Source organism: Hakea prostrata, unplaced genomic scaffold, assembly GCF_041222555.1.
Source record: "Hakea prostrata isolate BN-2017 unplaced genomic scaffold, UWA_Hpros_2 contig_38, whole genome shotgun sequence".
NCBI classification, from domain to species: domain Eukaryota; kingdom Viridiplantae; phylum Streptophyta; class Magnoliopsida; order Proteales; family Proteaceae; genus Hakea; species Hakea prostrata.
In genome coordinates, this window is record NW_028291157.1 from 79450 (window position 1) to 151538 (window position 72089).

Genomic DNA, 72089 nt, shown 5'->3' on the forward strand with positions numbered 1-72089 from the left:
GCATCTTTACTTGAATCCTTCAACTTTTTTAACTTTCCATCAAGTTCCTCAAAGCGTCAATCATAGTCTATTCCTTTAGTTGCAACTTCATTGTTGTTCCTTGCTTCTCGATGGTCGATCGGAGGAAACTACTCTGTTGATCGTCATAGTCATCTCCTAGGGGAGGGTCCTTGGACATTGCCCCTCATGATGGTTGGGATTTTTCACCGATTTTTCCCTTTCCCTTTTCTTGATTTCTCTAAGAAGTTTGTGGAGATTGATTGACTTGAGGTGCTCGTCCATCTCGTTGTTTTTTTGCTCTACCACACTGTGCCCCATCCAAATTTATAGGGTTAGCCTGTTGTCCAGTTCCTAGAGGGATTACTTGTTGATGGATGCTTGCTCTAATTAATTTGTTAATCTCTAGCAGTTGTCTTTGCAATTCGCTAAATTGATCAATGATGGCAAACTGGTTGGATGAACCTACTAGGGCATCATTATGAGGAGTTTTTTCTGTTCCTCGAGGTGCATCTTGTTTATTGACTACTGTCCGTCTTCATTCCACTCATCCCCCACTAGCATTCCTTATCTAGTGTGCATGCTAGCTTTTTGATCAATTTCCTTTAGGCGCCAATTGTGGCTTCAAAATCCTACCTGATACGGAGAAAATATGATCGAACTTGGTTCATTCTTGGTTCAACCCTCGACTCCGGTCGGGACGAAGGGAATCGACTCGCTTCCGAGCGAGCCGGGTCCATAAGGTAGCCTGCTGAGGAAGAAACTAAATCAGCCACAAGCACACCCTAATCCAATACTTCGGAGTAGGTTAATCAACCTAATGACGGCTAGCAGAATTCTGCAGCTATCAGTCATCACTATCATATGGATAACCATCATATAACAGTCGGGTTATCCTAGGAGTCATCTACTAGTCCAAACTAGTAGAAATCTATCGCTCAATGGATCTATCTGTTAAGATCCAACGACTATCCAAAGAAGGCTCAGATACATCCAACGAAGAAGATTCGAAGGTACACTCTATATAAGACATCAACCTACCCACAAGGTATGGACGGACAAAAACACTCAGATGCTTACTATCTGAATCGTATTCTTGTTATTCATTCCTTAGCTCTGTGCTCTAGTAGAGCTCTTTGTGATTTAGTTCATCAACTGACTTAGCCTTCGGAGTTGGAGTCCCGACCCCAGCGGTCGAGCCACATTTGACCCTTTATTTTGCAGGTCATTCTCAAGAGATCTAAGGGCTGAGCAGATTTTGAATGCATCATTTGGCGCCGTCTGTGGGAAACGTTTCAGAAAGCTATGGTGACTAGATCAGCGGCAGCAGCAGCAACTGCTGCATAGCGAGATGCTGGCATCCAAATTCCTGGAGTAAACAATCCGGATATTCCTCAGGGAAGTCGACTGCTCGAAGTAGACGGTGGTCAAGGAGGTAATAATCCTCCAGATTCACTCCAGCATCAAATGGATCAACTGAAACTCCAGATGCTGGAGGTAGGTCAGGCACTCTGTCTATTGACCAGACAAGTGGTGGTACCACAAGAGCATGATCATCGTGATGCAGGGAGGCGAGCATCACAGCAGGATCGGAGACTAATTGATGAACAAAACATCGGTCAAAACTTCCAAGGAAGGCGACCGAGTACCTAGGAGAACTGAAAATCTCCCTAGGCGTGACAATCAATTCGACGGACCGCAAGGGAGTACTACTGATTCGCATACAAGGTTGGTTACAGGAGTGAGAACTCACTCACTAACTGCTAGACGCGTTGTTCGTGATGATGATTGTGTTGTACGTGATAATGATCGTGTTGTTCGTGATAATGATCGTGTTGTTCGGGGCTGTGATTGTGTTGTTGAAGATCAGTCAGCATATATTGGTCAAGAATTGGCTAATATCAATCAAAAGCTTGGGCAATTGGTGAGAGGAAGGATAACTGATGATATCTATTCGGTTATTCATAAAACTCCATTTGCCGAGCCTATTGCAGGATATCAGTTTCCTCACAATTTCCGTTTGCCAACTTTTTCCACATTCGATGGCTTCAGAGATCCCACGGACCACATCAGTTATTATCAGCAGACTATGGCGGCAGTTGCAGGTAATTCTGATGAAATTCTTGAGACTGGAGCGGCACATAAATGGTTCTCGAACCTCCCCTCAGGAAGGATCGTGAATTTCAACAAGTTGGCACGCAAATTCATAGGGTAATTCTAGAGTGGAATCCAGATCAAGAAGACCGAGGAAACCTTGTTTACTATTAGACAAGGGAAGAGTGAATCGATTCGGGAATACCTGAAAAGATTCAACAGGGTTACAATGGAGATAGAAAACCTAGATGAGCAATAGCTAAAACTGCTTTGTTCACTGGCCTCACTAATCGAAGACTCTTGGAGTTATTACTTCAAGACATGCCTACAACTTATGCTGCATTGGTACAGAGATGCCAAAAGTAGGCAGAAGTCACGGAAATCTTAGACGCCCGCTAGGGGGATGATAAAGCCTCCACGAAAGAGCAGAAGGCTCCTGAAAACAAACAAAAGCCAAGGAAGAATATTCAAGATCGAGTTGGAAAGCCTCCTCAGGCATGGCGGCAGAGATCTCCTGACAAAAGTGAGTATACTCCATTAAATATTCCTCGGGCTGATATTTTAAATATCATCAAGAAACGGAATATCTTGAAGTGGCCTCCGAAGCTTCCTACTAAACCTAGGGAACAAGATCGAGAAAGGTATTGCCGTTTCCACAAGGATTACGGTCATTATTCCAATGATTGTAGACATTTAAAGGCGGCTTTTGAAAGATTGATATCCCAGGGACATTTGTCCAATTTCTTCAGTAGAAGGCGAGAGGAACCACGCGATGCAGCAATAAAAAGGGACCATTCGGTTAGCCCAGATCAACCGAAGGAGGCTCCTAAATATAAGAAGGGTAAGGAGGTGATTGATGCTACTCGGTCACCGATCCTTACAATCTTTGGAGGTCCCGAGCCTGAATCACTCCGGAAGCTGAAAGCGAAATCCAAATTTGTTGGGACCGGAGAGACACAAAAGCGTAAAAGGCCAAATGGTGAGGTTTCGATCACCTTTGGCGAAGAAGATGAAAGAGGAGTTTGTTTACCTCATGATGATGCCATAGTCTTCCAGGTAGAGATTGCACGCCGAGAAGTACACAGGGTGTTAGTTGACACCGGGTCTGTTGTAGACTTATTATCTTATGCAGCCTATCAGAAACTTAAGGTGGATGAAGACTTGATGGAGCCATCATCCACACATCTATATGGCTTTGCAAGATCATTTGCAATAGCGGAAGGATCAGTCCAGTTGGATCTGTCAATTGGAAGCTTCCTCAAGGAAGCCACCGTTTGGGTAAATTTCTTGGTGGTTTGGGACCTCCCTGCTTACAATGTAATCCTTGGGAGACCATCTTTGTGGAAATTAGGTGCTATCATTTCAACGAAGCACCTCAAAATAAAATTCCCAACTGAGATGGGAGTCGGTCAAGTTTCATCGACCCAGAGAATTTCTCAGCAATGTTATGTTGCATATTTGAAAGACAAGGAAGGCCCAAGAAAGGTAACGGCGTTACCAATTGAAGTACGAGATGATCGGGATGAAGCAGAAATGCAAAGGCCCAAGCCAGTAGAAAAGCTGGAGCAAATCCAGTTGTATCCCGGTGATGAAAAAAGAGTTACTTATATCGGGTCTGAGCAGTTGGAAGAATTCAAAGGGGAGTTGAAGTCTTTTCTTCAACAAAATAGTGTCGTGTTTGCGTGGTCTGCAGATGACATGCCAAGAATTGATCGGCATATTGCAGAGCACAAACTTTGGATAGATCCAAAGGTGAAACCAGTTATCCAAAAGAGGAGAAATTTCTCCATGGAAAAATATGAAGCCGTTCGGGGCGAAGTTGAAAAATTGAAGAGTTCTGGTTTCATTGAACCAATTGAATGCCCAATCTGGTTGGCCAACGTGGTGATGGTCAAAAAGGCAAACGGGAAGTGGAGGATGTGTACAGATTACACAGACCTCAACAAGGCTTGCCCTAAAGATTTTTACCCGTTGCCTAGGATTGATCTATTGATAGATGCAACTACAGGACATGAAACATTGAGTTTCATGGATGCCTACTCAGGGTATAATCAGATCCTCATGAATGAGGAGGACGAAAAGTTTACGGCTTTCATGATTGATCGTGAAAGTTTTTATTATAAAGTCATGCCATTCGGCCTGAATAATGCAAGAGCTACTTATCAGAGGGCCGTCAACAAAATTTTCAAGGACTTGATCGGGAAAAATGTCGAAGCTTATGTTGACGATATGCTAGTAAAGAGCATTGCAAAGGCAAAACATATTGAAGATTTAACGGAGGTATTTTCAGTACTGCGAAAATACCAAATGAAGCTGAATCCGGAGAAATGTGCCTTCGGAGTTTCTTCAGACAAATTCTTGGGCTTCATGGTATCACAAAGAGGTATTGATGCTAATCCTGCCAAAATACAGGCTTTAATTGATATGGAGGCCCCCAAAACTGTCAAGGATGTACAATGCTTAACAGGGAGAGTAGCCACTTTAAACCGTTTCATCACAGTCAGGAGAAAAGTGTCTACCTATTTTCAAGGCACTCAAAGATTTGAGGGGCAGTAAGGAGGCAAAATGGACTGAGGAGTGTCAAAAAGCTTTCGAAGAACTGAAGGAGACGTTGGGAAGACCACCGCTATTGTCCAGACCGGAGAAGGGGGAAATCTTGCAGCTATATTTAGCAGCATCCCCTTCGGCAGTCAGCGCAATACTCGTTCGGGAAAAGGACAAGAAGCAATGGCCAATTTATTATATCAGCCACGTACTACTGGACGCGGAAACATGGTATTCTCAAATCGAGAAGCAGGCTCTAGCTCTTATGATAGCGGCTAGGAAACTACGGCCATATTTTCAGGCTCATTCAATCGAGGTATTTACTACTTTTCCCCTTAGTAAAGTTCTTTGTAAACCTGATTTGTCTGGAAGAATGGTGGCATGGTCGGTTGAACTCAGCGAGTTCCAAGTAAGCTTTAAGCCTCGAACGGCAATCAAAGCTCAAGCACTAGCCAACTTTGTAGTAGAGACTACTGCACCCATGGAAGAAGTTACCGAACCCACTATCCCGACAGTGTGGGAGGTATATGTGGATGGTTCGACTAACAAGGATGGAGCAGGGGCTGGAATTCTCCTGAAGAGTTCGGCAGGATTTATTATTCGGTATGCATTGAGATTTGCATTCGAAGCGAGTAATAACGAGGCGGAGTATAAAGCCCTTATAGCTGGACTTAGATTGTCAAAAGCATTAGCAATAGCAGACGTAACTATTTATAGTGACTCTCAACTTATTGTCAACCAAGTACAAGGGGAATATGGTGTTAAGGAATCCCGGTTACAGAAATATCAAGAGATTGTGCAGTATTGCAGAAAGAGTTCAAGAATCTAAAAGTATGTCAGATTCCAAGAAAAGAAAAGAAAATGGCAGATGAGCTATCCCGATTAGCCAATGCTAAAGAAAAGAACTTAGACCCTTCGGTCTACATAGAAGAGATAACATTTCCAAGTTATCACGAGAAGGAAATTTCCTATATTGAAGCGGAGCGTTGCTAGATGGATCCAATAGTTGAATATCTGAGAGATGATAAACTACCAGAGGATCCGAAAGAGGAGAGATTAATCAAAGTACGATCAGCGCGATTCATTATGCAGAATGGAAGGCTATACATAATATCTTATTCTGGACCCCTCCTGAGATGTTTGGCTCCCGAGGGATTGGAATCAGCCCTGGCTGAGGTGCATGAAGGAATTTGTGGTGCTCACATGGGTGGTCGAGCCCTGGCACACAAAATTATGAGGCTTGGGTTATATTGGCCTAAGCTCCAACAAGCTGCTATGGAATATGTTCGTCGAATTAGCAACTGTCAAATCCATGCTACGATATCTAAACGCTCAGCTGAAACCATGACTTCGATTTTAGATCCCATCCTTTTTGCGATGTGGGGAATCGATATCATGGGTAAATTCACCAAGGCGTCAGGCGGAAGAGAGTATCTTATAGTAGCAATTGACTACTTCACCAAATGGGTCGAGGCTAGCGCCCTAGCAACCATCACTGAAAGAAAGGTGGGGAAATTCGTGCTCGAGTCAATTATATATCGGTTCGGAATGCCAAAAAATAATCGTTACCGATCATGGCACCCAATTCAACTTTCCACAATTTGAGCAATTTTTGTGGAACTTATTTGATTGAGCATCGTATGTCATCAGTGGCATACCCTCAAAGCAATGGTCAAGTAGAGGTTACAAACCAAACACTACTTGAGGGAATAAAGAGAAGACTCAAAGCCAAGAAAGCCTTGTGGGTCGAAGAATTGCAGAATGTACTGTGGGCCTACCAAACTACGGTTCAGACACCTACAGGAGAAACACCTTTTAAACTGGCCTACCGATTTGAAGCATTGGCACCTATGAAAGTAATGGTTGGAACACTACAAGACAGAGAATAAAAAGAAAAGCGAATGAACAAGGACTGCTTGATAGCCTTGATTTATTGGATGAGGTTCGTGCAAAAGCAATAGCACGAACGCAACATTATCAACGGAGGATAGTGTCACATTATAATTCCCGAGTAAAGAATCGTTGGTACTCAGCAGGAGAAATGGTATTGAGAAATACCTTAGCTTCAGATCCACGCCATCAAAGGAAATTGGACCCTTCATGGGAGGGACCATATATGGTTATTAAACCAGTCGGTTCGGGGGCTTACAAGCTAAAGAACATGACAACCCAAAAAGAGTTGGATTGTTCGTGGAATGCCATGCATCTGAAGAAATATTATCCTTGAAGATTATCATTTTCGTTCATGATGTAACAAATTTCAACTCAATCAATACAATTATCAGTTTTCAACATACTGTCTTTTGATTGGGGGGCATCATACAACATTCAAGAACAGATCCAGCAGACAAAATCAAAATGCATCGGTTTAAAACCCGAGGGAGTTCCTTCTCAGACTTATTGAATTTCTCCGGAAACCCTTAAGTAAAGGCATCGGTTTAAAACCCGAGTGAGTTCCTTCTCAGACTTATTGAATTTCTACGGAAATCTCTAAGTTAAGGCATTGTATTAAACAACTAAGACCTACTGCAACAATGACTCAAGTGACTGACAAAGTTCAAAGATGAAGTTAATTCTTTATTTCTTTAAACGACCAGAAGGGGCCAACCTTTACATCAAGCATACATATGAGAGTTGGGATACAATCTTCATCCGATCAAAAAAGAAAGTCATCATCGGTGATCATTAAGAAGTTAGACAAGATCAAAGGAGCTTTGTCAGAACAAACACAGAGTCAAGAAGCAACACGGATTCAAGAAGAAGAAGAAGAAGAACGAAGGATCGGGAAAACATATGTATCATTTGCTTTTCTCCCTTAAGGATTGCAAAGCATTCTGCAAGTACAAAATCCTCTGCAATTCCATACTCTTTATCTAGCTTGAGCGAAAGAAGTCTGATCTTTGATCAAACCTGCATTCAAGGCAAGCTCTTCATAACTAAATCCTTCGAGAGGAGAATATGGAGGAGAATCGTCAAGATAATCCATGATATCCGGATCTGGGGATGGAAGGTCTGTAGCATCCTTGGTCCAGGCAGGAAGAGGAAGTCCCAGCTTTGCAAACACTTCAGGATGACAATTGGCGCGGTGGGGAGTCGTGTTGAAATAAGGATTTCTCCTTAATATCGATTCCCATACTTCGTTTTCGCCATCCCGGTATGCCTGCAAGTTATAAGCGTTCAGCATATCAACAAAAGGCTTACTGTGCAAATACTTGAAGATGCCAGCCCTGTGAACATCAGTTGGGAGGGACTCGGGAAAAGATAACAGCTTGCCTTTGGGGTAACGCTTCAGACCCTTTCGCCCCTGACTTCCCTGCTTCCCGTTCCAGCTGACGGATCTTCTCCCTAATATCATCCAAATCCGAATGAAGACGTTCGATCTCGGAATTCTTCTCTCGTGCAATCTCCCAAGCTCGGTTTCCAAGACGAGCAATCTTAGCGTCTTTGCTTTGGAGTCTTCCCGAAGCCTAGAAACTTCATCACTCAGTCTACTGAGTCTAGAGGCTGCTTCCACTTGGTTGTGGAAGTTACCTGTGAGACTCCTGCAACAACTTCAAAGTTAGTCATGAGCAAAAGAAAAGTCTTCAGAACAAAAAGGTAATGAAGAAAAACTTACATCACCAGTGATTTCGTAAAATCACTATCTGGAATTGTGGAGAGGACTCTACTCTCGGCAGGTATCTGAACAGCAGTGCACCATTCCAGTGCCCTGTCAAAATTGCCTATCCCCAAGTCAGACCTCTTTAATAGACAAGAAGGATGAGCTACATCATCCGCCAACCTAGGGCGCTTCCTAGTGGCAAAATCCTTCGGCTCCAGAGAAGGAGAGGAGGAGGATGCTAAACAAGCTCTAGAGTTGGAAATAGAAGCGGCACCGGTAGGGACAGCATCTTCCTTAGATGCCAACATAGTTGCCTCAGATGCCCGAAGGGTCTTCATCAGGGAAGACCGAACGGTCTCTACAGCAGGGGCATCAACAGTACAAGCAACGACGGAGGGAGCCACGTCCTCCTTGGAAGACCGAATGGTCTCTTCAGGCAGAGGGATCGTGGGAGAAACATCAGCAGAAACTGCGGGAATCTGATCTGAAGATTCAACAATAGTAGTCTCCTCACGTTTAGAAGATTCGCCAACGGCAATCACCTCGAAAGAAGCAACCTTCGTCGGTACAGGGGCAGTTTTCTTGCAGGAATTTGCCCTAATAAAGTCCAAGTTAATTCTGGGAGGCACTGCAAATACAAAAAAGCAGTGTCAGTACGAGAATCCAACAACATACAGAAAAGGGAAAACCCTAGATCTCTGTTAAGCATGAACTACTCTGAACTTCCGTCATAAGTAAACCCCAAGTATGAATACTGTGGAGCTTACTCAGGGAGAAGAAGAGATTAGTGACATCAACAGAAAAGAAGACTTACTCGTTCAGATTCTGATCGAAGATAGTGTTGGAGGACAAGAGTACGGATACAGAAAAGGAAGACGGAATGTCGTTTTGCAAATCTATCAGACAAAAATAACTTGCAGATAGCAAGAGGTATCCTTAAAGGGATTTAAATAGCCTCAAAGAGAGATGCAATGGTTGAAAGCCCAAGACAATCAAGGGATAGGATGGAAGAGATGCTTCGAATTCCTAAAAACGCAGAATCAACGGTCAGGGGATAACGACGCTTCAAATTCGAAATTCGAAGGTTAAACAAAGTTTCCACGTGGAACAGTGTGTAGCTGATACAAGGATACTGCCAAGTACCAACTGTCGCACCAGCGTTAAATAATAGAGTATTTCAACTCCTTGGGAGGAGTAATTGGTATAAAAATACAGGTAACGTTTGGACTTCGTCCTAAATGAAGGGGCAGTTGGGAGTAAAAGTTTAGATGGCATAAAGTTCAGGGCTGAACACATCTCTCCCGAGCGCATCTTCATGATATTCCGAACGCTATCTCCCATTAAGGTACAAGTTAATATGCGTGATAACTTACATTATTCACATATTGTTCTTAAGACAATGTTTTTGGATATGAGATGAGGAAGTATTAAGGCAATCATGGGAAGAGTTCGAGAAAGCAAAGACTGATTTCCATTTCTATTAAAATTGTGGAAGGCCAACCCTTACAAAAGAAGAAGGAAAATAAAGAGATGGTTTTCTATGTTTCTTCCTCATCATCAACCGAAGGCTCTTTCTCAGGATCTTTCTCCGAAGCAGGCTGTTGAGGTTCTTCGGGCAGAGCCGGCGGCGAGTCAACAAGATACTCCTCAATATTCGGGTCTGCTGGAATAGGATCCTCCTCTTCCAAAGTCCAATCAGGGAAACACAACTTAAGCTTCCCGAAGATTTCCTTGTGACACACCTCTCGAGAGGGAGTTGTATCAAAAGAAGGGTTAGATTCAAGGATCTTTTCCCAGACGTCATTTTGCCCTGCTCAATAAGCTTGAAGGTTGAAGGAGCCCAACAAATTGGTAAATTGGACGTTGTTCAGATACTTCCGAATGCAGTCCCTCCGAAGATCTGGTTTAATATGTTCGGGTTTGTTGGGGATTGCCATCTTCAACAGACGTTCATTATCCAAGGACTTAAACTCGAGGCTCTTGCCAAAAGCAATAGCCTCATTTTTATGCTTCTTGGCCTCACGTTCGGCAGAAACCGCACGAGTAATTGATGAGTCAAGTTCCTTCTTCAAGGAACTCATCTCCTCATCGTGCTTCTCCTTCAACTCATAGGCTACTTTCTTCAGCCGGTCTACTTCAAAATTGGCCTTTGCCAAATTCTCTTCGCTGGTTTGCAGCAAGGAGCCATTGCGACCAACTTGGTTCAATGCCTCCATGTGTTGATAAAAGCTCAACACGACATTCCTAGAAAGACGAGGAGATTATCAGAAAATCTCATGAGAGATTACAAAGCAATTGGCGGAAGATCAAGAAAAATAGTACCTTGTGGAATGACGAACGAGAACGTCATCCTCTAGGGCTTCAAAGGCCTAACGATCGGCAGGCAAAAGACCGAGAGAGCTCCATTCGGCAGCCTTCTCGGGGTCCTGTGTTGCCCTATCGGTCCGCGTCAGAGTCCATTGAGGCGTAAAGATCTCCTCAGAATCTTTATTCTTCTTGGATTTCTTCGGAGCAGAAGCATCGGTGGAGTCGTGCTTCCTTTTAGTTCGAGCGGGAGAGGGGATATCTACCTATTCCATTGGTTTTTTCCTCTCCCCGAAGCCTCAACCACTGGCTTCAGGTTCCTAATAACCTTATAAGAAGGGTCTGGAAGGGGAGCAGAAGCTACTTGTTCTGCAGTCAAGGCCCGAGGAGACTGTTGTTCAGTAGTCACAACAGCCCTAGCAGCCTTTACCCGAAGACTTTCGGGATTCATTCTTAGAGGCACTGCAAAGAAGGACAAGAGTTAGAATTGCAAAAATTCACAGTATCAACAAGAAAGTGAAACTTGGTGGTTAGGAAGCTCACGTTAAGCCAGCCCCCAGTACTGAAGTATGGAGTTGACTTGATCTTCCCGACAGCCGTTTTATCTTCTTTGGATAAGGGAAGGACCCGGTTACCCTCAGAGTATGAAGTATACTGTTTCCAGACGGTCGGGAAGTTAAGATCTAATCAAGGCGCTCGGCAGAAAAAATACCGCTTGCGCCATCCTTTATGATTGGAAGGGCAAGTTCCTTTGGCAAGAATGTACCCGTCCAGCCAAGCTCCACTTTATTGTGTTTAGAAAGCACAACCTGTAAAATCCAGCTTTTACCTAACCTTGACCCGACCCGGTCATTGTTATGTTTGTAGGTCCAAAGACCCGAAGTGGTGGTAGGAGGGACTTATGGGCCCTACTGGTTGATGACATAATGTCGGGATTCCAGTTTATGGACATTGATAATGTTGCTCCTTCCTTGAGCACATTACCAGTGCTAAGTTAGAATCTGCGCACTGATGAAGAGCGAGACAGTTGAAATAGCAAACGGACTCCTGTGCATAATCCGAAGGTACTCCCTGAAACTAGACCTCTTGAGTGAACTGTAGGAGAAAACCCCATGCAATTTGACCTTGTATAGCCCTCCAAGTCCGCACCTAAAGTTGCTGAACTATTCTGTAAAATTTCTGCAGAGATTGTTTTGGTCGATACTATTGGTCGATACCATCGACCAAAGGTATCGACCAACAAGTCTATTTGAGCCCAGATTTAAAGATTCTTGGAATATTCTTTTCTATTTATTTATTCCTCGAGACTGGAGCCCTATTCTCACGTTTTTAACATCTAGGAACGTGAGAGAGCCTCCCAAGAACTCCTCCTTGGTAGTGGTGAAGCATCTTCTTCATCAATCATTGCCAACCACTCATTCCTACTTTCTTGTTCCACTTTAAAGGTATGACTCTCTCTCCTAATCACTTTCTCACTCATCTTTTCTCTATTTTACTGTTGGGACCATGGCCAAGGTGCTGCAACCTTGCATACACCTTGCCATGAACCTTCTAAACCCCATACAATGATGTTTTCACCGATATGACTATGATTGATTCACCTCATGATCATTGACTACACATTTCCATGATTTATTGCTTACCAACTTGCTTTATTTACCAAAACTGAGATGAAGCTCATGATTAACCTAATCTATACCTTGCATATGTGCTCCATGTTACTTCTAAACGATTCCCTACCTAATCCCCCATGTTTAACCCTAATTTGCATTGAGATATAGCCAATGCCATGATCTACAACTCTTAACCTTAATATGTCAATTTGGGGATTTCCAAATGGACCATTGGATTATGAAAGTTTCTTGATAATTAGTGTCCCCATGTTGTGCTTAGACTATCCTCCAAGTTTCATGTCAATCCGAGACCGGAAGACCAAATGCGGGCAAGAATCCGAAAAGCCAGACTTGCCGTCCTGGAATTGATTTGGTCGATACTATTGGTCGATACTATCAACCAAATGTATCGACCAATAGAGTTCTTGTCAAGCAACTTTTGCCCGATTCTGATTCGTTTGATCTCCGATTGTTCCGATTCCTTCTCTAACCTTTCATATATGCTTGTTTAGGACTTTAAGACTATTTGGGCCATTGCTTGTGATCTTGGACCATTCTCTTCTCCGATTCAAGGTAAGGATAGTTATCGATGTAATTACCTAGGATATGGAAATCTTGACTTGGTATTCCTAACCTAGTAAATATTGTGAAACCCAGCCCTAACCGACCCGGAAACCTTGTTATTTGTAGGTCCGATGACCCGAAGTAAAGTAAGAAGCGCTTTGGGCCACCCGAGAGGACTTGGTGTCGGCTTGAATCCATGAAGGTTGATGATGAGGTTCATTTATGGAAACAGAATCCGATGAAGATCTAATTAGTTGATGGACTTGGAGTGCCTTTATCTTGGTCCGAAGGCATTTCTACCTACAGGTAAGTCACTGACTGTGTACAAAACCCCTTAGGTTTGGATTTGATCCGGGCCTTCAATCCCTGTTTTGGCCTTTGCCCGCATTGGCGACCGTTGGCGACGGGCCACTCGACCAATCCACCGACCAATGAGTACAGCAACTCCGAATGGTCCGTTCGGATGTTTGATATATATTCCGTTAGGGATCTTTCCTAATATGTTGTATATACTTGTTTAGGACCTTCTTCTCAAGTTTGCCAAGATCTTACTTGATTTCTTTGGATTCTTTGCGAGTTATAAAAGGTAAGGATGGTTATTTCCTTAATTACATAGATAGCATGAATCTAGTTTCTATATTTGAATATCATTAATATGTTTCCTAAATTAGATTCTTACAATGATATACACGTTGCATAACTTGATTACGTAGCATTACTTATTCATGTTGAATTGATTCATGTATGATTTACTTACCAATGTTATACAAGTGATTGTAATACCGATTTCTTTCCATATATGAAGTTACCATATATGTGATGATATGAATTGATGCATGTGTATGCTACGTATGGTTTGGAAAGGAGAGGTGTCCTTCGACACTCGCCTTGGACACTACGGGAATATTATGGGATGTTTCCGGAGATGCCCTCGGACACCTTCCTAAACTGTGGATGACATACAGGATTTGTCTAGTAGTGTTTGGCTAGGATGTCCTGTATGTCGACCCAATCGGAGGGGTATTGAGACCGAACGACCCGTGGAGCAATGGGGATTCATGGGCGCTCAAGACCGGTAACCAACCCGTGAGAGGACAGGAATCACATTGTGGGGGCCATTTGTTGGTAGGGTTGCATATGGTTAGACTTGGGCTCACGGGCGCTAAGACCGGTAACCAACCCGTGAGAGGACGGAGAGCTCCCGTACCAATGTGGATAACCAATAGGGTTGATGAGTCCGAGTCCGAGTTGGCGGTGCCAAGGATCGCCGACCAGTGTGAAGGATACGGAAAGGATCGTCGGGACGAGGAATGGAAGTATCCGGATCGACTTGATGTAACTAAGTAGAAGACTTGCATTTGGCTAGGTATACCCCGACATGCGCCAGACTATACCAAATGGTTGTGAGAGAGTGTGTGACTAATCCCGCCAAGGTTTGTCCGAGGGATGAAGGACCCATTACCAATCGGCGCTCAAGACCGGTGAAATGATCCGTGAGAGAATCCAAGATATCTTAAATGGTTGAGGATGTGAGTGGACTTTCCTAAAGAAGTACGGTGCATGACTTAAAGCATGCCGCCAATAGAGACCAGCATCCATAGAGTTAGATTCATTCATTCATTGTTTGTCTCATATCATATTGCATTTATGTTTGTTCGGAATTCCGCCATTTATGTTATTATGGATTAACGCCCCGAGTTTCTTTGAAACTCATCCTATTGTACAATGTTGTTAGACTATCCTGCAGTACGGAATACTAGACGGCCCTATGAGGAAGCGCAAGGCGAAGAGACATATCTCCGGGGAAGGTGATTGCGGTACCACAAACCGAAGATCCCACGGGTGGTATGCTCCGTACGATGCTTAGTCCGACCATTGAGTGGAAGCGCCTTGTGCTATCTATGAGATCTACACCACAAGGATGTCGCTACAAAGTGGAGAATAATTTAGTTACCCAAGACGCCTGGGATTAGATTATCTAGTTTATCTTTAGAGCTACTTTCCGCCGGATGTAAAGTGGGATTTTTGCTTCACTTACGACGACACCGATAACAATCCGTTCGTTTAGATCATCTTCATATTGGACTATGATTTATCTCCGCACCTTGTTATGGTTGTCATGATTATGTTATTGTTTATGTGGGAGGTGATCACCGATACCCGATCTTGGCGTGGATCACACTCTCGGGTATGCCAGATAGGGTACCGGCTGGGAGGGCGTGACAAATATAGTTTCTATTTCATATTCTTATCGTGTTAGACTTGCTACAGTAGCTTTGTGTTTACATTATATTACTTCAATGTTTTATCATGTTTATCAATTTCAATATATGATGACTTATGTCAATGTCATGAATTGAATGTTTATTATGACGTTGTATCTTGTGAACTGATATGATGAACTTGGGCATGTGATTGCTTAAGTATAACTTGGGATTGAGGGGTACCCTACTGGTGCTTCTGTCCTTGGACATCGGAGGGAATAGTATGGGATGTTCTCCGAAGGTGTCCATTGACGCTTTCCCGGGTTATTGAATGACATGCATAGGATTTGTCTAGATGTATGGCTAGGATGTCCCTATCATATCAGACCCGATTCGGAAGGGCATTGAGACCGAACAACCCGTGGTAGTAGTGTGGATTTGTGGGCGCTCAAGACCGGTATCCACTCCGTGAGAGGACATAAATTGCATTACGGTTACCCGAAAGTGGCCATTTATTGGTAGGGTTACAAATGGCTAGACTTGGGCTCACGGGCACTCAAGACCGGTGAAATGATCTGTGAGAGGGACGTGAGAGCTTCCCGTTTACCATTTGTGGATGACCAATAGGGTTGATGAGTCCGGTGAGTAATATCCGTGACTCTAGTGTGAAGGATACCGGAAAGGATCCCGAGAGGGGAGGAATGGAAGTATCCGGAACTGGCATGATATGATTAAGTAGATGACTTGCATTGGGCTAGGCTATATCCCCGACATGCGCCAATACTTAGACCAAACGGTGATGTGAGAGAGCGGTGACCGAAACCCCAACCATGGATTTGTCCGAGAGGGATGCGGGACCCAATTCCCCCACGGTGATGAGTGATCGAGACTACCTAAAGAAGTATGGTGCTATGACTTAAAGCATGTCTACCATAGATGACCAGCATACTTAGAATAAAGTCATATTGCATTATATGCCTCATATCATCTGCATCATTTTATGATTATCTTGTGGTTTATGTGTGGTGGGATAACTTCCTTGCTTGAGTTCTTTTGAACTCATTCCTTTTCTGTTGCAATATTTTGTTAGGCTATTCTACGGGTGATTACTCTGATGGCACCCTCCCTGAGGCGGACCCAGATACCTCATACTACCATCCGGAGGCTAGCTACGTTGAAGACTTCGGTGACCATACCGAAGAAGATTACCAGGCGTACCAGGGTTAGCCCCGGAGTTGTATGGGAGCAGTCATGTTGGGTCTCCATGGTCCTCAACTTTGAAGAAGATATATTTATTATGGAGGAGACTTATGAGTAGTTACCCCTTCTTTTGTGACAATATACTTAGAAGATTTGTAATAACTTTAACTTACCTTTATAACTTGAGACTTGTACTTAACTAAATTTTGACCTCACTTCCGTTTGGTGAAGGAGTGGATTCCGCCCACTGCCTTCTTAATTTATCTGAATTGATATTTATTTCCGCACTCTGATTATGTCTAACACCTTATTCCTGAATTCCATGATCATTCATTGTTAGTTTATGATTATTATCTGTTCATGATTGTATTATCGTCGATGTGGATTATGTGGTCCCTGAACTATGGATCTTCGGGGCTATGGATCACATCCCGGGTATGCCAGATAGGGTACCGGCTGGGTGGATGTGACACAACCCAACCGGGAGGATGGGAAATAGAAAGAACATGAAAATGTACAAAAAGAGGAAGAGAAGGCGTGATGCCAAGTTCAAAGCACAAACCCAAGAAGCTGACGATGAGACGCCAGCTATTGGGAAGAAACATTCTGGGACAAAGTCCCAATGATTCAGAATGGCTGCAAACAAAGGATTGAAAAGGGGAAAGCGAACACCGCCTTCTAATGTGTCAATGTACAGAGAAAATTCGCCAGGAAGGGTCAAATCGACTCTCTCATCAGAATTGGGAGCCCTAATATGGTACGAAGAAGGAAAATCAAAACCCTAGATGGCTAAAGGAAGATTTTCCACATTATAGAAGGAAGCAACGAAATCAAGTCCACCAGTGGATTTGGTAGTTTGTTTTGACTGCCCAGAGGACTCGGCAGTCATCTTAGGAGTCATGGATGGTCCAGGCTCAAGAAGGACAGAAGAAGTCTCAGTATTTTCTTCTATTCTTTTTTGGCTAACTTCTGCGAAGTCACGCCAGAGAGCAGTTAGGGTTTTCTTGTCACTATCCGACTGCTCAGAGGGAACAAAAACAAAGACCTCATCACCACTATCGCCCCTACCGGCGTTGGGCACTGGGGAAACCTCAGAAGAAACCCTACTGTCCTCCATTACTGAGAAATATGACTGTGGTTTCTAGAGAAAAGTAAACCTAAAGACGAAAATAAACTTTGCAAAGGAGTCAGTAAACTTACTGAATCAATGAGGCAGAAAGCTCGAGGACGAGAAGATCGTGAAGGCGCAAAGAAGACGACGAGGTTTCAAAATTCCAGACAAGGAGAATGAAACCTACGAAGACAACGAACCGCTTTTAAGCACCCGCACGAGTGTTCGAGGACGTGTACGATCGAGATGAATCCAGCATCAACGATCGAGATTTGAGGACAGTTCGAAAGTTTGAACTCACGAATCCAAAGCAAGTGTTCATAAACCGTCATTTTGGATTGCGTGAGCAATGATAGTTTCGGCTACAAAAGGACGCGTGGCGTCACCCTCACAATGCTCGAGGAAAAAGCGACACAACCACGTTAAATGTGAAATGACATTTAAATGGGTTGAGGATTACGCGAGGCTATTGTTCGACGAAGAACCCAGTTAAAAACCAAGCCCTCAGGATTGACCGAACGCTTGGTCTGGGGGGCTTGTGATACGGAGAAAATATGATCGAACTTGGTTCATTCATGGTTCGACCCTCGACTCCAGTCGGGACGAAGGGAATCGACTCGCTTCCGAGCGAGCCGGGTCCATGAGGTAGCTTGCTGAGGAAGAAAACTAAATCAGCCACAAGCACGCCATAATCCGATACTTTCGGAGTAGGTTAATCAACCTAATGACGGCTAGAAGAATTCGACGGCTATCAGTCATCACTATCATATGGATAACCATCAGATAACAGTCGGGTTATCCTAGGAGTCATCTACTAGTCCAAACTAGTAGAAGTCTATCACTCAACGGATCTATCTGTTAAGATCCAACGACTATCCGAAGAAGGCTCAAATACATCCAACGAAGAAGATTCGAAGGTACACTCTATATAAGACATCAACCTACCCACAAGGTAGGGACGGACGAAAACACTCAGATGCTTACTATCTGAATCATATTCTTGTTATTCATTCCTTAGCTTTGTGCTCTAGCAGAGCTCTTTGTGATTAAGTTCATCAACTGACTTAGCCTTCGGAGGTGGACTCCCGACCCCATCGGTCGGGCCACATCTAACGCTTTATTTTGCAGGTCATTCTCAAGAGATCTAAGGGCTGAGCAAATTTTGGACGCATCACTACTCAATAATAAAATCGAATGAACCAGCAAAAACGTGCTCAACTAGGTTGGTCGAGTTACTGCTTCGACGATCAAGTTAGTGAACCACACAACTCTAGATGAAGAAATTAGGATGTAGATCACAATGCCAGTGGGTATAACTTGAGAATGCCTACCTTATAATGATGAAACCGCCAGTTTTTATAGCTTAGGAAGTTACCTTGGCCATGTAGTGATGGAGTGAAACTCGGACTCTACAATTGTTCCGATTTAGGTTGTTGAGTTCGAGTAGGACTCCATTAAACATAGACTCCTTGACCTGTCAAAGTTTTTAACAACTTGATCATGAGACCTAGATATCCTGTGTTCATCTATGAACCTCCTGAAGACTTTGGGAGTTCATCGAACCCTATTGAGATCCATTACCTAAGTTAAGCCTTGGTTTGTTTATTGGACCAACCAAAGTTTGGTCCAACCATATTGAACTTGGTCGGTCTTTATTCACCTGACTCACTAGAACTTTACCTGTATCAAAGACCATTTTTATTCAAAATCAACTCAACTCATGCTTATAGATGTTGCAATAGTGTAATCGATAGCAACAACATAAAGGTAACTTGACCTTAAATCTACCTAAGAAAGAATAACATAAAAGAGAGAGCTTTTCAGCACCCAACTTCATTTGGGAATTGAAAGAATCAAGAATGATGACCAAATTATAAGTGATTGGAGGCCTACGCTGGTCTTAATTTCAGGGCTTTGTGTCGAGGATTGCCAACTAGTGCTTTAGGGCTATGGATGGCTTGAAGGAGATTGACCGACGGAGGGTGAGTGAAGATGGGTTTGGTTTTGTTCGTTGTATCAAATTGACTGAACAGCTTTATATCCATTTTCATCATCCAGCAATTGAGATTTATACCAGGACACATGGCGTCCAATAGTAGCCTGCTGCTAGATGGCAGCTACTATGGGCGTCGCAAAGGATTTAAATCCCTGGTTTACATGATTGACACACATATATGTTATCCAACATTAGTTTTGATATATGTGGCTACCATGGCTTACAAAGGCACCCAATTTACTAAAAGCATATTACCCATGGTTCTTCATTGATCGGTCGTGATGTTCCCAGGTCTCAATTTACATTAGCATTAGGTGATTAACTCATATTAATTATCAATTGAATCAAAAGAAATACGCAACCTATAAACCCTAACCTAGTCAAGCCAATCGATCGTGTGATTTAACAAGAAAATTGGAAGCAAGAAGAAGAAGAGACATAGATGTTTGATGACGGAGTTCGGCTCTTGAGCCTACGTCTCCAGGACTCGGGATAGAGTCCAATCTACTATAGCTTGAGAGATTACAGATAAACAGGGAAAATAAGGGTACAGAGATGACCGTATATGGCAGTAGTTGATGCTCAAATCAACATCGAGTCTTCCTCTTCATATGAGGAATGAAAGCCCTCTCGTATCGCCTCAAAGAACCAAACACAGAGTGAGATCAGAAAATCAAGAACAACTCCAAGCCATCACCGAATCACTCAAGAACACCACCGAGTGATTCCCTTCCTTTGCCAAGCACTTTGCCTCAAAGTACCACAAGAATCAACCATCAAACGAAGGTAGAAGATGAAGAGCAGAAAGAAGAATCGCCATCTCCGAATCTCCAGAATCGCCAGAGCTCAAACCCCAAATCACAACACGAAACCCTCGACAATGTTTGCATACATGAATGAAATAAACCAGCCCAACTATGCCTTATACAAACACATGAACCGGACGGTTCAATAACAAACCAGGTAAATACATGAAATACCAAAATTACCCCAACAATCTCCCCCTTAATCTGTAACTCTACACAACAACCATAGTAGACTGGGTGGGCTTCAACCGTCATCGTCCAAGTGTACCTGCACAAACAAAAGAAAAAGACCACAGTAAAAAGCAAACAAAAAATATGCAAAGTACCTAGACATGCACTAAACATGCAACACTAAAGGACTCACAACAGGCACACCATGCAACAAATGCAACAGGTAGAGAAACCCTAATCATAACTCATAACTCATAACTCACTCATATAACTATGAAGAGCACACATGCACACACCAGGCAAATATCTCATAACTGAGACAAACAGAGAAAGAGTTATAAAAATTTGGGCAGCATCTCCCCTAAAACTGCAACATATGCAAACCTAATAAACAAACACAAACATACCTGGACATCACCACACCATAGATAAATGAAAACAAGTATACAATCTCCACAAAAGATAATAACCCACCTCATAGACTTACTCATGCCAACACAAGCATAATAAATATATGAATTAAAACAAGTGAGACTTTAAACAAGAGACTTGTATAAACTTCAAGAAATCCATGGTGATATCCAAAACCAACCTAGATTAACAGAAGATGAACAACATGGATCCTAACATAATTGACAATGTCAATACAGCCCATGAATCTACAAATGCTTACAATATAAGCCAAGTCAAGTCTAAAACATATCACATGATACATAAGAGAACTTAACCAACTAGAGAAAAGAGATTTAAACAATTCAAATATATAAAACATAACAAGTAAGCATAAATCTCTCCCCCTTAACCAGTAGATCCCAAAACTTAGGAAATTCCTAACAAATCCATGTATTTTCATTTCAAATTCTGATTTTAAAACCTTCCCAAAGGAATACAAACATGCAATCAATATGTTAAACCACATAGATGTAGATATAAGACATAGAAAATGAAATGAGAAACTAGAGGCAACTGTCAACCTAAAATGCAAATACAATGCAAAAAACTCAACCATCAAGTCTTATATATCAATGCCAAGGGTATTCAAATGAAATCACAACAGAATTCATTAACAAGTCATATTTCCAAACTTAGTTGTTAAAATGCCTAAAGAAGTTGCAAATCTTTCTTTCTTCCACACTAAAGTAAAGAAAGACAACAAGTATCCAATTACCCATTAAAATAATGAAGAGAGTAACTCAGGATAGCAAACATTCTAATAGCCTTACATTTAACCAACAAGATGAAAATATTCTAAACAAACCCAATAGGCAATAACACTCCTCAATCCATCACTGACTTACTACCACTACTCAGACCAGGACCTCTTCACCCACTCACCACACATGACGGGCACAAGTCACAACTAGACACATCCAGGTCACCTAGAGTAGAAACCAAACCAGAGATAAAAGAAGTAAACTCAATAAGACATGACAACTCTGACCAACAAGACCAGACTCAATGACCACATAAAAATATAACTGCAAACAAGACATAACCTAACCAATAAAACTGGTGCAAGTCATCTTACCAGACAACTCTATAAATCTGACAATAACTACTCCCAAATCAAAAACATACAAGCTGACAGACCATATCCCCTGAATATCATGTGAACCCCAACCTGTGAGGACACACCCTCTTGACAACACCTATGTCAAGACCAGCACCAATGCTGAACTGGAGAACAAACCTCTCCCCCTGGAGACCAACCTCTCCAAACACTTGACAACACTATGTCAAAAAACTAGCACTCATGCTACATATGGAGACTATACCTCTCCAAAAAAAAAACAAGGGATATACCTAATGCTATAACAAGTGAAATAGGAATCCTCATGTGTAACAACCTGTAATAAACAGTCTCAACACCACCTATTACCACTCTAGCATTACAAAACTCAGTCAGACATGTATATCAATGCAAATAAAAGCATCCATCAGAGTACAAAACATATTGTCCCATATTTATTAAAAGAAACAGCTTCCTTACACAAGCATATCACCTTAAAGATAAATAGACCACCTCCTTTTAACAAAAGAACAAAAAATAGGATAAACCAAAGTGTGCACCCAATGGAAACCCAAACAACCAAGTCTTAAAACAAGGTTTATGCTAACACAGAAAGCACCTAGGTCATCAAAGGACCTCAAACATGTTTATTTCACCAGAATTAGGCACATTATTATTAGTTGTCTCATTTTCTTGCAGTTTTCTCTTATATGCAAAACAATCTTTCTTAAAGTGTCCTACTTTCTTACAAAAGAAGCATCTTTTGAGGTTTGCATCAGACTTGTTGTTCCCATTATTATTCTTATTGTTATTCTCATGACTTTCAAATACTTTTCCCTTCCCTTTGGGTCTCCTTTGTTTGTAAGAGCCTTTACCCTTAACAAATAGATTCTCCCCACTGCCCTTAGTCATACCAGAATCCAATAGTTTAGACTCCCTATTCTTTAAGGCATCAATTAGTTGTTCTAGGGAAATGTTTTGACAAGCATACTTGATTGAGTTCTTAACAACAAGATAATCATTATGAAGTGAATTCAATAGGATAATAGACAAGTCCTGATTTTCCAATTTAGTCTTCTCCCCTGTATTAGCTAAGTTGTAAAACCCAGCCCTAACCTTGACCCGGAAACCTTGTTATTTGTAGGTCCGATGACCCGGAGTAAAGTAAGAAGTCAGCTTTGGGCCATCCTAGTGGAGGACTTGGTTTCTGGCTTTGAATCCATGAAAGTTGATGATGAAGTTCTATTTATGGAAATTGAATCCTGATGAAGATCTGATTAGTTGATGGACTTGGAGTGCTCTCTATCTTGGTTTGAAGGCATTTCTACCTATTAGGTAAGTCATTTGACTTGTGTGCAAAACCCCTTTAGGATTGGATTTGATCTGGGCCTTCAATTCCCTGTTTTGGTCTTCTTTGTCGGCATTGGTCGATTGGGCCGCGTCGACCAATCCACTCGACCAATGAGTGCTGTCTTTGGCAATTAGGTTGTTCTTGCTCTATTTAAGTCCAATCTCGAGTCCACTTCGTATTTGCTGCCTCCAAACTCTTTGGAACGAACCAAAGACCTCTGCAAGTCATCTCCCTTGCATCCTTGGTGTTTTCTTGACGGATCTTCGTCGAAATTCTTCTTTTTGCATCAAAAGGTATGTCTACTCTCTCTTCTTCTCCTCCATCTTTGTTTTTTCTTTCCTTTTTGAGTTGAGACAGTAGAAGAGATGCTGCATTCTCTGTTGCAAACATCTCTGAACATGTTCTCATGATCATCCTAAGGATTTGAGGCTAGAACAATGATCTTAACCATGATCATTGCAAGCTTTTGAAGGAATCATGATCAAACCATGATCTAATCTTGTTAAACATCTGATTTGAATTCTGATCTCTTTGGATCTTCTATGTTGATCATGTTAGTAGTTAGTTACTGTGTTTTCTTTCCATGATCCATGATCTATCAATCTCTAATTGTTCTCTTCTACCATACTATGTGTTCTTCATGAAGCATGGTAGTTACATATATGGTAGGTTTTATTTCCTTATTTAGATTTATGCTTCTAAGCCTTATTCCTTGAAGATCTAAGTATGTTTTCATGAAACCTTTACCTGAAGCAATGATCCATCCTCCTATTGTTCTTGTCTTTGATTTCTATTTCGAATTCATCAAGATCCATGGTTGATCTAATTATGGTAACTTTTTGTTTCCTAATTTGGATCTTGATGTCTTGTTTGGATTGGTGTTTTGAAGTCCCCTATATGTTAGAATACTACTGATGTAGTTTACCCCTTGATTAGTACCCTTTTGAACCACCAAATTCGGATTTCATATCTTAAAACTCTAATTTTATAGGCTACTGTCTGCATTGGTCGACTGATTGGTCGACTGGGCCAGTCGACCAATCCACTCGACCAATGAGTACAGCAACTCCAGATTTGGTCTGTTTTTGATGTTTTGGTATCTTTTTTGTTAGGGATCTTTCCTAATATGTTGTATACACTTGTTTAGGACCTTCTTCTCAAGTTTGCCAAGATCTTACTTGATTTCTTAGGATTCCTTTGCGGGTTATAAAAGGTAAGGATGGTTATTTCCTTAATTACATAGATAGCATGAATCTAGTTTCTATATTTGAATATCATTGACATGTTTCCTAAATTAGATTCTTACAATGATATACTACTTGTTGCATAACTTTGATTACAGTAGCATTACTTATTCATATTAAATTGACTCATGTATGATTTACTTACCAATTATATACAAGTGATTGTAATTATTGATTTCTTTCCATATATGAAGTTACCATATATGTGATGATATGAATTGATGCATGTGTATGCTTAAGTATGGTTTGGAAAGGAGAGGTGTCCTTTTGACACTTCTGTCCTTGGACTACTACGGGAATATTATGGGATGTTTCCGGAGATGCCCTCTGGACACCTTCCTAAAACTGTTGGATGACATATCTAGGATTGTCTAGTAGTGTTTGGCTAGGATGTCTGTTATGTCGGACCCTAATCGGAGGGGTATTGAGACCGAACGACCCGTGGTAGCAATGGGGATTCATGGGCGCTCAAGACCGGTAACCAACCCGTGAGAGGACAGGAATCACATTGTGGGGGCCATTTATTGGTAGGGTTGCATATGGTTAGACTTGGGCTCACGGGCGCTTAAGACCGGTAACCAACCCGTGAGAGGACGTGAGAGCTTCCCGTTTACCATATGTGGATAACCAATAGGGTTGATGAGTCCGTAGTCAGGGACTATGAGGACTCTAGTGTGAAGGATACCGGAAAGGATCGTCAGGGACGAGGAATGGAAGTATCTGGATCTGACTTGATGTAACTAAGTAGAAGACTTGCATTTGGCTAGGTTTTACCCTGACATGCGCCAGTACTTATACCAAATGGTTGTGAGAGAGTGTGTTGACTTAACCCCCTGCCATGGTTTGTCTGAGGGATGAAGGACCCATTACCAATCGGCTGCTCAAGACCGGTGAAATGATCCGTGAGAGAATCCAAGATATCTTAAATGGTTGAGGATGTGAGTGGACTTTCCTAAAGAAGTACGGTGTTATGACTTAAAGCATGTTTGCCAATAGAGACCAGCATACATAGAGTTAGTTTCATTCATTCATTGCTTGTCTCATATCATATTGCATTTATGATTGTTCGGAATCCTGCCATTTATGTTATTATGGATTTTAAGCGCCTTCTTGAGTTTCTTTGAAACTCATTCCTTTATTGTACAATGTTGTTAGACTATCCTGCGCAGTCCCGAGTACTATGACGGTCCCTATGAAGAAGCGCAAGGCGAAGAGGCATATCTCCGGGGAAGGTGATTGCGGTTACCACAATTACTACGAAGATTCCGCGAGTGGTTATGCTCCGTACGATGCTTAGTCCGACCATTGAGTGGAAGCGTCCTTGTGCCATTTATGAGATTTACACTTATAAGGATGTTGTCTATAAAGTGGAGAACAATTTAGTTACCCATTGTACTTGCTATTGGGATTAGATTTTGTCTAGTTTATTCTTTTAGTGCTACTTTTCCGCTGGTTGTAGAGTGGGATATTTGCCTCACTTTACTTATCATTTTGACACTACGATTATATCTATTATTCTGATTCATTTATGATTCATTCTTCTTTATTGGATCTATGATTTATCTTCCGCACTTTTATTATGATTGTTCATGATTATGTTATTGTTTATGTGGGAGGTTGATCACTCGATACCCGATCTTCGGGCTGTGGATCACACTCTCGGGTATGCCGGATAGGGTACCGTTTGGGAGGGCGTGAATGATTGGTATCGAGCCCAAGGTTCGAGGAGATCCTAACCACAAAAGACAACAACTGAACATTCTGAGTCATTGATCTGAAATGACTCTTCTACTCTTAGAAGTGAATAATAGAACACTTGAATTAGAAACTTGACCTTTGAGGCATAACGGAACATTTCCAAATAACATACCATAATTATACTTGAACAAATGTCACTAATGCAAGGAAAAGAAAGGTGCATAATATACAATAACTAAAGGGAAACAAAATGAACTTCATTAATTTCAAAAGTTTTTACAACGATTACATCCGAAATGCATAAATGGAAATCCTAAGGTACGGTCTATCTAGGTGATCTTCTCGATCTCTGTATGCTCCGAACTCCTCCGCTAGCTGAGTCACCCGATGCTCTATCCTATCCTGTCGTGACTCCATCCTCTCGTACATCTGCTCTGTCGACCTCCATTCTCTCTAGCATGGAAGTCATCGATCTCATCTTTGCTCCAAGATCCGAAGTCTCCGGAACTGCATGTGAAGGGCCACCCGCCTCGAAGTGTGATGAAGGAAACTCGTGATGCACGGGCTCAGCCTCGTGCATATCTGCATCATCTCCGGCCTGATCATCACTATCGGGACCGATATCCTCTCCTCCATCCTCGACCCCTGATCCTCATCCTCGATTCATCATCATCCTCACCCTCCGGACCGGGAGATCTCTCCGGCTCGCTTGTAGTCTCATCGACGAATGGTCCGAGTCCCAATAGAGTATCCCTGTGAACCGGTGTCCACTTGGTGTATCCTCGAAACTCACCCCGAAATGCCGAAGATCAAAGTCGGTAGCCTCCCATAGCAAAGGTTCCGCATGCTAGGCCGCAGAACTAAGTCCAGCATGACCTGCTGAATGATGTAGGAGAGATCGATCTCGAAGCCCATGTAGATGCGGTAGATGACTAAGGCCTCCATCACCGTGACCCGATGGTGATGTCCGGCTTTCGGCATAATGTTTCGGCCGACTATGCGACCGATAATCCGTGCGAGAATCCGTCATCCGTCCGCTGGTCCACGGTGTGAAGCATCGACGGCTATCCCATAGCGTAGAGCATATCTCGCTGAAGCTCGTACGGCATCGAGATGGCTGTCCAAATCTGCTCCTGCGGGTATCCCACACACTGCTTTGTGGATAGTAAGGAACCTGCAAGATCTCAGCCGGTGTCCGGGTAGAGAAGCGAATGCGAGTCCGGAAGACCACTGCTCCCGAGGACAAGTCTAAGTGGATGTCCTTGGCCTCGAGCCTCCTCTGTGTAGGTAAGGTTCTTTGAAGAACAACCTCACTAGTTCGGGTATACCGGTAGATCCTCGGTGAAGAGATGAGTCCTTTGCAATGTGTCGAATCTCTGCCGAATCCTAAAGGCTACGAGCTGGCGTAAGTGAAGTAGACGTCCCATCTCGATATTGCGATGGCTGAAGTAGGCCTCGTACGGGAACTCGGCTGAGGTGTGTCAAACATGTACTGGTCTCCTAACCTCCTGTCTAGGCTGCTGAAGGAACCCGACCTCTGCCCCTAAGTGCCCCTACAATGCGACCACGACCCCTACCTCGTCCTCGCCCTCCCCTCTGCATAGTGGGTATCTGTGAAAGAGACAAGAGACATTTCCAGTTAGTGCTATCTTAAGATTTGAGCCAAAAGGGTATTTTCGTAATTTTTGGAAAATTTCAAATTTGGGGGAAATTTGATTTGAATATACTAGCATGTGCACAATACTTGGAATTTCATGTCTATGAAGTTTGTTTGATGAAAATCGATCGGAAACTTGGATTAAAGCGAAAAATTCAGCAAGAAGGAAATTTGGGGATTTTGCAATTTAGGTCAAAATTGGATTTTTGGAAGGTTGAAATTGGTTAAATCAAATTGTATGGACCTATCTACAATGTCATCTTGAGCATGTAGCATTTGATCTCGTGCGAAAATTCCAAGCGGTTTGAGAGAAAACGGAATTTTTCTAAAGATATCGATTTCGGTATAAAACTTTGCGAGATGAACACCATTATGTTAAAACTTGTTGTCTATGCATGGCATTGTGTTTAAAACCTAGGGAATATGTTTCTAAGCATTCCTAAGCATGATTTCTAGCATGGGATACAACTAAAGCATGGTTTTATTGAAATGCAAGCATGAGAAGATGAAAATGGAAGAAAGAATAAGAGATTTACCTTGTTTGTGAAGATCGTGTGTTGTGGTGTTGTGGTTGAAGCACTAAATCACCTCAAGAACACTTGTGAGAACTCTTGGAGACTTTCCCTAGAGCTCTCTCACCTTTGGAAGAAGTTAGAATGAGGTTGGAATGTGAAAGTGAGGCTTATAATGCGAATTTTCGCATTACATGCTACATTGGTCGACTCATTGGTCGATTGGGTCGATCGACCAATCACTCGACCAATGGTCACGAGACCTCATTTGCTGTTGAATTTTTGGAAAATGTGATTTTTGCCTTATGGATTATTGTTTGATGACTATATGGATGTATTTGAGCATGATTTAAGTTTTCAAATCATTTGGACTTGTGGTTTATGTTGAAACTTGAAATTCGGTATTTTGATGTTCTCGGTTTTTGCGAGAATGGTTACTACGAGAAGTGGGCGTGGTGAATCCAGTGGTCATGGAGGTGGTGAAATACCTCAGGGAGGTGGTGAAGTACCTCATGGAGGTGGTGAGATACCAAATGTTGATCAGGGTACTCATGAGATACCTGGTGCCCCGAATGTTGGAAGTTTTCGAGATATTGCCAATATTATGGGCAATATGATGCGGCGACAAGCAGCTCGGTTCAACCGGATGTTGGTGGGTTTCATGACTCTGCATAATGAGACCCGGGCTGGTGCTAATGTGAATCCTCATGCCGCAGATCCTGAATGCGGGAGGTTTAGTTGGAACTCCTCATACTACTTTGATGGAGAGTTTTACGAAAATGCAAGTACCCACTTTCCTTTGGAGTTACCAAGGACCCCTTGTTTCCCAACAAGTGGCTTCGTGAGTTGGAGAAGGCTTTCCGACATCTGCAATGCTCGGAAGCTCGGAAGATTTTGTTTCTTTGAACAGAAGTTGCAACAAGAAGCTGATGCATGGTGGATCTCCACTCGGCTTTGTTTTGGAAGGTTTGCATGCGGGAGTTGTAACTTGGGAGTTGTTCAAAGAGGCTTTTTGTATGAATTACTTTCCCGAGGCGGTAAAAGATGCGAAGGAAGCTGAGTTCATGATTCTTACTCGGGGATCTCTGTACGTGTTGGAGTACCAACGAAGTTCGAGGAGCTTCATTTCTTTGCTCCAGATTCTCGAAGGATGACCTCGCGAAAGCAAAGAAGTTCTTCAAAGGACTGCGCCCTGCCATTAAAGCTTACCTCACGAGTCCAGCCTATAGTGAGCTATGCTCAAGTGGTGCGAGAACTCGAAGAAGTTGGAAGAAACGAGAGAAGGAAAGTGCTCGTGTGCAAAAGCCTTGGCAGTCAAGGAATTCTGGTTTGGTGGATCGTAATGACCGTCGTTTTGTGAGACCTACACCCTACCCCACTCCTACCTTTCGGGCTAAGAGTGTAGGTCGGAACACGGGTTTTCAGCAGCCCGGCCGGTTTAGACGAGTATGGCGGAAACCGACCACCAGCAAGTGCAAGTGCAAGTGCAAGTGCAAGTGCAAGGCCTTTTGTTCGGAAGCCCTCTGTTGCAGCCACCCCTGTTGGATCCAGCAATCTGTTTGCTTCTACGCAAGCAAGCTGGTCATTTTGCTCGTGCTGTCCGAAGCGGCCCGCTTGAGCCAGCCTTTGCCCGGTGGTGAAGAGTGCTCCTGCTCCTCCCTCGGTAGAGTTTTCGGTATTTCAGTCTTGAGCGGGATCCAAGCCATGAAGTGATTACGGGTACATTGTTAGTTGCTTCTATTTCTGCATTTGTCTTATTTGATACGGGTGCATCTCATTCGTTCATGTCATCTGCATTCATCAAGAAGACTAACCTAATCCCCGAGAAGTTGTCTAGTTGTTTATTGATTAGTACACCTACTTGGTCTGTTGTGAAACTAGATAAGGGGTTATCTAAATGTCCTGTGTTGATTGGTGAGAAGAATTTGGAAGCCAATTTTGTGATTCTTGACATGAAGGACTTCGATGTTATTTTGGGAATTGATTGGTTGACGGCCCACAAAGCTGTGTTCCTTTGTTCCTCAAAGAAGATTCAGTTCCATATTTGTGGAAGTCCGGCCTTTGAATTTCGGGGTGAAAAGAGAAGGGTTTGTAAGAAGGTCTTTATGCTGACTTGATGCAAGTCTATGCCCTAGTGGATGATGCTTCATCCGAAGGCAAGGGTATAGTGGAGAAAAGAGTCGATGAAGTCGAGTTGTCTGCGACTTTGTTGATGTCTTCCACGATGATCTATCGGGAGTGCCTCCGGACGGGGGGATGTCGAATTTTCTATTGATCTTGTCCCTGGTGCCGCTCCGGTATCTAAAGCTCCGTATAGGATGGCTCCTACTGAGTTGAAAGAGTTGCAAAATCAGTTGAATGAGCTCATTGATAGAGGTTTCGTACAGCCTAGTGTGTCACCTTGGGGAGCTCCGGTCTTGTTCGTCAAGAAGAAAGACGGTAGTATGCGCTTGTGCATCGACTACCGTGAGTTGAATAAGTTGACTATCAAGAATAGATATCCGCTGCCCAGAATTGATGATCTCTTCGATCAGTTGAAGGGTGCAGTTGTGTTCTCAAAGATTGACTTAAGGTCCGGATATCACCAATTGAAAGTGAAGTCTAGTGATATCTTCAAGACAGCTTTCCGAATGCGGTATGGTCACTACGAGTTTAGAGTCATGCCCTTCGGATTGACCAATGCTCCTGCGGTGTTCATGGACCTCATGAACCGAGTATTTCATGATGTGCTTGATAAGTTTGTGATTGTTTTCATTGATGACATCTTGATCTATTCGAAGAGCGAAGAAGAGCATGCGAGTCATCTAAGTTTCACGTTGCAAAGGTTGCAAGAAAAGAAGTTGTTTGCTAAGTTTAGCAAGTGTGATTTCTGGCTTAAGAGAGTGGTATTCCTTGGTCATGTAGTTTCAGCCGAAGGTATTCGTGTCGATCCTGAAAAGGTCCAAGCTGTGGCTGATTGGGAAAGACCGAAGTCGGTAACGGAAATAAGAAGTTTTCTTGGATTGGCGGGTTACTACCGAAGGTTTATTGAGAACTTTTCTCGGTTGGCTGCTCCTATGACTAAGTTGACCGGGAAAGAAGAAAAGTTTGTTTGGTCGACGCCTTTGTGAGAAGAATTTCCAAGAGTTGAAAGATAGATTGACAAGTGCCCCGGTTTTGACTATACCGATAGTTCCGGTGGTATGACAGTTTTATACCGATGCGTCAAAGATTGGTTTGGGTTGTGTACTGATGCAACATGGCAAGGTCGTAGCCTATGCTTCTCGGCAATTGAAGGATTATGAGCGGAGTTACCCCACTCACGATCTAGAACTTGCCGCCGTTGTCTTTGCTTTGAAGATTTGGAGACACTACCTTTACGGTGAGAAGATTGCCATTTTCACGGATCATAAGAGTTTGAAATACTTCTTTACCCAAAAGGAGTTGAACATGAGACAAAGGAGATGGTTGGAACTAGTCTCTGATTATGATTGTGATATTCAGTATCACCCTGGGAAAGCAAACGTTGTTGCTGATGCTCTTAGTAGGAAGAACCAGAAGAAGACTTTGGATTTGAATGCTTTGAGTTTACCATTGTGGTCTTCTATTGAGAGTTTTGACTTGAAAATCGTCCCTGAAAATTCTGATTTTATTCTTTCTGCCATGACGGCAAGATCTGGTCTTAGAGATAAGATTGTTGCTCTGCAGAGTTCTGATCAAGAGCTTTTGATCAAAGTTGAGAAGATTTCTTCGAATCCTGAGTCGGACCCCGACTTTGGTATATCTATGGATGGTGCTTTGTTGTTTAGGGGAAGACGTGCGTGCACGCAAATGAAGAAGTTAAGAAAGAAATATTGAAGGAAGCACACCAGTCAGTCTTTACTATACACCCGGGAAGCACCAAGATGTACAAGGACTTGAAGGAACATTTTTGGTGGATTGGTCTAAAGGCGGATGTTGATGATTTTGTTGCCAAGTGTGAGACTTGCCAACGTGTGAAAGCCGTTCGACAACCTCCATCTGGATTACTTCAGCCTCTCCCTATTCCTAGTTGGAAGTGGGAGGATATCTCCATGGACTTTGTGACTAGCTTGCCTCGGACAAGTAAAGGCAATGACACTTTGTGTGGGTGATTGTTGATAGGTTGACCAAATCAGCCCATTTCATTCCTATGAAGATCACTCATACTCTGGATAAGCTAGCAAGGCTTTATGTGGATAATGTGGTTCGTCTACATGGTGTGCCTTTGAGTATTGTTTCGGATCGTGATCCTAGGTTCACCTCAAGGTTTTGGAATAGTTTGTAGAAGGCCTTGGGAACCCAATTGAACTTGAGTACAGCTCATCATCCACGGTCGATGGACAATGCGAGCGGACAATTCGGACATTGGAAGACATGCTCAGATCTTGTGTGGTGGATATGGGTGGTAATTGGGATGAACACCTAGCTTTGGTTGAGTTTGCCTATAACAACGGTTATCAAGCAACAATAGGCATGGCTCCATTCAAGGCTTTGTATGGCGGTACTTGTAGGACACCTTTGTCTTGGGTGAGACAGGTGAAAGAAAAGTCTTAGGTCTGAAATGATTGAAGCTACGAGTGCTATGGTAGATATGATAAGAGAAAGGATTAAGTCTGCCCGATCAAGACAGAAATCTTATCTTGATAAGAGAAGGACCGATTTGGAATTTCAAGTTGGAGAGAAAGTTTTTCTGAAGGTTTCACCAATGAAGGGTGTGATGAGATTCAATGTTAAGGGAAAGCTTAGCCCTCGCTACATTGGACCTTTCGAGATTTTGGAAAAGGTTGGACTTGTTGCGTATCGATTAGCATTACCTCCGCCTCTTGCTGGTGTTCACAATGTGTTTCATATTTCGATGCTCCGAAAATACATAGAGAATCCGGAACACATTTTGCAGCAAGCACTGAAGGACTTAGTGCTGATTTGACCTATGATGAAGAACCGGCCGAAATCTTGGATAGGAAGGACAAGCAGCTGCGGAATCGCACCATCCCTTTGGTGAAGATTCGGTGGAAGAACCATACCCCTGAAGAAGCTTCTTGGGAGAAGGAAGAAGATATGAAGGAGAAGTTTCCTTACCTCTTTGGAAGCACGAGTACGCTTTCAATTTCGAGGACGAAATTTCTTTAAGGGGGGAGAATGTAAAACCCAGCCCTAACCTTGACCCGGAAACCTTGTTATTTGTAGGTCCGATGACCCGGAGTAAAGTAAGAAGTCAGCTTTGGGCCATCCCGGTGGAGGACTTGGTGTCGGCTTTGAATCCATGAAAGTTGATGATGAAGTTCTATTTATGGAAGCCGAATCTGATGAAGATCTGATTAGTTGATGGACTTGGAGTGCTCTCTATCTTGGTTTGAAGGCATTTCTACCTATTAGGTAAGTCATTTGACTTGTGTGCAAAACCCCTTTAGGATTGGATTTGATCCGGGCCTTCAATTCCTGTTTTGGTCTTCTTTGTCGGCATTGGTCGTTGATTGGTCGGCTGGGCCGATCGACCAATCCACTCGACCAATGAGTCTTGTCTTTGGCAATTAGGTTTTTCTTGCTCTATTTAAGTCCAATCTCGAGTCCACTTCGTATTTGCTGCCTCCAAACTCTTTGGAGCAGACCAAAGACCTCTGCAAGTCATCTCCCTTGCATCCTTGGTGTTTTCTTGACGGATCTTCGTCGAAATTCTTCTTTTTGCATCAAAAGGTATGTCTACTCTCTCTTCTTCTCCTCCATCTTTGTTTTTCTTTCCTTTTTGAGTTGAGACAGTAGAAGAGATGCTGCATTCTCTGTTGCAAACATCTCTGAACATGTTCTCATGATCATCCTAAGGATTTGAGGCTAGAACAATGATCTTAACCATGATCATTGCAAGCTTTTGAAGGAATCATGATCAAACCATGATCTAATCTTGTTAAACATCTGATTTGAATTCCGATCTCTTTGGATCTTCTATGTTGATCATGTTAGTAGTTAATTCTTGTGTTTTCTTTCCATGATCCATGATCTATCAATCTCTAATTGTTCTCTTCTACCATACTATGTGTTCTTCATGAAGCATGGTAGTTACATATATGGTAGGTTTTATTTCCTTATTTAGATTTATGCTTCTAAGCCTTATTCCTTGAAGATCTAAGTATGTTTTCATGAAACCTTTACCTGAAGCAATGATCCATCCTCCTATTGTTCTTGTCTTTGATTTCTATTTCGAATTCATCAAGATCCATGGTTGATCTAATTATGGTAACTTTTTGTTTCCTAATTTGGATCTTGATGTCTTGTTTGGATTGGTGTTTTGAAGTCCCCTATATGTTAGAATACTACTGATGTAGTTTACCCCTTGATTAGTACCCTTTTGAACCACCAAATTCGGATTTCATATCTTAAAACTCTAATTTTATAGGCTATCATCGCATTGGTCGACTGATTGGTCGTTGGGCGATCGACCAATCCACTCGACCAATGAGTACAGCAACTCCAGTTGGTGCTGTTTTTGGATGTTTTGGTATCTTTTTTGTTAGGGATCTTTCCTAATATGTTGTATACACTTGTTTAGGACCTTCTTCTCAAGTTTGCCAAGATCTTACTTGATTTCTTAGGATTCCTTTGCGGGTTATAAAAGGTAAGGATGGTTATTTCCTTAATTACATAGATAGCATGAATCTAGTTTCTATATTTGAATATCATTGACATGTTTCCTAAATTAGATTCTTACAATGATATACTACTGTTGCATAACTTTGATTACAGTAGCATTACTTATTCATATTAAATTGACTCATGTATGATTTACTTACCAATTATATACAAGTGATTGTAATTATTGATTTCTTTCCATATATGAAGTTACCATATATGTGATGATATGAATTGATGCATGTGTATGCTTAAGTATGGTTTGGAAAGGAGAGGTGTCCTTTTGACACTTCTGTCCTTGGACTACTACGGGAATATTATGGGATGTTTCCGGAGATGCACTCTGGACACCTTCCTAAACTGTTGGATGACATATCTAGGATTGTCTAGTAGTGTTTGGCTAGGATGTCCTGTTATGTCAGACCCTAATCGGAGGGGTATTGAGACCGAACGACCCGTGGTAGCAATGGGGATTCATGGGCGCTCAAGACCGGTAACCAACCCGTGAGAGGACAGGGAATCACATTGTGGGGGCCATTTATTGGTAGGGTTGCATATGGTTAGACTTGGGCTCACGGGCGCTTAAGACCGGTAACCAACCCGTGAGAGGACGTGAGAGCTTCCCGTTTACCATATGTGGATAACCAATAGGGTTGATGAGTCCGTAGTCGGGGACTATGAGGACTCTAGTGTGAAGGATACCGGAAAGGATCGTCGGGGACGAGGAATGGAAGTATCTGGATCGACTTGATGTAACTAAGTAGAAGACTTGCATTTGGCTAGGTTTTACCACGACATGCGCCAACTTATACCAAATGGTTGTGAGAGAGGTGTTGACTTAACCCGGGGGCCCTACCAAATGATTGTGCTCGACCGGAAATGATCCATGGAGATCCAAGATATGTTAAATTGAGGAGGGGGCCCAAAAAAGAAAAACAAAACCAGAGTTAGTTCATTCATTCATTGCTTGTCTCATATCATTTGCATTTATGATTGTTCTGGAATCCTGCCATTTATGAGTTTCTTTGAAACTCATTCCTTTATTGTACAATGTTGTTAGACTATCCTGCAGTCTTGAGTACTATGACGGTCCCTATGAAGAAGCGCAAGGCGAAGAGGCATATCTCCGGGGAAGGTGATTGCGGTTACCACAATTACTACGAAGATTCCGCGAGTGGTTATGCTCCGTACGATGCTTAGTCCGACCATTGAGTGGAAGCGTCCTTGTGCCATTTATGAGATTTACACTTATAAGGATGTTGTCTATAAAGTGGAGAACAATTTAGTTACCCATTGTACTTGCTATTGGGATTAGATTTTGTCTAGTTTATTCTTTTAGTGCTACTTTTCCGCTGGTTGTAGAGTGGGATATTTGCCTCACTTTACTTATCTGTTTGACACTCTGATTATATCTATTATTCTGATTCATTTATGATTCATTCTTCTTTATTGGATCTATGATTTATCTTCCGCACTTTTATTATGATTGTTCATGATTATGTTATTGTTTATGTGGGAGGTTGATCACTCGATACCTGATCTTCGGGCTGTGGATCACACTCTCGGGTATGCCAGATAGGGTACCGGCTGGGAGGGCGTGACATAAGTCTTAAATCAGCTTCTTAAATATATCTAGGTTCTTGTCAAGGCTGATTGTAGGGTCCATCTTAAACCCATACAACCTCTCCTTCAAATAAATTTTGTTACCTAGATTCTTTTTCTGATAGATCTGCTCAAACTTATTCCAAACTTTAATAGGAGTGTTGTCATCCTCATCAAGACACCTGATAACCCCATCTGTGATGTTCCAGGGCATGCAACCAATTGCATTCTCCATCACTTCAGTCCTCAAGGCCGGATCAATACTTTCAAAGAAAGCATCTGGGTCATCTATTGATCTTAGGAGTTTCTGTTGTGCCATTAAAGCCCTGACTTTCCTTTTCCAAATCCCAAAGTCCCCTGTCCCATCAAACTTCTCAATGTCTACCCTGGAACCCCCCATAGGAGTATCCAAACTTAGGTAACTAGGACTCAACCCTAGACCTACTGCTCTACTAGAGCCTGTAGTAACTACACTAACCACACTGGGAGGAGTGCCCTCCCCTGGTAGACCAAATCCCTTACTTAACTCCACTTTGAAGCAGATAAATCACACACAATCAGTATATATTGGAATTAAATCACAATACTGATATAAACAATTCTGAAAAAATATAATAAACAGAATTAATCAATCACATTTATTATCTACTCATATACATGTGTCAGCAGTATTTAATCAAACATTTATTAACTCAATAGGCCAATATAAACCAAATAAAGTGCCTAAGTTATCAATTGAGATCACTACTGCAGTCTTGTATAAAATTCTAGCAGAAATTATATAACCAGTGATCAATTAACAGTTAATAAAAACAGAATAAATCTCATACATAGATTATCACAATTACAAAGTCAAATCAGGTCATAAAAATTAGAACAAAATACCTACTGGTAACATACAGGAGCAGCAGTAGTATATATGACCAACATATGACAGTAATTAACCTATATTCATATGAGATTAATTCAGCAAATTAATCTAATCAGAATCACCAATCCTCATATAGATTAACATTGGAAATGAACCAAAAAAAATAAAAATTATCAGCAGACCAAAATGGTAAGCAGCAGAAGCAATAAATCAATCTATATTAACCAAAAAACATAGGCTATCAATCTAATAGGTTAACACTTGCTGAAATTATATAAAAACCAGATTATATAACCAGCAGTAGAATCATCCGAATTATAATCAACGAAGCCAGAAGCATACACAGATTATATAATCAGAAAAAAAATGATTCAATAATTTAACCTAAATTATCTATGAGATCATAAAACAATTAACATAATACTCATAGAGAAATTCTAAATTAGGTCTCCACCGAATCACCTAACCGAATCACCGGCTGTCTCAGGCTAGCAGGGTAACCTCTGCTCTGATACCAATTTGATGTTCCCAGGTCTCAATTTACATTAGCATTAGGTGATTAACTCATATTAATTATCAATTGAATCAAAAGAAATACACAACCTATAAACCCTAACCTAGTCAAGCCAATCGATCGTGTGATTTAACAAGAAAATTGGAAGCAAGAAGAAGAAGAGACACAAATGTTTGATGACGGAGTTCGGCTCTTGAGCCTACGTCTCCGGGACTCGGGATAGAGTCCAATCTACTATAGCTTGAGAGATTACAGATAAACAGGGAAAATAAGGGTACAGAGATGACCGTATATGGCAGTAGTTGATGCTCAAATCAACATCGAGTCTTCCTCTTCATATGAGGAATGAAAGCCCTCTGGTATCGCCTCAAAGAACCAAACATAGAGTGAGATCAGAACATCAAGAACAATTCCAAGCCATCACCGAATCACTCAAGAACACCACCGAGTGATTCCCTTTCTTTGCCAAGCACTTTGCCTCAAAGTACCACAAGAATCAACCATCAAACGAAGGTAGAAGATGAAGAGTAGGAAGAAGAATAGCCATCTCCGAATCTCCAGAATCGCCAGAGCTCAAACCCCAAATCACAACACGAAACCCTCGACATTGTTTGCATACATGAATGAAATAAACCAGCCCAACTATGCCTTATACAAACACATGAACCGGACGGTTCAATAACAAATCAGGTAAATACATGAAATACCCAGATTACTCCAACAGGTTGAAATAGGGATTAGGGTGGTGGCTCATCTCCTTCCTTCTACTTTTCCTAGCTTCACAGTGAATCCCTCCTGGTGTTATTTTCTCTTTTGTTTTTCAAAGAATAGGTTTTCTTTTTGTAGAATCGAATGAAATTTTACTAGTAGAAAACACAAGCTAAATATAAAGAGTTTTATGAAAGACACTGTTAAAGGGTCAAAACACTGACCCCTCCAAATGCAAAAATGATCATTACCAATAAGAAAAAAATAATTCAATCATATTGCAATATTGGTTTCAATTTTTTCTTCTCAAATCCATGCTCCCTACAAGGATTCCATATCAAGGTTTAAGTCGAGCTCAGGTGTGAAGGGTAGAAATCATGGTGGTCCTTCATCGACAACAATTGACATTCGTGAGAGAGAGAACTGTTGATGAAGTTTCATGTGGAACCAATAAGAGTTCTTGCCATAGAGATAAAATCTCTTCAAGGGTTTGAAAGCATTCCAAGTGGAATGAAGATCTGCAACGGCTCATCATATGATGATGATGATGGGATCCAAAAGCAAGAAATGAAGAAAGACACAAGAATCCATACACTAGAATTTGAATTTAGACCGTTATCTCCGCCCAAATTTGGAAAGAGTTCTTTTGTCGGACAATTGTCCCGGGACCCACAACGTTTGATTGGTATGAAAGAGACTTCTAAACAAACTTCAATCGTTCAAAGTATGAATTTGAAAGCAAATCGGACAAGAATCGGTTAAAATCGCTTGAAACTTTATTCTTGTCAGGGTCACGATCAATGGACTGAATCGGAGGTGAAATTAGAATGATAATAACCGATTCCAATTACAATGGAAAGGGACCAATGTCCCACCAAAAACCAAAAAAAAGGAAAGGGATCAATGACCTACTGTTTCTACTTTCGCATATTGTACTATCAAATTAAATGATTTCTCAAATTTTCTTTACTTTTAATCACCATTTGTGATTTGACACGTTGCTTTGAATACTTCAAATGGTGACTCAGTGAGTAGGAGAGCCACCCAACCCCAACATGACAGCAATTTCATGTTTTTTATTTGTTTTTGTAAGCAAAGTTTTATTTTGCATTTCTTCTTCTTTAACAGACAACAAGGTTATCGTTTGGTGCTTTTAAGGGCCTTGTGGGTCTACATCTTTTGCCGACATGGCATGGCCAATGAAAGTTTTTTGATTTTTTTAATTTTGGTGGAAAGATAATATTATGCATCATTGTCATGAAAATATCAATGACTCTGTAACATAGGTTCTAAAGTCAAGGTGTAGAATTTGTTTAAGATTTGGAATGGCCTTTTGGATTGTAAAGCCAACAATGGCACCACGGTTGATCTAAAATAACAACGAAAACAAGGAGCCTTATTCGAACTAAATAGGATTAGTATATGGATTTTTGTTTTTCAATTAGTTTTAATGTTTTTGTCTTTTTCCTACATTATCTCTTTCTTTTCTTTTGTAATTGAGTTTTTTACACATAGGGTTCTTTAGTGGACCATAAACTAACGTTGAATCTTCTTAGTGCATATATTACGTCTGAGTCCCAACCAATCTAACCCCGTCAATCACTTTTTTTAAAATTTCAAACTTGGGGATCTAAAAACCCCTCAGGTTTATTATTTTACATGCTTACGACCTCATTAAAATAAATAAATAAATAAGGCTCTTACACTCCTCAACTATATCCCTCATTGTGATCGACAATAACACCATTGTCGGAGAAGTACCATAATATCCCAAGGAATCTCCTCTATTCCTTCTCATTATGATCAGCTCCTGCTTTGATTATTAGCCCTAGCTATTCCTTATGACATCCTGTTGGGTTTGGGTGTCTTGTATTCTATGGGTCCATGTAATTATGGTTTTGGTTGTATATGTAATTGAAACAGGGTTTGGGTCAATTACTAATACTAGGGTAAAATTGTAATTACATTAGGATTAGGGTTTTAGGTTTCCCTATAAATAGTTTCTGTGGGATAACCTATAGGCATCAAACTCTATAGGAGATTGGGGAATCAATCCCTATAGGGGATTGGAGAACCCATCCCGGGGATAAGGATTGGGCACTGAAGCAAAGGGTAATACTTTGTGGGTGTGAGGTTTTCTGGAACTATTGAAACTCTTTTTCTCTCTGGTGGACGTAGGCAGGATTTTGCCAAACCACGTTAAATCCCTTATGTGCTTTGCTTGTGTTCATCTCCATTCGTGGTTGTGCATTCATTATCCCTAACAAGTGGTATCAGTGCGAGGTTCGTTGGATCATCGCCGGAGGTGTGCGAAGATCCAGAAAGAAGAGGATAGGTGACAGGAGAACTAAGAAGGCTTCGACGGATTGATCGAAGGTACAATTCTAGATCTAGAATCGTGAATTAGTTTTGTTTTTTTATCTTTTTTCCCTTGTAGTTTGATCGTATTAGATCGCTTGAAGAAAGAAAAAAAAAGAGGGCGGTCCGACTTTGGATCGTAGGCGGTGGGTATCGACCGTGGAAGAACAGTTTTTTTTGCTTGGTTTTAATGTAATGTTCATTACATTGGTTTGAAAAAAAAAAAGTTGAAAAAAAGTTGAAAAAAAGTTGTGAGTGGAGAATGTGGGGAAGAACGTAGAGGGAGAAAAAAAAATTCGGTGGGGGAAAAAGACGGAAAAAGAAAAAGGGATTTTTTTTCTTTTTTGTTTTTTATTATCGGATCGTATCATACAGATTGTTTCCACAGAATTTTGTTTGAAGGTTTTTTGTACAGAGTTAAGTGTTCCTAATGTTTTTGGGTGTTTCGGACTTGGTGGAAGTGACGAATATAGGAAATTTCACTCCGTTGGAAAGCCACAGATAAATTGTACAGGCTTGCAGGTAGTGTTGAAATAGGTGGAGCTCCAGTTGACACTTTGGCAAGGGGTTCAAGTAGACAGAATTTGCAGGTTGTTTAGGCGCAAACCAAGGGCAAATCTGGAAAGAAGCGAGTGACTTTCGCTTTGGATTTGGTGAGTGGCAGTGATCTCTCAAAGCCGGCTGTGACAAAAGGAGAGATGGAGCCAAGTCACGTCACGTGGTATAGTGGTGATGAGCTGTACGGGACACCCCAGGTGGGGATGTATGCCATACTGGTTTAGTGATGGCGGTAACAAAAGCATTCCTTGAGGGGATGCGGGTCATGCGTATATAGCGGCGATGAGCTATAGGGGACACCCCAGGTGGGGGTGTGTGCCATGCTGGTTTAGTGATGGCGGTAACAAAAACATTCCTTGAGGGGATATGGGTCATGAGTGTATAGCGGCGATGAGCCGGACGGGACACCCTAGGTGGGGGTGTGTGCCATGCTGGTTTAGTGATGGCGGTAACAAATGTGACATCCAGCCCAAACCTAGCCCGGGATACCCTATTTGTTTTGGGATAAAGAAAGACTTGTTTAATGTTAGACGTTGAAGTTGGACCTTGATTTCAATGTTGTTATCCTTGAAAGCCTTAGGAGGTTATATCCGGCCTTATCCTTACCCTGACCCGGCCCGGAATTTGTATTGTCTGTTGATCCAATGACCCGAAGTGGTGGGAAAAGTCCTTGTGTACCCTTTTGGTTGATGATTTGGTGTCAGAGCCCAAGCCCATGGACATTGACGATGATGCCCCTCACTTGAGAGCATTGTCAGTGTTAGTTTTGAATCTGCGCACCGAAGAGGGGTGAATTAGTTGGTAGACCTAATGAACACCTGTGCACAATCCGAAAGTATTTCTCGAAACTAGACTTCTTGATGGACTTGTAGGAGTAAACCCCACCCTATTTGACCCCATATAGCCCTCCAAATCCCTGTCCGAAGTTGCTGAACTATGTCTGGCAAATCCTGCTTGTGCATCGAAGAAGGTGAGCTTAGTTGATGTACCTAATGAACTCCCATACTTGATCCAAATGTATTTCTGGAAACTAGACTTCTTTATTGACTTGTAGGAGAAAAACTCACTCAATTTGACCTTGTATAGCCTTCCGAATCCCTCTTCGAAGTTGCTGAACTATTCCTGAAAATCCTGTTGAGACTCTGTTGGTCGATACTATCAACCAAAGGTATCGACCAAAACAAGCCCAGAATCGTGAAAAATATGCTTTTTGGATATTCCTTTGTCCTTTTAAGTGAAACCTCGAACCTAAATCATTATTTCACTCATTTCAACATCTGAGAACGTGGGAAAGCTCCTCTAAACCTCCTCCTTGGCTTGGGTGTTGATCATCTTCAAGAATCATTGTCTCTCTTCTCTAATCTCTTCTCCATGGTATATAATCTCTCACTCTCTCTCTAATCTGCTCCTATCCCATCTTGTTCTTGCTACTGAGTTCGTGAAGAAGGTGCTGCAACCTTGCAACCACCTCTTCTACAAGCTCTTTTGCTTTGATTAAACCTCTCTTCATCCTTTCCACGCTATGATTCTCATATTTGATGTTCTTGCTTTCTTATTTTGATTTCCTCTTCATGGAAACATGAATTCATCTTCTTAATCTGATTTTCTTTAGCAAATAGGTCTGATTATATGTTAGTAATTGTTTTTATTCTGTTGTTCATCATCCTATTGCTTAATTCCTAAGTTCTCTTGCAATTGCAATTGATTTCATTGAAGAACATGATTCTTGCAAGATTGAACCTAGGACCTCAAATTGGGGGTTTTCAATTCGACCATTGGATCATGTTAATTCTTGCTACGTAGTCTCCTGCTATTGTTCTTAAGCATCCCTCCAAGTTTCGTATCGATCCAAGATGTGAAACCCAGCCCTAACCTTGACCCGGAAACTTTGTTATTTGTAGGTCCAGTGACCCGAAGTAAAGCAAGAAGTCAGCTTTGGGCCATCCCAGTGGAGGACTTGGTGTCTGGCTTTGAATCCATGAGTGTTGATGATGAGGTTCTATTTATGGAAACTGAATCTTGATGAAGACCGGATTAGTTGATGGACTTGGAGTGCTCTCTATCATGGTTTGAAGGCATTTCTACCTATTAGGTAAGTCACTTGGTATGTGTGCAAAACCCCTTTAGGGTTGGATTTGATCTAGGCCTTCAATTCCCTATTTAGAAGTTGCTGAACTGATTGGTCGACTCATTGGTCAACTGGACCAGTCGACCAATGGGTTCTGTCTTTGGTAATTAGGTCTTGCTTGCTCTATTTAAGTCCAATCTCGATTCTACTTCGTATTTTATGCCTCCAAACTCTTTGGAACGAACCAAAGACCTCTGCAAGTCATCTCCCTTGCGTCCTTGGTGTTTATTTTGATGGATCTTCGTCAAAACTCATGTTCTTACACAAAAAGGTATGTTTACACTCCCTTCTTCTTCTTCATCCTTGTTTTCTTTCCTTTTTGAGTTGAGACAGTAGAGGAGATGCTGCATTCTTTGTTGCAAACATCTCTGAACTTATCTCTCATGATATTCCTAAGGATTAATGGCTAATGCGATGATCTTAACCATGATCATTGCAAGCTTTTGAAGGAATCATGATCAAATCATGATCTTGTCTTTGTTCATCTTTTGATTTAAATTCTGATCTTCTTAGATCTATTATATTGATCATATTAGTAGTCAATCGCTGTGTTTTCTTTACATAATCCATGATCTATCAATCTCTAGTTGTTTCTCTTCTACCATACCATGCTTTCTTCAAGAATCATGACTGATACATCTATGGTAGGTTTTGTTTCCTTGTTTAGATTTATGTTCTTAGATCTATTTTCTTGAAGATCTAAGTATGCCTTCCATGATATCTTTATCAAAATCAATGATTCATTCTCCTATTGTTCTTGTCTATGATTTGTATCTTGAATTCTTCAAGAACCATGATTGATCTAACTATGGTAACTTTTTGTTTCCTAATTTATAACTTGAAAACTTGATTCGATTAGTGTTTTGAGGTCCTCTATATGTTAGGATACTACCAATGTAGTTTACCCCTTGGTTAGTACACTTTTGAACCACCAAATTCGGTTCTTTATTCTTAAAACTCTGATTTTGTAGGCCACTATCTCCATTGGTCGACTGATTGGTCGATGGGACGATAGACCAATCCAATCGACCAATGAGTACAAACAACTCCGATTTGGTCTGTTTTGGATGTTTTGATATCTTTTCTGTTAGGGATCTTTCCTAATATATTGTATACACTTGTTTAGGACCTTCTTCTCAAGTTTGTCAAGATCTTACTTGATTTCTTAAGATTCCTTTGCAAGTTATAAAAGGTAAGGATGGTTACTTCCTTAACAACATAAATTGCATATCTTAGTTTCTATATTTGAATCTTGTTAATTTATTTCTTTAATTAGATTCTTATAACGTTATACTACTGTGGTATTGTCTTGATATCAGTAACATTACTTGTTTATATTAAATTGACTCATGTATGATTTACTTATCAGTTATACACAAGTTGATTGTAATTATTGATTTCTTTCCATATATGAAGTTACCATATATGTGATGTTATGAATTGATGCTTGTGTATGCTTAAGTATGATTTGGAAAGGAGAGGTGTCCTTTTGACACTTCTGTCCTAGGACTACTACGGGAATATTATGGGATGTTTCCGGAGATGCCCTCTGGACACCTTCCTAAACTGTTGGATGACATATTTAGGATTGTCTAGTAGTGTTTGGCTAGGATGTCCCATTATGTCAGACCCTAATCGGAGGGGTATTGAGACCGAACAACCCGTGGTAGCAATGGGGATTCACGGGCGCTCAAGACCGGTAACCAACCCATGAGAGGACAGGAATCACATTGTGGGGGCCATTTATCGGTAGGGTTGCATATGGTTAGACTTGGGCTCACGGGCGCTCAAGACCGGTAACCAACCTGTGAGAGCACGTGAGAGCTTCCCGTTTACCATATGTGGATGACCAATAGGGTTGATGAGTCCGTAGTCAGGGACTATGAGGACTCTAGTGTGAAGGATACCGGAAAGGATCGCCAGGGGCGAGGAATGGACGTATTTGGATCTGACTTGATGTAACTGAGTAGAAGACTTGCATTTGGCTAGGCTTTAACCCTGACATGCGCCGGTACTTAGACCAATTGTAAAACCCAGCCCTAACCCTGACCCGGAAACCTTGTTATTTGTAGGTCCAGTGACTCGAAGTAAAGTAAGAAGTCAGCTTTGGGCCATCCCAGTAGAGGACTTGGTGTCTGGCTTTGAATCCATTAAAGTTGATGATGAAGTTTTATTTATGGAAACTGAATCTTGATGAAGATCGGATTAGTTGATGGACTTGGAGTGCTCTCTATCATGGTTTGAAGGCATTTCTACATATTAGGTAAGTCACTTGATATGTGTGCAAAACCCCTTTAGGATTGGATTTGATCTGGGTCTTCAATTCCCTATTTTGGATTTGCTGTCAGCATTGGTCGACTGATTGGTCGACTGGACCAGTCGACCAATCCACTCGACCAATGAGTCTTGTCTTTGGCAATTAGGTTTTTCTTGCTCTATTTAAGTCCAATCTCGAGTCCACTTCGTACTTGCTGCCTCCAAACTCTTTGGAACGAACCAAAGACCTCTGCAAGTCATCTCTCTTGCATCCTTGGTGATTTTCTTGACGGATCTTTGTCGAAACTCTTCCTTTTGCATCAAAAGGTATGTCTATACTCTCTTCTTCTCCTCCATCTCTGATTTTCTTTCCTTTTTGAGTTGAGACAGTAGAGGAGATGCTGCATTCTCTGTTGCAAACATCTCTGGACTTGTCTCTCATGATCATCCTAAGGATTAGAGGCTAGAACAATGATCTTAACCATGATCATTGCAAGCTTTTGAAGGAATCATGATCAAACCATGATCTAATCTTGTTAAACTTCTGATTTGAATTCTGATCTCCTTGGATCTTCTACATTGATCATGTTAGTAGTCAATTGCTGTGTTTTCTTTTCATGATCCATGATCTATCAATCTCTAGTTGTTCTCTTCTACCATACTATGTTCTCTTCATGAATCATGATAGTTACATATATGGTAGGTTTTGTTTCCTTATTTAGATTTATGCTTAAAAGCCTATTACCTTGAAGATCTAAGTATGTTTTCATGATACCGTTACCTGAAGCAATGATCCATCCTCCTATTGTTCTTGTCTTTGATTTCTATTTCGAATTCATCAAGATCCATGGTTGATCTAATTATGGTAACTTTGTTTCCTAATTTGGATCTTGATGTCTTGTTTGGATTAATGTTTTGAGATCCCCTATATGTTAGAATACTACTGATGTAGTTTACCCCTTGATTAGTACCCTTTTGAACCACCAAATTCGGATTTCCTATCTTAAAACTCTGTTTTTTTTTTAGGCTACTGTCTGCATTGGTCGACTGATTGGTCGACTGGACCAGTCGACCAATCCACTCGACCAATGAGTACAGCAACTCTCCGAATTGGTCCGTGTTGGATGTTTTGGTATCTTTTCTCGTTAGGGATCTTTCCTAATATGTTGTATACACTTGTTTAGGACCTTCTTCTCAAGTTTGCCAAGATCTTACTTGATTTCTTAGGATTCCTTTGCGAGTTATAAAAGGTAAGGATGGTTATTTCCTTAATTACATAGATAGCATGAATCTAGTTTCTATATTTGAATGTCATTGATATGTTTCCTTAATTAGATTCTTACAATGATATACTACTGTTGCATAACCTTGATTACAGTAGCATTGCTTAAATTGATTCATGTATAATTTACTTACCAATTATATACAAGTTGATTGCAATTATTGATTTCTTTCCATATATGAAGTTACCATATATGTGATGATATGAATTGATGCTTGTGTATGCTTAAGTATGGTTTGGAAAGGAGAGGTGTCCTTTTGACACTTCTGTCCTTGGACTACTACGGGAATATTATGGGATGTTTCCGGAGATGCCCTATGGACACCTTCCTAAACTGTTGGATGACATATCTAGGATTGTCTAGTAGTGTTTGGCTAGGATGTCCTGTTATGTCAGACCCTATTCGGAGGGGTATTGAGACCGAACGACCCATGGTAGCAATGGGGATTCATGGGCGCTCAAGACCGGTAACCAACCCGTGAGAGGACAGGAATCACATTGTGGGGGCCATTTATTGGTAGGGTTGCATATGGTTAGACTTGGGCTCACGGGCGCTTAAGACCGGTAACCAACCCGTGAGAGGACGTGAGAGCTTCCCGTTTACCATATGTGGATGACCAATAGGGTTGATGAGTCCGTAGTCAGGGACTATGAGGACTCTAGTGTGAAGGATACCGGAAAGGATCGCCGGGAAGCGAGGAATGGACGTATTTGGATCCGACTTGATGTAACTGAGTAGAAGACTTGCATTTGGCTAGGCTTTAACCCTGACATGCGCCGGTACTTAGACCAATTGTAAAACCCAGCCCTAACCCTGACCCGGAAACCTTGTTATTTGTAGGTCCAGTGACTCGAAGTAAAGTAAGAAGTCAGCTTTGGGCCATCCCAGTAGAGGACTTGGTGTCTGGCTTTGAATCCATTAAAGTTGATGATGAAGTTTTATTTATGGAAACTGAATCTTGATGAAGATCGGATTAGTTGATGGACTTGGAGTGCTCTCTATCATGGTTTGAAGGCATTTCTACCTATTAGGTAAGTCACTTGATATGTGTGCAAAACCCCTTTAGGATTGGATTTGATCTGGGTCTTCAATTCCCTATTTTGGATTTGCTGTCAGCATTGGTCGACTGATTGGTCGACTGGACCAGTCGACCAATCCACTCGACCAATGAGTGCTGTCTTTGGCAATTAGGTTTTTCTTGCTCTATTTAAGTCCAATCTCGAGTCCACTTCGTACTTGCTGCCTCCAAACTCTTTGGAACGAACCAAAGACCTCTCGCAAGTCATCTCTCTTGCATCCTTGGTGATTTTCTTGACGGATCTTTGTCGAAACTCTTCCTTTTGCATCAAAAGGTATGTCTATGCTCTCTTCTTCTCCTCCATCTCTGATTTTCTTTCCTTTTTGAGTTGAGACAGAGAGGAGATGCTGCATTCTCTCGTTGCAAACATCTCTGGACTTGTCTCTCATGATCATCCTAAGGATTAGAGGCTAGAACAATGATCTTAACCATGATCATTGCAAGCTTTTGAAGGAATCATGATCAAACCATGATCTAATCTTGTTAAACTTCTGATTTGAATTCTGATCTCCTTGGATCTTCTACATTGATCATGTTAGTAGTCAATTGCTGTGTTTTCTTTTCATGATCCATGATCTATCAATCTCTAGTTGTTCTCTTCTACCATACTATGTTCTCTTCATGAATCATGATAGTTACATATATGGTAGGTTTTGTTTCCTTATTTAGATTTATGCTTAAAAGCCTATTACCTTGAAGATCTAAGTATGTTTTCATGATACCGTTACACTGAAGCAATGATCCATCCTCCTATTGTTCTTGTCTTTGATTTCTATTTCGAATTCATCAAGATCCATGGTTGATCTAATTATGGTAACTTTGTTTCCTAATTTGGATCTTGATGTCTTGTTTGGATTAATGTTTTGAGATCCCCTATATGTTAGAATACTACTGATGTAGTTTACCCCTTGATTAGTACCCTTTTGAACCACCAAATTCGGATTTCCTATCTTAAAACTCTGGTTTTTTTTAGGCTATCGTCCCGCATTGGTCGATTGATTGGTCGACTGGACGATCGACCAATCCACTCGACCAATGAGTACAAGCAACTCGGAATTGGGTCGTGTTGGATGTTTTGGTATCTTTTCTGTTAGGGATCTTTCCTAATATGTTGTATACACTTGTTTAGGACCTTCTTCTCAAGTTTGCCAAGATCTTACTTGATTTCTTAGGATTCCTTTGCGAGTTATAAATGGTAAGGATGGTTATTTCCTTAATTACATAGATAGCATGAATCTAGTTTCTATATTTGCATGTCATTGATATGTTTCCTTAATTAGATTCTTACAATGATATACTACTGTTGCATAACCTTGATTACAGTAGCATTGCTTAAATTGATTCATGTATAATTTACTTACCAATTATATACAAGTTGATTGCAATTATTGATTTCTTTCCATATATGAAGTTACCATATATGTGATGATATGAATTGATTCTTGTGTATGCTTAAGTATGGTTTGGAAAGGAGAGGTGTCCTTTTGACACTTCTGTCCTTGGACTACTACGGGAATATTATGGGATGTTTCCGGAGATGCCCTATGGACACCTTCCTAAACTGTTGGATGACATATCTAGGATTGTCTAGTAGTGTTTGGCTAGGATGTCCTGTTATGTCAGACCCTATTCGGAGGGGTATTGAGACCGAACGACCCATGGTAGCAATGGGGATTCATGGGCGCTCAAGACCGGTAACCAACCCGTGAGAGGACAGGAATCACATTGTGGGGGCCATTTATTGGTAGGGTTGCATATGGTTAGACTTGGGCTCACGGGCGCTTAAGACCGGTAACCAACCCGTGAGAGGACGTGAGAGCTTCCCGTTTACCATATGTGGATGATCAATAGGGTTGATGAGTCCGTAGTCAGGGACTATGAGGACTTTAGTGTGAAGGATACCGGAAAGGATCGTCAGGGACGAGGAATGGACGTATCTGGATCTGACTTGATGTAACTAAGTAGAAGACTTGCATTTGGCTAGGTTTTACCCTGACATGCGCCGGTACTTAGACCAATGGTGATGTGAGAGAGTGGTGACTTAACCCCCAGCCATGGAATGTCCCGAGGGATGCCGGACCCATTACCAACTGATGATGAGTGATTGAGACCTTCCTAAAGAAGTACGGTGCTATGACTTAAAGCATGTCTGCCAATAGAGACCAGCATACATAGAGTTAGATTCATTCATTCATTGCTTGTCTCATATCATATTGCATTTATGTTCGTTTTGAAATCTTGCCATTTATGATATTATGGATTTAACTGCCTTACTGAGTTTCTTTGAAACTCATTCCTTTATTGTACAATGTTTGTTAGACTATCCTGTAGGTACTGAATACTATGACGGTTCCTATGAAGAAGCGCAAGGCGAAGAGGCATATCTCCAGGAAGGTGATTGCGGTTACCACAATTACACTAAAGATCCCGCGAGTGGTTATGCTCCGTACGATGCTTAGTCCGACCATTGAGTGGAAGCGTCCTTGTGCCATTTATGAGATTTACACTTATAAGGATGTTGACTATAAAGTGGAGAACGATTTAGTTACCCATTGTACTTGGTACTGGGATTATATTTTGTCTAGTTTATTATCTTTTAGAGCTACTTTTCCGCTGGTTGTAGAGTGGGATTTTTGCCTCACTTTACTTATCTGTTTTGACACTCTGATGATATCTAGTATTCTGATTTATTTATGATTCATTCTTTCCTTGTTGGATCTATGGTTTATCTTCCGCACTTTTATTATGATTGTTCATGATTATGTTATTGTTTATGTGGGAGGTTGATTACTCGATACCTGATCTTCGGGCTGTGGATCACACTCTCGGGTATGCCAGATAGGGTACCGGCTGGGAGGATGTGACACCAATGGTGATGTGAGAGAGTGGTGACCTATACCCCAGCCATGGAATGTCCTGAGGGATGAAGGACCCATTACCAACTGATGATGAGTGAATGAGACTTTCCTAAAGAAGTACGGTGCTATGACTTAAAGCATGTCTGTCAATAGAGACCAGCATACATAGAGTTAGATTCATACATTCATTGTTCGTCTCATACCATATTGCATTTATGTTTGTTTTGTAATCCTGCCATTTATGTTATTATGGATTTAACTGCTTTACTGAGTTTCTTTGAAACTCATTCCTTTTGTACAATGTTTGTTAGACTACTCTACAGGTTCTGAGTATCATGACTGCTCGTATGAAGAAGCGCAAGGAGAAGAGGCATATCTCCAGGAAAGTGATTGCGGTTACGACAATTACACTTAAGATTCCGCGAGTGGTTATGCTCAGTACGATGCTTAGTCCGACCATAGAGTGGAAGCGCCCTTGTGCAATTTATGAGATTTATACTTATAGGGATATTGTCTATAAGATTGAGAACAATTTAGTTACCTATTGTACCTGCTATCGGGATTAGATTCTATTCTGTTTCTTCTCTTTTAGAACTACATTTCCGCTGGTTGTAGAGTGGGATTTCGCCTCACTTTACTTATTTGATTTAGACACTCTGATTATATTTAGTACTCTGATTTATATATGATTCATTCTTTCCTTATTTGGATCTATGGTTTATCTTTCGCACATCGATTATTATTGTTCATGATTATGTTATTGTTTATGTGGGAGGTTGATTTCTCGATACCTGATCTTCGGGTTGTGGATCACACTCTCGGGTATGCCAGTTAGGGTACCTGTCACATCCTCCCAGCCGGTACCCTATCTGGCATACCCAAGAGTGTGATCCACAGCCCGAAGATCAGGTATCAAGTAATCAACCTCCCACATAAACAATAACATAATCATGAACAATCATAATAAAAGTGCGGAAGATAAACCATAGATCCAATAAGGAAAGAATGAATCATAAATAAATCAGAATACTAGATATAATCAGAGTGTCAAAACAGATAAGTAAAGTGAGGCAAAAATCCCACTCTACAACCAGCGGAAAAGTAGCTCTAAACGAGAATAAACTAGACAAAATCTAATCCCAGTAGCAAGTACAATGGGTAACTAAATTGTTCTCCACTTTATAGACAACATCCTTATAAGTATAAATCTCATAAATGGCACAAGGACGCTTCCACTCAATGGTCGGACTAAGCATCGTACGAAGCATAACCACTCGTGGGATCTTCGAGTAATTGTTGTAACCGCAATCACCTTCCCGGAGATATGCCTCTTCGCCTTGCGCTTCTTCATAGGGACCGTCATAATACTCGCAAGACTGCAGAATAGTCTAACAAACATTGTACAATAAAGGAATGAGTTTCAAAGAAACTCAGTAAGGCAGTTAAATCCATAATAACATAAATGGCAGGATTTCGTAACAAACATAAATGCAATATGATATGAGACAAGCAATGAATGAATGAATCTAACTCTATGTATGCTGGTCTCTATTGGCGACATGCTTTAAGTCATAGCACCGTACTTCTTTAGGAAGGTCTCAATCACTCATCATGGTAATGGGTCCGGCATCCCTCGGGACATTCCATGGCTGGAGTTAAGTCACCACTCTCTCACATCACCATTGGTCTAAGTACCGGCGCATGTCAGGGTAAAACCTAGCCAAATGCAAGTCTTCTACTTAGTTACATCAAGTCAGATCCAGATACGTCCATTCCTCGTCCCTGACGATCCTTTCCGGTATCCTTCACACTAAAGTCCTCATAGTCCCTGACTACGGACTCATCAACCCTATTGATCATCCACATATGGTAAACGGGAAGCTCTCACGTCCTCTCACGGGTTGGTTACCGGTCTTAAGCGCCCGTGAGCCCAAGTCTAACCATATGCAACCCTACCAATAAATGGCCCCCACAATGTGATTCCTGTCCTCTCACGGGTTGGTTACCGGTCTTGAGCGCCCATGAATCCCCATTGCTACCACGGGTCGTTCGGTCTCAATACCCCTCCGATTAGGGTCTAACATAACAGGACATCCTAGCCAAACACTACTAGACAATCCTAGATATGTCATCCAACAGTTTAGGAAGGTGTCCAGAGGGCATCTCCGGAAACATCCCATAATATTCCCGTAGTAGTCCAAGGACAGAAGTGTCAAAAGGACACCTCTCCTTTCCAAACCATACTTAAGCATACACATGCATCAATTCATATAACCACATATATGGTAACTTCATATATGGAAAGAAATCAACAATTACAATCACTTTGTATATAATTGGTAAGTAAATCATACATGAATCAATTTAAGCAATGCTACTGTAATCAAGGTTATGCAACAGTAGTATATCATTGTAAGAATCTAATTAAGGAAAACATATCAATGATATTCAAATATAGAAACTAGATTCATGCTATCTATGTAATTAAGGAAATAACCATCCTTACCTTTTATAACTCGCAAAGGAATCCTAAGAAATCAAGTAAGATCTTGGCAAACTTGAGAAGAAGGTCCTAAACAAGTGTATACAACATATTAGGAAAGATCCCTAACAGAAAAGATACCAAAACATCCAACACAAACCAATTCTGGAGTTGCTGTACTCATTGGTCGAGTGGATTGGTCGACTGGTCCAGTCGACCAATGCAGACAGTAGCCTAAAAAAAACAGAGTTTTAAGATATAAAATCCGAATTTGGTGGTTCAAAAGGGTACTAATCAAGGGGTAAACTACATCAGTAGTATTCTAACATATAGGGGACCTCAAAACATTAATCCAAACAAGACATCAAGATCCAAATTAGGAAACAAAAAGTTACCATAATTAGATCAACCATGGATCTTGATGAATTCAAAATAGAAATCAAAGACAAGAACAATAGGAGGATGGATCATTGCTTCAGGTAAAGGTATCATGAAAAGCATACTTAGATCTTCAAGGAAATAGGCTTAAAAGCATAAATCTAAATAAGGAAACAAAACCTACCATATATGTAACTATCATGATTCATGAAGAACACATAGTATGGTAGAAGAGAACAACTAGAGATTGATAGATCATGGATCATGAAAAGAAAACACAGCAATTAACTACTAACATGATCAATATAGAAGATCCAAGGAGATCAGAATTCAAATCAGAAGTTTAACAAAGATTAGATCATGGTTTGATCATGATTCCTTCAAAAGCTTGCAATGATCATGGTTAAGATCATTGTTCTAGCCTTTAATCCTTAGGATGATCATGAGAGACAAGTCCAGAGATGTTTGCAACAGAGAATGCAGCATCTCCTCTATTGTCTCAACTCAAAAAGGAAAGAAAATAAGAGATAGAGGAGAAGAAGAGAGTGTAGACATACCTTTTGATGAAAAGGAAGAGTTTTGACGAAGATCCGTCAAGAAAATCACCAAGGATGCAAGAGAGATGACTTGCAGAGGTCTTTGGTTCGTTCCAAAGAGTTTGGAGGTAGCAAATACGAAGTAGACTCGAGATTGGACTTAAATAGAGCAAGAAAAACCTAATTGCCAAAGACAGCACTCATTGGTCGAGTGGATTGGTCGACTGGTCCAGTCGACCAATCAGTCGACCAATGCTGACAACAATTCCAAAACAGGGAATTGAAGACCTAGATCAAATCCAATCCTAAAGGGGTTTTGCACACATGTCAAGTGACTTACCTAATAGGTAGAAATGCCTTCAAACCAAGATAGAGAGCACTCCAAGTCCATCAACTAATCCGATCTTCATCAAGATTCAGTTTCCATAAATAGAACTTCATCATCAACTCTCATGGATTCAAAGCCAGACACCAAGTCCTCCACTGGGATGGCCCAAAGCTGACTTCTTACTTTACTTCGGGTCATCGGACCTACAAATAACAAGGTTTCGGGTCAAGGTTAGGGCTGGGTTTTACAGTACCGGCTGGGAGGATGTGACACGAGACCCGTAAGACCAATTTTGAGCCAAAACCCAAAGAAATAGCCAATGCCATGATTAACTCTTGAACTTGATATGCCAATTTGGGGATTTCTAATTTGACCATTGGATGATGTTAATTCTTTGATAATTAGTGTCTCTATATTGTGTTTGAACTGTTCCCCAAGTTTCGTATCGATCCGAGACCCGAAAGACCAATTTTGAGCCAAAACCCAAAAAGCCAGCTTGCTGTCCGAAATTCTTTTGGTTGATGCCTATTGGTCGATACTATCGACCCAATGTATCGACCAACAAGGTTGCTGTCAGAAACTTTTGCCCAGTTTTGATCCGTTCGATCTCCGATTGTTTTGGTTTCTTCTCTAATCCTTCATGTATGTTTGTTTAGGACTTTAAGACTATAGTTACCTTATGACAGTAGCACCATGCTTAATTACTTGGTTTATCATGTTTACTTATTCTTGTCATTTATTTATACACTGTATTATGAGATGTTATGACATGTTTTCAATATGATAATGTATTGTTGATATGTAATGGATGGAAATAAGCATGTGATTGCTTAGGTATGATTTGGGACTGGGGAGTGCCCTACTGGTACTTCTGTCCTTGGACATCGGAGGGAATAGTATGGGATGTTCTCCGAAGATGCCCATCGACACTTTCCTAGATCATTGGATGATATACATAGGACTTGTCTAGATGTATGGCTACGATGTCCCTATCATATCAGACCCGATTTTGAAGGGCATTGAGACCAAACGACCCGTGGTAGTAGTGTGGATTTGTGGGCACTCAAGACCGGTAACCACTCCGTGAGAGGACATAAATTGCATTGCGGATACCCGGAAGGGGCCATTTATTGGTAGGGTTGCAAATGGCTAGACTTGGGCTCACGGGCGCTCAAGACCGGTGAAATAATCCGTGAGGGGACGTGAGAGCTTCCCGTCTACTATTTGAGGATGACCAATAGGGTTGATGAGTCCGGTGAGTAATATCCGTGACTCTAGTGTGAAGGATACTGAAAAGGATCCCGAGAGGGGAGGAATGGATGTATCTGAAACTGACATGATATGATTAAGTAGATGACTTGCATTGGGCTAGGCTATACTTGGACATGCGCCAATACTTAGACCAAATGGTGATGTGAGAGAGTGGTGACCGAAACCCCAACCATGGATTTGTCCGAGAGGGATGCAGGACCCAATTCCCCCCGGTGATGAGTGACTGAGACTACCTAAAGAAGTATGGTGTTTTGACTTAAAGCATGTACACTATAGAGACCAGCATACTTAGAGTTAGAATCATATTTGCATCTTATGTCTCATATCATCTGCATCATTTCATGATTGATATCATATGGCTTATGTATTATGGAATAACTTTCCTTGCTGAGTTCTTTTGAACTCACTCCTTTTTGCAACATATTTTGTTAGACTTTTCTGCAGGTACTCCTACTGTTGACTGTGACGTTCAACACTTTGAGGACTAAGTTGGTGACTCATACCACTTTGGCTACGGTGACTACATCGGTGAAGGCTACCAGTTCAAGACTCATATTTGTCAGGAGTGGATCCGGCCTGGCTTAGTTTCTTATGATTATGTTATTGCGGAGAAATTGTATAAGTTAGAAGAAACTGTAACTTAGTTGCTTACCTTTTTATTTTCCTTCTTTGGAGATTTGGTTGTAACCTTTACCTTATTTCGATCTACCTTCCGCACGGTTGTCTTTTGATTTGGTACTTGTTATTCCGCACTCTAATGTTCTTTGTGATCCTTTTGTGATCATTTCTTAACTTTTATTATTAGATTACTTGAATACTATAATTTGTTCTTGCTTTTGATTATATTATTGTGATAAGTGGATATGATCGTTCCTAAACTGGATCTGTTGGGCTGTGGATCACTCCCGAGTAACCCAGATAGGGTACCCCCTGGGTGGATTTGGGGCGAGATGTGACAACAAAAGCATTCCTTGAGGGGATGTGGGTCATGCGTGTCTAGCGGCGATGAGCTATACGGGACACCCCAGGTGGGGGGTGGGCGCCATTTTGGTTTAGTAATGGCGATAACAAAAGCATCCCTAGAGGGGATGTGAGCTATGCGGTAAGGTGTGGTGGATACACAGAGACGGGTGATTGCAGAGAGACATCATCAACGGTTTTCTTCAATGTGGTTTGTAGAATTCAAGCCAATGTGGAGATTGTTAGGTTTGGGTGTCTTGTATTATGTGGGTCCATGTAATTATGGTTTTGGTTGTATTTGTAATTGAAACAAGGTTTGGGTCAATTACTAATACTAGAGTAAAATTGTAATTACATTGGGATTAGGGTTTTAGGTTTCCCTATAAATAGTCTCTGTGGGATAACCTATAAGCATCAATCTTTGTAGGAGATTGGGGAATCAATCCCTATAGGGGATTGGGGAACCCATCCCGGGGATAGGGATTGGGCACGGAAGCAAAGGGTAATACTTTGTGGGTGTGAGAGTGGTGTGAGGTTTCCTGGAACTAGTGAAATTCTTTTTCTCTCTAGTGGACGTAGGCAGGATTTTGCCGAACCACGTTAAGCCCCTTGTGTGCTTTGCTTGTGTTCTTCTCCGTTTGTGGTTGTGCATTCATTGTCCCTAACACATCCCTCTTCCATTTCACTTTTGTTTCTTGAATTCTCTCTTCGGCGTTCGATTAGCTTCACAAGGGATTTCTCTGTCCAATATCCAGAACTCTTGTTCTTCTTTGTTGGGATAAATTTGAAATTCCAATCCAAAAATGGGCTTCAGCTTTCGGCCTCAAATGATTCACGATTGGGTCAAGGAATTATAAGCGACTTCAAATATCTCACCAATAGCCAAGAATGAAGACTTTATGGAATGCTTCGGCAGCATAAACTATTTGTTGCGCTTGTAATTTGAAAATGGATTTTCAATCTTCATAGCTACTGCCAAAGGCCATTCTCGTGATTACATCTTCTGTAGATGTCTGGAACCAATCTGTTATTAACTCCTGTTGTTGTCCTCCATCTTCTTCCCCATCACAATTATCAACATCTGCAATTTTCCCCCTTTCATTTATTTAATTCATTTGATCAAGCAAAACAAGAACACTCCCATTAAAGAAAAGGATAAAAATTAAAGTGATGTTGGAATATCTCTCTTAATAGGGGCATGTTGGTCATTATCTGTTCAAGTGATTTACTTGTAGTATGTTTTCATTTAGAGGGGCACTTCTATCCTTTCTATTGTTGTATATACAAACCCCTTTTGGGGTTAGGGTTTCATATAGTCATTTTACAAATCTGCGATGGGTTCTCTCTCTCTTTGAAGTGTGATTCTTCAATATCTCTCTTGCTCTCTAGTTTGAGGCTTGGTGGTTGGTTCTCTTTGTGATTTGATGGTGTTTTTTTAGCCTTTGGTTTAGCTTCATGTTGTTTATGGATATGTTGTTGTTGTGCATTTCTAGGTGAAATCATTATATGGTGTTTTAGTGTTGTGATGTCATGTCTTCTTAGTTGATCTCTTGAAGGTTTATTCTTTGAGAAGTTGTATATGTTATTTGAGAGTTCCTTTTATACTCAATTTTACATTTGATTTAATTGTGCATATTGTCTTGAGTCCTCGGATTCATCCTTGGATGTAGGTCACTTGGCCGAATCAAGTAAATCATTGCTCTTGTCTTTATGTTTATGCTTGATTCCACTGCATATATGAGGGTTTTCTAAATATTCTAGTATCAGAGCTTCGGGTGGTAGTCACAGTTGTTGGCTTTTATTAGCTATATGCACTTGTTTCTCTTAATCTCTCTTTTTTCTTTTCTTTTCTTTTCTTTTCTTTTCTTTTCTTTTCTTTCTTTCTTTCTTTCTTTTTTTTTTTTTTTTTTTTTTTGAATATTATGTCTCTATTATGCTCTCTATTTCTTGTTTGATTTTTTTTCTTCTTAAGACCCCCAATTTTTGTTTATCCAATTCGATTAGGGTTTGTTAAATTGATGTTGTTGTTTAGGTTTTGATGGTAAAACCTTGTTAATAAGACTCCTATTGTTTGTTTATTGCATCAATTTCACTCTTCTTAATCTAAATCTGATCAAATCTACTTGTTCTTGAGGTCTTTCATATTTGGTGACCTGGAATTGTTTGAATTTTTGTGGCTTTTTCTTTTTTCTAATTCTATTTATAAATCATGTGTTTAAAGCTTGTTTCCATCTGGATTCGATATTGTATTTACTTATTGTTATCTGAAATAATACCCTATGTTGATAAAACTTCTAGACCATTATTCTTGCTTTGTTTTTCTCTGAAATTGTATTATCATTTCCTTTTATTTTATTTCTTTGCAATGACTCCTACTCGATATGAGCTTGAGAAATTTGAAGACAAATGTGACTTTACTGTCTAAAAATAGAATACATGCAATTGTTGTGCAAAATCATTGTCATAAGACTTTAAAAGTTATTGACAAACTCCAATCCTCTCTGACTAATGAAGAAAAAGGCTGATATGATGGAGTTGCGCTATAATACCTTGATTTTGCATTTGGAAAATAATGTTAGGAGAAGAGTAAGAGATTGTATGGAAGTTGATAAGGTGTGGACTAAACTTGAAGAGCTGTGTATGATCCCATTCCTACTTGGCATTACCTTGTTAAAAGAACAATTGTTTAATTTTAAAATGGATGCTTCTAAATTATTATCTAATAATGTAGAAGATTTCTATAAATTATCATGTGATTTAACTAATCTTGATTAAGAGCTTATTAATAATACTCTTGTTGTCCTATTGCTAAATTATTTGCCTGAAATGCATGCCAGTGTAAAGAATGCTCAAAAATATGGTAGAGAATCTGTGACTCTTGATGATTTGATGGACTATCTTAATATTAGGATATAGAGGTGAAATCTTAAAAAATGAAAAATAAGATTCTTTGTGAGGGGTTTTATGAAAATTTTAAAATTAAGAATAACATGGAGAATAAGAAGAAATTCATAAAAAATAAAAAATAAAAAGTTTGTGGAAAAAAAAAAACAATAATGACCACTTTAATCATAATAATAATAATAACAATAAAGATAATGGTAAGGTGTGATGAACACATTTATGTGTGAAATCTTAGGGCATAAAACATGCAATTTACACACTTTGAGTGGAGCTACCTTGGGTTTTATGTTGTTTTTGCAGACTTTATGAATTTTTAGGACTTGAGCGAGTATCTGGAATTTTGGGTATGAAACATGCGATTTTAAATGTCAAGAGGTCCGTTCAAATTCTCAAGTGCGAAAATGGGAATGATCTGGAGCATGATGGGGTAGAGATGTGATTATGGGTCAACTCCGAAATATTTAAGAGATAAAGAAGGCAAATTTGATCTACGTCTAAGATTATAAATTATCAATCAAATCTACAGAGATATTATTGAGAGAGTCCAAATGGAGAAAAGAGTCCTTGCATACCTCAATATCTTATTTCCTATTTATGATTTGATTAAAGAAAGAAAAAGAGTAAAAAGAATTATATTCAAATAAGGAAGAAGAAAAAATCCCGTTTTTGAATGTCTCTGTTCAATTTCGATCAAGCCCTTCATCGAACGGTCATACGATGTTCCGATCGAGCTGATTTTTGGAGGAGAGCTTCACGACTTCTTGATCCTCAAATCCAACATTGGAATTGTGAATTTGATCTCTCTAAGTTAGTCCTATTAATATGTCAAAACCCTAATTGGTTGATTCAGATAGAAACCCTGAGTTTGATTCAAATTCTGTCAAGATTCATATCTCATGTAAACTCTATAAAAGGAGAGCACACTCCATCAAGGGAGAACATGTTTTAGAACTTAGTAGAAGCACTCTTTCTTTTCTCTTCAGTTTATTTAGGCTTTCCCTAGTTTTCTTTGCTTGCTTTTGTGAGATTTTAATTTCTAGATTGAATGTTTAAGTTTAATTTTTCTATGTAATGTAATGCAATTTCAAGTTCAAGATCAAGTTCAAGTTTCAAGATTTGTTTTTCTCTCGGTCTAGCAATCGCAGATCTAGATCATTCTGGATCTAGATCTGGTTGTTAGGGTTGGTTGAGATTTGAATCGTTTGTTCAAATTCTTTTGAGCAAATTGCATGGACACCCCAAAATGAGAGCCTAAAAGCATTGACACCCCAATTTATGTTTGAAAAACACACAGGTCCTATTATGTTAAAATGGTTAGCTATACAATCTAAAAGACTATTATACCCTTATGTGTGCAATGACATGTATTAACCTTACGACTAAAACAGAAATAGAGGAAACTGAAGAAGATTGTTAGCTCCTTCACTTAGAACAGCAAGAGCCATATCAAACCTTTCGCCAAACCAGTTTCCGCCTGCATGTAACCAATGTGTTAGCAGAGACAGGTTCAAATGCTCAGTAGGCCAGACGGGGTTTTTAATGAAGCTAGGTCGAGTAATCAAGGAGAAAGCCAAAAACGATGTCGATAAAATATTCTCTGCTTTTTCCAAAATGAGAAAAAACCTAGTAGATATCAAAGAACTTGAAGAAGCGAAAGATCGATGTTGTTCATGAGCTACTTCTCTACTAGAACCTTGCAAATACTGATCGAATCTTAGATGAAAGAAGCTCAACTGCTATTTGATTTTGGTCCAAAAATCACGATTGAGGTTGTAGAAAGCTTGCAAGATGTCATTTATGCCGAGAAGCTTAAATCTGGAACTAAAATTAGGGAAACCGGCTGTAATCATGGGAGTTGGTTTTAATGGAGGCGGGAAGACAATTTCTCTTGGGATTGATTTTGATTATAGGATGGATAGAAGCATCCAATCTCATAAGAACTTCCATTACAACTGATCTACTAAAGTCACTGAGTTTTGATGAGATTTTTCCTCTCTTGAATAATCTGATTTTGTTGGCAAGTTGCTTAACCGTCTCAATAGACTACAAATTTGGTGGCAGATTAGATTTGCCCAAATCTCAGAAGAATTATACTACAATTGATGGGTACAGTGTTCGGATTCCATCTCTCCATCGCACAACTGAACTACCTAAATTAAAGAGGAAAAAGAGGAAGAAGAAGAAACAGGTAAGTGCGAATGATCAGAATCGGAAGTTTCGTATCAATTGGATTTATAATACAATATTTTGTTCTTACTACTTGGTTTGAATTTTCAAAGAGCCACAGTTTTGATTTTCAGTTGCAGTTCAGATTTTCAGAAGATGAACGGGAGAGGTAGAAAGACATTGCAAGTAGGGTGGGGATAATAATATAATCTCTTATACAATTAGGGCTAACTTTGGAATTAAAATAATTTAAACAATGATTTAATTTTTTTCTCCTCAGATTTTGATAGGGGTAGTTTTGGAATTAAAGAAAAAGAAACTATGGGTTAATGGTTTTACTAACAGAATGGACTAACATGTTTAATGAATTGGGGTGTCTATGTTTTTTAAACATAAAGTGGGGTGTCAGTGCTTTAAAGCCTCAATTTTGAGGTGTCATTGCAATTTGCTCAATTCTTTTTTATTGTTTGAGGTTTAAAGATGCAAGTAAGTAACATTGTTCAATAATCTTCTCTCCCCCCTCCATTCCCACTTCTATCTACCCCTCAATATTTTTAATTTAGGATTTACTTTCAGCATTTATTTATTCTTCTCCCTTCCCCTAGGTCCTTGATCAGAGATGCCTATAGTCGTGCCTCTCTTTGGTTAAGGTTTTCCTTTCCTTTTTATTATTCTGTTATTTACTTTATGCAATTTACTTTCAGCATTTATTTATTGTTCTCTCTTCCCCTGGGTCCTTGATCAAAGATGCCTATAGTCATGCCTCTCTTTGGTTAAAGTTTCACTTTCCTTTTATTATTCTGTTATTTACTTTCTGCAATTTACTTTCAGCATTTATTTATTCCTTTTCTGCAATTTCTTTTTCTCTAATATCCGTTCCCCCGATTGGTGGACTGTAAGCTACGGCAAAGGGTCCACGGTCAAAGTCATTATAATTATATTCCCCTTCCCTAGATCTAGAGCTGACACTCAGATCACTTCCCTTTTATTTTTATTTATTTATTTACTATTTGCATTTTTTTTGCCTTTATTAATTATGCGTTGGTTATGTTTGCTTTATTTTTCATCTCAATTTGATTACATTAGATATATAGATTAGGACCATTCGTTTAGTTTAATTAAGTGATTAACAAATTTGAATCATTGCATTCTCGCATTATCATTAAGAAGTAAATTCTAAAGTGACATATCTCTTTGAGATTGACCCGTTAGCTACATGATACCATGCTTTCTTGATCAGCTGAAGAAAATGGTTGAAGAGATTATTACTCATGCTGTAGGTAACATCATTGAACAAATAGCTGACTAGTTATTTGATGAGAATAATCCCGTTCCCCCTCCTGAAGATATGTTTGAAGAAAATATCCCTAAGGATAATCCTGAAAATGATATTGTTGTTGCTGACAATTCTCCTGTTCTTGCACCCCCCCCCCCATACTAGATCTTGTTTTTTCCTGCTCCTATTTTTGATAATGTTATCCAAGACATCAACATTGTTCCTGATGTTGTTGAAGAAAATATTCCAATTGCTCCACCAAATGATTTTTTAGACATTGCTCCTTCTGCTTTTGATATGCCAGTTGATCCTCTTGTGGGTCCTAAGGATCAAGAAAATATTGCAGCTGAAGTTGTCGACATGCAAGTCACTTCTAATGATGCCGCAGTAGATGCCAATCCTCATGAAGTTATTTAAGCCACCAATCCTCATCCAATTGGTCTTGGATAGTTGGAAGATGCCCAAAGTGTTGTTGATTCTAGGGATCATTTTCACCTTGTCTGGGATTTAAAAGAGAACCATACTGCCAATTGGAACTGGGAAGTTGCCCGAGAATGGGGAACCAAAGGTAGAATCCCTCACGATAAGAAGGAGACGGATGGCATGACTGATGTTGGACTTTACACACATGCTTGGGGGTAAAAAATAATCCTCTACTCTTTTTGTTAGGATAAATTATTTTTCCTAGGCTTTATTTTGCTAAGTCTTTCTCATTTTGTCTATAGATGTTTTTGGTGTTGGTTTTAATGCTTTCTCCAAAGTTCTAGAAAGGGAGAAAATTCTTTCTTTGGAGAATGAAAACATGATCAAATGGAATTTTGAGTTGATCGATGAGGTACAAGAACTCAAGAAAAGCTTGAAACTATCAGAAAGAAAATTAGAAGCTGCCCAATTCAAAGAAAAGGATTTATGCTCTAAGATAAATAGTTTACAGGATGATTTCAAATCTGTTCTGATATCTGTACTAACTTGCAGGAAGAAGTTTCAAATTTAAGGGCTTCCCTAGTGAAGTATAAGGATGAACTTCTACAAATTGAAATGCTGAAAAATGATGCCCTCGAGAGGGCCAGGCTTGCAACATATGAGAGAAATGAAGTTCAAGGTAAGTTGGAAAGGGCTATTATTTGGTCCAAAAGTTTTGAGAAGGAAAAAGATGACCTCCAGGTCAAGTTTGAAAAGGTTGACAGATTAAGATCAAATTTAGAAAGGGAAACAAGTGTTTGCAACAAGCTTTTGATTCCCTTTCTAAAGAAAAATATAATCTGGAGGTCCAAAAGGACAATTTAAAGTCAGCTCTGAATGAAATTTTGGAATAGGATAATCTTAGTGTGAAATCCAGCCCTATCCTAACCCTAACCTTGACCCGGAAACCCAGTTGTTTGTAGGTCCGAAGACCCAGAGTAAAGGAAGAAGCCAACTATGGGCCATCTCAGTGGAAGACATGGTGTTTGACCCAGAACCCATGGAAGTTGATGATGGTGTTCCATACTTGAAGGTTTATTTAGAACTAGAAAGGAAGCTGCAGCTTGTTGAAGATGAGTCAAGTTGATGGACTTGAAGTATAGTTAGACATGATTCGAAGGCATTTTTCTATACTAGGTAAGCCATATGTTGTATTGGGAGAAGCTCATTAGGTTTGGACTTGAGTTGGGCCTTCAATTCCCTGTGTTTGGCCTTGCTAACCAGCTTGGTCAACTAGGTGGTCGATTGGGCCAATCAACCAACAGAGTCAGAAATCTGAGAAAATCCTTTGTTTAGGTTTTTTCACTTTCTATTTAAGTAAACTTCGTATTTCTTAGTATCCTCTGCCTCCAAAACTCTCGGAGAACGTGGGAAGACTCTCTCAAAGCTTTCCTTGGTGAACTCGAAGAACTTTTGCAAGATCTCAAGCCTCACAACTCCAATTCTTCGATCTAAGGTTAGTGATCTCTTCTATGTTGTGATTTATCCTTCTATGATCTTATTCTTGATTGAGACTATGAAGAAGATGATGCATCCATGCAACCATCTCTTCCATAATCTCCTTCCATTCTCAAGTTTTAATGACATTTACATTGATCTTCGCCATGATCCTTGTAAAACCCTCATGAAACCATGATCTCCCTTTTTGATTCAATTTCTTAGCATGATTAGATCTGTTTGTCATGATGGAATGGTATATGACTTCTGGTTATTTCCTACTAGGATGAGATCTGATCATTTCTAGTTTTCCCATGGATTCATAGTATATTTTTCATCGAAAACTAGGGTTTTTACCAAATTGGAGAGTCATGATTTTAAATTAGTAGGTAGTGTTTTTTATCAATGTTAGTGGCTAATCTATACTCCTTTAGTGTTAGATTATTGTTCTAAAGGTTTCCTCCAAGTTTTGTAGAGTTTCAGATCTTTTAGATTGAGTTTCGTATCAAAATCCACTTTTCTGCTTCGTACTCAGTTGGTCGGATGGTTGGTCGACTAGGTCAATAAACCAACCAATCGACCAAGCAAGTCAGTAGCTCTGTTTTTTGCTCGGTTTAATTCGTTTGATCTCCAATCTTTTAGGCCTCTTTCCTAATGTTGTATCTATGATTGTTTAGGGTTTATTTGCTAGGTTTGGAACCTCTCTCTTTGATCTTTGGATAATCATCAACGCTATTTAAGGTAAGGACAGTTATTTCCATAATAACATAGATTGCGTGTATTTTAGTTTCTAATTTCAAAAATTCTTATATTCGCTACTGATATTGTACTTTCTAATTATGATGTACTGCTGTAAGTACAGTAACACCCTACTTATGTTTTCTTTTTTCATTATTCAAGTATATATGTATGCTTACTCATGTATGTTGTTTAATGAATTGATCATTCTTTTACATATTCTTTTATATGATGAGATGTCAGTTATGTATGATGTGACTGATCTGAGAATGTGAATGATTAGGTATGATTTGGGATTGGGAAGTGTCCTTTTGACATTTTTTCCTTGGACATCAATGGAAATAATATGGGATGTTTTCAATGATGCCCTCCGACACTTTCTCGAATTATTGATTGTCATACCTAGGGCTGTCTAGCTGTGTTTGGTTAGAAATACCCCATTATATCTGTGAAACCCAGCCCTGACCCTAATCCGGAAACTCTATTTATTGTAGGTCCAGTGACCCGAAGTAAGGCAAGAAGTCATCTTTGGGCCATTTCTGTTGAAGACTTGATGGCTGGATTGGAATCCATGAGTGTTGATGCTAGTGTTCCAATGGTGGAAACTACACCCGGATGAAGATTGGATTAGTTGATGGTCTTGGAGTGGTCTCTGTATTGATTCAAAGGAATTTCTAACTCCTAGGTATGTCACTCTAGAGGTGTGCAAAACCCCTTGATGTTTGGACTTGATCTGAGCCTTCAATTCCCTGTTTTGAAGTTGTTGTCTTGATTGGTCGACTCATTGGTCGATTGGATAAATCGACCAATCAATCGACCAATTGATTCTGTTTTTGAAATTTGAATCCTGTCACTTCTATTTAAGTCTAATCTCGGGAATACTCCGCCTCATCTGCCTCATAAGCCTCTGGAACGAGTTAGAACCCTAATCTAACCCATTCCCTTGCATTCTTTGGTGATCTCTTTTAAAGACTTGAAGAATTCTTCATCTTTCTACGGCAAAGGTATGATCTCAACCACTCTCTCTTCTATCTCTCGATTTTCTTTCTTTTATTCTGTTTTCATTGAGATCAGAAAGGTGATGAAGCATTCTTGTAATCATCAATTCTCTGATCTCACCATATTCTTTAAGACTCATGATCATCATCATGTTCTTAAACCCTACTTATTGAGTTCTTGAAAACCTAACCCTAATTCTTTGAAACCCCAACCTGTGTGATTGTCTGGAAAACTTTTGGTAACCTCCCTTGTGAAGGAAAATCTTCTTAAGTAATATTGTGTTAACCAAAAATTTAATCATCTATACTTTCCTGTTTTGATTTGTCTTTGTTCATTCAGATCTCACAATTATTTTCCGAGGGAACCAAAAAGGGTAAAACCCTAATTCTTGGGTAAGATCAAGAACCTCTAGTTTAATCATGGTAACCCAATTATTATGTTTCCTTTACTAGATCTGAATTCTTTCATATCCTAGTTCATTATCTTTAATCTTTCTATTTTTTTCCCCCTCCTAACCTATGATAACCCTAATCAGGTTGACCTCATGATTTCTAGGTTGTAACTTGAGAATTGTTTTTAGTTATGGTATAATATCCTCTATACCCTAGAATACTACCATGATAATTCCCCTCTTAATTGTACCCTTTTGAACCATCGAATTCGGTTCTGGATTCTCAAAATTCGGATTCTTGCAGGCCCTTGTCTGCATTGGTCGATTGGTCCAGTCCAGAGACCAATCAATCGACCAATGAGTACAAGCAACCTCAATCTTGGTCTGTTTTGATTGATTTATGATCTTTTCCTTTATGCATCTTTCCTAACATGTTGTGTGCACTTGTTTAGGACTGTCTTCTCAGGTTTTGTCAAGATCATACTTGATTCTTTAAGATTCCATTCAAGTTAGAAGGTAAGGACAGTTAATTCCTTAACTACATAGATTGCTTGTTCTCTGGTTTCTACTTTATGAAACTATGAGATTACCTACTGTTATTGTATTTTAATTCTGATCTTCTACTGTGGGAACAGTAGCACTTAATTATATCATCTTTTCATTGTTTATGTTATATGAATTACTTATTACTGCTTAATCTGATGTTGCTTTTACATTCTCTTTTATATGATGAACTACTGGTTGTGTATGTCATGACTGATCTGAGAATGTGTTTGCTTAAGTTTGGTTTGGGATTGGGAAGTGTCCTTTTGACACTTCTGTCCTTGGACATTATCGGAAATAGTATGGGATGTTTCCGGGGTTGCCCATCGACACTTTCCCGAATCAATGGTTGTCATACCTAGGGATGTCTAGCAGTGTTTGGCTAGGATATACCCCTGTTATATCAGACCCGATTCGGAAGGGTATTGAGACCGAACGACCCGTGGTAGCAATGGGGATTCACGGGCACTCAAGACCGGTGAGTTATATCCGTGAGAGGACGGGAATCACATTGTGGGGGCCATTTATTGGAGGGTTGCATATGGCTAGACTTGGGCTCATGGGCACTCGAGACCGGTGAGTTATATCCGTGAGAGGACATGAGAGCTTCCCGTTTACCATATATGGATAACCAATAGGGTTGATGAGTCCGGTGAGTAATATCCGTGACTCTAGTGTGAAGGATACCGGAAAGGATCCCGAGAGGGGAGGAATGGAAGTATCTGGAACTGACTTGATGTAACTAAGTAGATGACTTGCATTGGGCTAGGCTTTTCCCTGACATGCGCCGGTACTTATGCCAAATGGTTGTGAGAGAGTGTGTTGACTTAACCCCCTACCATGGTTTGTCCGAGAGGGATGCCCGGACCCACTACCAACAGGAGCCGTATGCGTGACCTACCCAAAGAAGTACGGTGCTATGACTTAAAGCATGTCTGCCATAGAGACCAGCATACATAGAGTTAGATGCATACATACATTACTTGTTTCATACTGCATTGCATCATGTTGTGTTTTGCCACATGTTATCTATGATGTTATGGATTAACTACCTTACTGAGTTTCTTCGAAACTCATTCCTGTTGTATATTTCTTTTTGTTAGATTATCCTGCAGTCTGAGAATACTATGAGCGATGCAACAAAGCACAAGCCGATGAAGCGTATTACACGCAAAGTGCTTGGCAACGATCAAGATTACTTTGATGATCCCCCGGCGGATCAAGCTGCGTACTACTTTTGAGAACGGCATAGAGTTAGAACGGATTCATTGGATTGATGAAGTCCATACTTATGAAGACTTTATCTATAAACTTGAAGACGCTTGATCTTAGTTTATTTATTAGTACATTTGTTTCAGTTGTAATCCCTTTTGATTTTTATACTACGTTCCGCTATTTTGGTAAAGTGAGTTTACGACTCACTTCACTCCTTTTTGATATCATTGGATATCTGGTATCTTTCCGCACTCTGATTATTCTGATTGTTCATTTCTTGTTTTGAACCTTGTTTATAATATTAAACCTTGATTTATTTCTGTTCATGATTATGTTATTGCACATGTGGGAGGATGATTTCCTCGATACTTGATCTTCGGGGCTATGGATCACACTCTCGGGTATGCCAGTTAGGGTACCGGCTGGGAGGATGTGACAGAATGATATCAGAGCTCAAAGTTCAAGGAAATCCTAACCACAGAAAACAGTAACAGAACATTCCTAAGTCATAGATCCAGAAGTGACTCATCTACTCTTAGAAGTGAATAATAGAACACTTGGACTAGAAACTGTTAATGAAGCATAACTGGATAATTCTGAATAATGCACAATAATTTATACTTAAACAATTGTCACTTAATGCAATAAAAGAAAGGTGCATAATACACAATAATAAAGTGAAACAGGGAGAACTTCATTAACTTTAAGAAAAGTTTTACAACTACATTTGAAAAGCATAAATGAAAATCCTAGTACAGTCTATCTAGGATCTCCTCTGATCTCTGTAAGCTCGGAACTCCTCTGAAAGCTGAGTCACCTGATGCTCGATCCTATCCTGTCATGACTCCATCCTCTCATATAGCTACTCCTGTCTGACCTCCATCCTCTCCAGCATGGAAGTCATCGATCTCATCTGTGCACTGAGATCCGAAGTCTCTGGAACCACATGAGAAGGACCATTTGTCTCGAAGTGCGAGGAAGGGAAATCGTGATGCTCCGGCACTGTCTCGTGCATCTCAGTATCATCTCTGGCCTGATCATCATCACTGTCAGGACCGATATCCTCTCCACCATCCTCTGACTCCTGCTCATCCTCTGTCTCATCATCCTCCTCACCCTTTGGACCAGGAGATCTCTCTGTCTGTGTCAGTCCCATCTGACATATCATCCTAGTCCCTATGACATATCCTCGTGGACCAGTGTCCACTGGTGTATCCTCGAAACTGACCCCGAAATGCTTGAAGATCAAAGTCAGTAACCTCCCATAGCAAAGATTCCGCATGCTAGGCCGCAGAACCAAGTCCAGCATAACCTGTTGTATGATGTAGGAAAGGTCAATCTCGAAGCCCATGTAAATCCGATAGATGACTATGGCCTCCATCACTGTGACCCTATGGTGATGTCCAGCCTTCGGCATGATGTTTCGGCCGACGATGCGACCGATAACTCATGCAGCATCTATCATCTGTCCGCTGTTCCTCGGAGTGAAGCACCGGCAGCTGTCCCACAGTGTAGAGCATATCTCGCGCAGCTCATATGGCATCAAGTAGCTATCTATAGCTGCTCTTGCAGGTATCCATACGCACTGATCTGGGTAGTGAGGGATCCGCAAGATCTCGGCTAACGATCTGGTGGAAAAGCGAATTTGAGTCTGAAGGACCCTACTCCTGAGGACAAGTCTATGTGGATGCCCTGGACCTCTAGCCTCCTCGGTGTAAGTAAGGTTACTGAAGAACAACCTCACTAGCTCGGGGTATACGGGCGGATCATCCGTGAAGAGATGAGTCCACTGCAAGGTGTCGAGCCTCTGTTGTATCCTAAAGACCCGGAGCTGACGAAGGTGTAATAGACGTCCTAGCTCGATTTGGCAGTAGCTGAAGTAGGCCTCATACAAGAACTCGGCCTGTGGAGTGTCGAAGCGATCTGGTCTCCGGACATGCTGTCTAGGCTCTGAAGGAACCTCACCTCTACCTCTGAGTGCCCCTACTATGCGACCTCTACCTCGTCCGCGTAGTCCTCTCGGCATAGTGAATATCTGTAGTAGAGACAAAGACATTGTTGGTTAAGTGCTATTTCAAGATTTAAGCCAAAAGGGTATTTTCGTAAAATTTTTGGAAAATTTCAAATTTGGGGGAAATTTGATTTGAAGATACTAGCATGTGCATAATACTTGGAATTGCATGTCTATGAAATTCATTTGATAAAATTCGATCGAAAGCTTGACATAAAGCGAAAATTTCAGCAAGAAAGAATTTGGGGATTTTGCATTCTAGGTCAAAATTGATTTTTTTGAAAAGTTGAAATTGGTTAAATCAAACTATATGGACATATCTACAGTATCATTTGGAGCATGTAGCAATTGATTTCATGCGAAAACTCCAAGCGGTTTGTGAGAAATCAAATTTTTTTTAAAGATAACGATTTCGGTACGAAAACTTTGCGAGAAGTGCAAGAAGGTGTTAGAACTTGTTGTCTATTCATGGCATTGTGTTTAAAACCTAGGGAATATGTTTCTAAGTATTCCTAAACATGATTTCTAACAATGGATACAAGTAACAATGGATACAAGTAAACATGGATTTGATTGAAATGCAAGCATGAGAAGATGAAAGTAAAAGAGAAAATGATAGTCTTACCTTGTGTTTGATGAATGTGAGTTGTGGTGTTGTTGTTAAAACACTTGAATCACCCAAAGATGCTTGAAAGAACCTTAGAAGATGTTTCCCTAGAGCTCACTCACTTGTGGAAGAAGTTAGAATGAAGTTTGAATGTGAAAATGAGGCTTATAATGCGAATTTTCGTATTCGTGAGCATTGGTCGACTCATTGGTCGATTGGGTCAATCGACCAATCAACCGACCAATGGACCCAGTAGCTCCAATCTTGGTTGAAATGTTGGAAAATGTGATTTTTGTCCTATGAATTGTTGTTGGATGACTAAATGGATGTGTTTAAGCATGAATTAAATTTTCAAAATCATTTGGACAT